General features: G+C 43.0%; 1 protein-coding gene across 1 annotated transcript; it reads left to right on the forward strand.

Annotated features, from left to right (window-relative positions):
* The first annotated feature begins 4707 nt into the window (after positions 1 to 4707).
* Positions 4708 to 58878, forward strand: LOC147417773 (uncharacterized). Its single transcript, XM_086507332.1, has 8 exons — positions 4708 to 9892; positions 10000 to 10205; positions 10293 to 10425; positions 10534 to 10750; positions 11194 to 11556; positions 11650 to 12344; positions 56952 to 57204; positions 58298 to 58878. Exons 1-8 carry the CDS (start codon positions 4880 to 4882, stop codon positions 58408 to 58410), a joined length of 6993 nt encoding a protein of 2330 aa, XP_086363458.1. The 5' UTR covers positions 4708 to 4879; the 3' UTR covers positions 58411 to 58878.
* The last annotated feature ends 13211 nt before the right edge of the window (positions 58879 to 72089 follow it).

Consider the following 72089-nt stretch of genomic DNA (forward strand, 5'->3'; position numbering starts at 1 on the left):
AATGGGGCCGAGTGAATTGTGGTGTCAGATCTATGATCAATTATAAACATGTTTCCTAGAGGATGTGCTCGACCAGTCACAAGATTTACTCGAATGACAGAATCTTGGAACTGCAAGTAGACATGGTTTTTAGACCAGTCATACACCATTTTTGCTTCCCTCATGAAAGGATGCCCTAAGGTCATCTCCGATGCCATAGTGTGTTTGGAGAACTCCATAACAATGAAGGTAATTCTTCTTTTATGTCCAAAGACCTTGATCTTTAAGATCTTCTAGCATCCCAATAGGTTTAACAATAGACCCATTGGCCATCTTCACTACTCTGGTTATGGTCGCAAGGTGAGGTCTTCCCATAGTTTCCCATCATTTTTTAGTCACAATGCTAACCCCATCGCCACCATCAAGGATTCCCTTCACAGTTAATCCCTTAGTAGTGATTGGTATAGTCGCATTGGATTCATCACCCTCAAAGTATTGTCCCAACTTGTTAACAGGTATTTCTATAACAAGGTTCTCATCTACGTTGGGTTGTGGATCTAAGTGTTCCTCCTCTATTGGCATCTCCCCAGCTCCATCCACTTCGATATGCTTTCTCACGTCCCCGTCTCCACTAAATTTTGTTGTGAGCTTGTCTATTTGTATTGCCTTACTTCTAGGCTCTCTATCAGGCGTGTTACACATATTCTCAGCAATAGATCAACCAATAGCTTGAGCAAAGGTTGCCAAGTCACCTAAGTGAGTAGGCACTATGGGTGGAGGTGCTCTAGAGACTACATGTGGAGTAGGTATTGGCATCGGGCTTGGCGCAAAGGAAGCCATTGGGTTCCACATTGGGTACGATGTTGTGCCATGTGGTGGTCCATAGTTCATATGTGTGACCCTAGGCATAGCAGACGTCGGATGTGACATGCTAATGCTAGTCAGTATGGTCCCATGGAAATAAGAACTTGGGTGTTGTGGTTGTGGAGAATAGGTTGTTGAAACAATGGGAGAGGTAGGGACTACATGAGTGCGATGACCCATAGGTGCATACGATTGGTACACACTTGTAGGTACTGTTGCAGGCATTGAGCTACCATGTAGTGGTGCTTTACTAACAAATGAGGTCCATGGCGTGTTTCTTGGTATGCCCATCATTGGGGTAGGCATGGTAGCCGTGGTGTCATCGAGGGAAAGATGAGCTAGACTCAGAAAGGTAAAGCTATCACTTGTGGGCTCAGATTGCACTGAGACCCCTGGCGAAACAACATATGGAGGATCCATCGGACTTACCGAGGGAGTCTCCATTTGCGATAAGGTCGGTTGTTTAGCCTTTCCTGTATCCAAGAATCTCATGAGACCCGTTGAAGGCATGTTGATCCCCTTGTTCTGTCTCTCTAACTCAATGACCCTATGGATGACCTCACAAACTCTTTGTTGTTGATCCTCCACACTAGTAGCACCCATTGTGGATTGTAGGACACCTAACCAATCCACGTGATAGGTGCGACCTATGGATAGGTTGGTCAGAGTTTCTGTTTGTAGTTCGTACTCCCAGTTCTCATTTAAGAACGCTCCATCTAGGATTGAGGTGCTAGGGGTGTCCTTCGAGCTAGATGCAATGTTGCTTTCTAGGGGTTGGCCCTTAGCGGTTGCTAAGTCAGGAGCACTTGATTGCTCTCTTAGCAAGGATATTGACATAGGGGCTTTCGCTTTTAACTCTCTTCGTTGCTTCGCCTTGCGTAAGCTCTCGATTTCCTTTTCCCTTGTTGCAAGGATATATCGCTCAACCTCTTGCACTTCGGCAAGGCTTCTACTATCGGGTAGTATGACCTCGGAGGGAAAAAACTCTGAAGAGTTAGGAGGTGCAGTGAATGAAGTATTCACGTGCACATTCTCTAAGGGCATAGGGTCTATGTTGGTCACGAATGGAGAATTTACTTCCCCACCCCCCTCATTTATGTCACTAGCTTCATGTTCGGAGCGAGTGGCTCTACTAAAGGTTTCCTTCAAGCGGCTAAGCACGCTCGGCCCGGGCCGCGGGCCCATGGCATGCATGTCTTGGCTTGAGCTATCGAGATTAGGCATCGGGAAACCCTCCATGACGTTGTAGTTAGAGGAAGAGTCACTAGCCGCTATGTTCGGGTCTTGGTTTGTACTACCTTGGGTCCCCGCCGAGGGCCTGGAACCTAAGGTAGGTGGATTCTCTCTAGTTGCTCCGTCTTTAGCACACGAGCAGAGCGCAGATGCACGTGCCTTTGGCACCCTACAAGCGTCGGCAAATAACCTCGAAGGTTAACCGCTTACTTTTTTAAGCGTCCTTTTTCACTCATGTTTTTTACGTTTTTAATGTTTTTTAATGATCATTTTTTTGATTAAAGTGTGTGATAGCTCAAAACGAGCGTATCACTCAGTGGGTCGCGGTGTGCTTTACAGCACAACGTTTGGTCACCTGAAGCTTTGTTGGTCCTCAAAAAAATCGATTTTTAGCTACGTGTGAAGCTAAAATTCGTAATTTTAAAGAGCGATAGATGCCTAAGCTTGAGCGTGAGCTTGGGGTTGGGTTTGGGAGATATTCCCGATCCCAATCCTACCTTTATTTTTTTTTTGTTTTTTGTTTTTGTTTTTTGTTTTGGGATAAGATCGTCGCGGCCTACGCGTGAGCACACACACACTCTATCTACCTACTTACAACTAATACACCTACTGTTACACACTAACACACTTCATTAGCTCTCACAGATCTACTTCCTACTTACTGTACTTTGCATTACACAGAAATAACAACTTTAATACTAAGACCTTACATAGAGAAAAAACACAGTACCTTTGAAAACTCCATTAACAAAGAAATACACAGTAGCAACACAAAATCCTTCTTCTCAACATACACACCCTCCATCCTTACCTTTCCTACAATTGAAATTGCACCACAAAAGAAGCACAAAGTGCCATTCAAGCTTAGTGCATGGCATTCCCCGGCAGCGGCGCCAAAAATGTGCGCGTCTGTCGCACGTGTCAATGTAAGGAACTTGCTGATACACTGTGTGCGAGCCACAAATGGCTCCAAGCACACAACATACCTAAACTAGTAGGCTCAAAGATGGCGTTGGTGTGTCACTCACCGCTTTACGCTTCCTGTCGTGGAGGATTCCTCGCCGCGAAGAAGGGGGAGACGCCGCTACGCCGCGCTCAACCGCCTCGCCGCCGTCGTGCCGCCGCAATGCTCAATCGCACACACACTCTCTCTCTCTCTCTCACACACACACACACACACACACACACACACACACACACAAGGAGATGAAGAAGAAGAAGATGGAGATGGAGCAAGAGCACTCTTCAATTGCCCAAATGAGAGAATGAGGGAATTTTAGGTTTAGTTGACTTTTATATGAGCTCGCCCCATTCACACTTGGGCGCCCATGCTTAGCCAACTAATCCCTTGAATGTTTCAATTAGAGTGCACCTCTCATCGGCGATCACTCTTACCCTTTTCCTATTGGACCGACAAGCCCGATACCTGACTCTACCAAATAAATAATACAGCGTCCGTCGTAGGTGATAGGAATGTGCGTGAGGGTTAACAGTATGTGAAGTCTGCTTTTTGGGTGAAATGCAATATTTTAAGGATGGTTCTGTGTGGGCTACTTGCAAATTGCAGCTTGTACACAATGATGCTTGTGGTCCAATGCAGATCCCTCCTTGTGGGAAATATTTGTACTTTCTAACTTTCATTGATAATTACTCCATGCATGCATGGGTGTATGTACTTAAGGCAAACATCTATATCTCCAAAAAAGCAAAGTATGTTGTTGTTAGATGCTAGGGAGTAAGCTAGCTTAGTTGTCAAATGGGAGATTTGGGTAGAAGTACCAATTTTGCATTGTGATAATCAAAGTGCTATCCACCTAGCACAAATCAAGTGTTTCATAAAAAAACAAAGCACATTGATGCAAAATATCATTTCATTTGTGGGGTGTTTGAGGACAAGCACATCAAGTTTGTCAAGTTTTACATAGATTGTCGACAACTTTGCTAATATATTAACCAAAGATCTAGAAGTTTGCACAATGTTGAGTGTTCACACCCATACCTTGCTAGAAGGCACATTGACCTTTAAGTGGAAGATTGTTGGTGTTATAGGGCCCTGTGCCTTTCGACCCTTTGTCATGATGGTCAACTGCTCATACATTAACCTTATAAACTAAATACACTATCTTTTAATCTAATATAGAATAAAGAGCTCTACCATCTGTTGATGTGATTGAAGCTCCACCATACTGTTTGTCTTTGTGTCTCACACCTTGTCTGTACACAACGTCTGACGCCATTCAAGGGGATTCTAGAAAAGCAACTAGGAGCCTTGTTTTAAACCTAGGTATAGACTACTATTCACCCATTAGCCCTATCTATCCACGCTTAACCTGATTGAGTGCATACCTTGTTTCTCGCATTGATCTCGTTAGAAATTAATTCCTTCTTATCCCCATTCTGACAATTCTTAAGACTTAGCATCGATCTTGTCTCTTGACCGCTTTTAGGCTACGATTGTGATTCATTTCATTTCAGGTGTACGTTTGTCATCTCATTTCCCATACGAGGACGTCTTGAGTTCAAGACTTGTTTGATAGATGCTTGAGCTTAGAGGTCTATATTATTATCAATAAAAATGCCGACTGTTTGAGTCAAATAAATATCCCTATATGTTTACGAGTTGTCCTTCTGCCCAAACTTGCCGTCCAAAGTGACCACTTTCTTCACAAGAAGAGAGCTCATCCCACAGGGACGGGGGTCTGCATCTGTGCAGATACTGCGTTAGTGTATAGGGCATCAGAAACCTGGTAATCTCATAGTCCAGATAAACCCTAAACGCTAATTCAGCTTGTTTGCACAGTCCATGGCACGTACTGGCAGCTCTTCTAAGTTCGTTCCTGTGAATCTCAACAACTCTTATGGACAAACTCTCCCTCTGTCAAATGGTACCTCCGCTTCAACTGGATTGGGCCGATCACGGAGTTTCAGCAACAGCTATGGTGGCATGGTCTCACTCTCACGTCCTTCCAGGGTTTCATCTACTTCAGCATCATCATCGGCTACTGTATCAAGGACTTCAAAGCTTGCTGTGCCACGCCCTGTGAACTTGCCCTCATTGCGACGAGAACACTCAGGTAATGATCCAACCATTGCCCTTGTTGGAAGCCTTGGATCTTCGGGCTGGAACAAGCAGAATGGAGATGATAGTGCAGATGTAACTGCTTCAAGATCTGACGTTCTTAAAGGGGATGCAGCATCATGGGGCAATCGAGCTTCTGCTTCAGATGGGGCGTCACAGGCTCCAGAAAGAAGGTTACTTTCGGGAGGCAGGCAATCTACTTATAGTCCCCCAGGTGTTGGGGAGGCACCAATATATGGTGTTCCTGCTGCACCTGCGCCAGTTGCGAAAGCAGTCGTTTTTAGAGGTGAAGATTTTCCCACTCTTCAAGCTGCCGCTGCTCCTTCATCTCCTTCTCTACCTCCTCCATCACGCGCCAGAGATTCGCAACAAAATCAGCGGGACAAGCACCCTGCGTCTATGTACGAGGACAATATTCCCCAGCAGAAGGAACCTTTTCCAGGAGATGATCATCGGCAATCAAATCGTTTCCTTGACAGACAGTTTCAGCCTGCTCAGCCTATACGGATTCATGCAAGGTCAACTTTTTTGGATCAGGCTGATGATGATGATGTTGCTAGGGGTAGTGCCTATCCTCGGGGACCTTCTCCTTTGGTAAAATTGACTCACACTTCCAATTGGGCAGATGATGAGAGGGAGACACTTTCAAGTGTTCGAACACAGGAAAGTGCGCAACAGAGTCAGTGGGGTGAAAGAAATGATGGGTTCCAGATGGCAGGTAACTGGTCTTCGAATCGCAATTCTGACATTGATTATAGGCGTCCCACATCAAGACCAGGTTATTCAGGCAGGAACGAGCCCGATTTCTCAAGCCTTACAATGCCTGCATCAAAATTTGTCTATGTGAAGGATGGGGATTTAAGGAGAGATCATATGGATGGAGGTAGGTTTGAGAATCATTCAAGGGGAGATCTTGAGAGATTGAGCAACAATCTTGGAAGAAATGACACTCTGAAGAGGGGCTGGAGCTTTCCTGCAGTGGATTTAAATCTGAATAGAGATGCGAGATATGCGAGTCCAAACATTAGGGTAGATCAAGATGGTTACTCTAACGGGAGGGCATATTTTCGAGAAGGGAACAATGCAAGACACGATGTTGCTGGGCGGGACATTTTCTCTCAAGATGTGAGACCAGGATCACATCATGATGGAGGGCAGTGGAATGATTCTAAGTTTGGAAAAGATGTTTTTCTTGGCAGGCAAGGATTTCCAGGAAGTGTCCCGGCTTCAGGGCAAAGGTTGGCAAGAGGAACTGGTTTTTCATTTAGTGGATCTGATGTGAAAAATCAGTCTGGAATGGACTATAAAAGGGAGAAAAGAGTTTCAGGATTTTATGGCCAGGTACACAATGAGGATCCTTTTCTAGGAGATGGTATCAGCAATCAGTCTGCTGGATTCTTTGTTCCACAGTCAAAAACAAAGAAGGAATCTTTGAATGCTGATGAATATCGAGACCCTGCTAGGGAGTCCTTTGAGGCAGAGCTAGAGAGGGTAGAGAAGATGTTGGAGCAGGAACGTCAAAGGGCAGTTGAAGAACGAGAGAGGGCCGTTGAGCTTGCAAGAAAGGAGCAGGAAGAACAAGAGAGGATTGCCAGAGAAGAGGAGGAGTTGCGGCTCAAGCTTGAAGAAGAGGCTAGAGAAACTGCCTACAGAGCACAGAAAGAAGCAGAAGAGGCAGCGAGAAAGGTCGAAGAAGCAAGAAGGGCCAGGGAAGAAGAGAAGCATATGGCTGAAATAGAGGAGGAAAGGAGAAAGGATGCTGCCAAGAGGAAGCTTTTGGAGCTTGAAGAGCGCATGGCAAAACGAGAATTGGAGAAAAGGCAAGAGGAGGTTTTACAGAAGGAGAGAGGCTCTACTATGAGGACAGCATCAAAAGATGTCGGCATGGATAGTCAGAAAGGTGGGCTAAGAAAGAATGAAACAAACAGGGACCATCATTGGAAATCATTATCTTCTCCTGGCAGCCTGGACGAAGACTCTGACCAGGTTCTGTTGAAATCACCTGTTTCAGGAAACACCCCCCTGCCGAGCATTTTAAGGTCTCCTCGAGTGTCACCTATAGTGAAAGAAGAGAATGGACTCCCATCAGAAGGCGCGAGGGTTACTCAGACATGGAAAAGAGATGCTTCAGTTAGTGGACATGAGCCACGATCAGCCCAAAAAGGTCCACCGAAGTTTCTGCAATTGCGAACTGATCGTTCTCTGCAGGATAGTGAAGAGCAACAGCGGGGACCCCTTCTCAGAAATTTCAGTGTACAGAAAAGTCCAATGAGACCAAAGGAGAGCAGGGCACTTGATGACTCAGATGAAAGAGACTGGTGGGTTAGAGATACTAACAGGTCTCTTCCAACCTATCCTCAGAATTCTGATCTTTCCGAATACCCTCCATATGGACGTATTCGCCAGTCTCTCCCAAAACAACCGAGGGTGCTTCCTCCACCTCCAGGAAGTGCAATGTTGCGTAAGCAAGCTTTTGAGGCGGATGAAATCCAGTCTGGAGGTTCTGTGGGTGGCACAGAGTACGCTGAGGGGCCTCCTCCATTGAATGAGGAAAACCGGCACCTACCAGGAGATGAATGCGCTGGGCCAGTTACAGTTAATCAGGATGCTTCGGCATATCTTTGTGAGCCATTTGAGGCTGTTCCATCTGAAGAGGTTGTGCTATCTGATGCTGGCTCTCAGTTTTCTGATGATACCATTGAAGATGTGGTGGTTCAACCTGAACAGGAGGAGGAGCAAGAGCCACATTCAGATGTTGTTTCTGAGACTTACACAGACAGAGAAGTTGATGAAATATCTGATCTCACGGAGGCCCAAGAAAGTTCGGAAGATGGTGAATCTCAGAAGCCAGTCGATTGGGAAATCTGCCAGGAAGACCAGAATCAGGAATGTGTTGTTGAGTGTCATGAGGAAGCAAGAACAGAAGTACAGAGATCTCCTCAAGGGCAGGCCGATGTCGAGAGAGATTGTCTTATAATGCGCTCTGAGATTAAGGATGAAGATGTGGACCAGCACATTGCACAGACTGCTGATAGCAGCTGCTTGGTAGAAGATGCTGCAAGTGCCAACTTGGAAGGGCCCCTACAGGAGGTATGTATCTCAGAACAGGTGGAGAAACAGACGGCAGTGTTGAATGCGGAGTTGCATAATGGAGAAGCAGCAGTAAGAAAGGCAGACGAGTTCATTTCAGAGAAGACAGTACAAGACCAAGAGATGCATTCTTTCCTTAATCAAGCCCCTTTTCTACCTGTTGGTTCAAGTGATGCACAAATAAGACATTTGGAAGGTTTGAGTTCACGACAATCTTTAGTGCAACAATTCCAGCAGCCCTTCTCCTTCATGGCTGTCCCCCTTCCTCAATCAGGCTCACTTAATCACGTAGGTGCTAGTCTACCAGCATTGCCATCTGTACACACCATTCCAAATCAACAGGATCTTCCCTTCCATGTGCAACTAGGTTTACTACCAAGTGTGCCGCTTTTGCCCAATGCGATTCAAATCGGTTCAATACAGATGCCTCTACATATTCATCCTCAAATCCCTCAGCTCACTCACCTACATGGTCATCAACCTGCTTCTATTTTTCAATTTGGGCAGATAGGCCCATCTCTTGCTATAAGTCAGGCGTTATCTATGACACAAATGGCTCCCTCCCCTGTGCAGGTGCTCAGTGCACCAGGGCAAACCATTTCAACACAGCATAGTCCATTGCACGCTGAAGTAGTTGTTGCAGCAGGTATGAACATCAATTCTGCAGATTGCACTGGGCGGGGAAGCCTTGAAGACGTTGCTTCTGTGGAAGGTACACCAACTGCATCCACAGGTCATGACTCGGCACTGAAGGATCATGCGCAAATTGCTGAGGTGGCATCAGGAAAGAGGATTGGCTCCACAATTACAGCTGAAAGAGAAACCGAGCTTTCTCTTGTGGAGTCAGAAGTGGAAAATGCTGCCACTGACTCAGCTTCAAAGCTCGATGCTCAGACTGGTGAAAAGATGAGGGCAAATGATAAGTTTGAGTCAACTTGGGTAGGTGATAGTGGTGAGCCTGATAATAATGCAAGGCCTTCTGGCAGGCATTTACGTGGTGGACGTAGGAGGAGTAATCCTCGATATCAAGGAATATTGGGACGAGGTCGAGGAAGATTCCCTGGTCGTGGTGGGCACCACTATCCCTATCAGGCCTCCCAGGTGGCAGTGGAAAGTTGGCCTGAAGGGGGAGCAAAAAGATTTTCTCGGGGAAGAATGTATCGAAGGAATTACCGTCGAGCTGAATACAGAGTGCGAGAACCTGCACCGCTTTTTGATTCAGAGACAGCAGTGTCAGATTCCTTATCAGGTCCATTTCCGAGTATTAATGATGCTAAAGATGGTGTGGGATACCGATATATTAAAAGGGGTTCAGGAGGTCACAATTCAAATGGTGGTGATGCGAATGGGCCGTCAGTTGGGGCTGTCCCTCTCACTTCACCACAGGTTACTGCAAATCCACCACCTGTTAATCAAAGTGTGGCTGCAACAATGAGTAAATCAAAGAGTCTTTTGAAAAAGTATGAAGTAGAGAATGCTGAAGATGCACCGTTTCGAACTGGTGTAGTTCGTGTCTTTGAGCAGCCTGGAATAGAGACCCCTAACGATAAAGATGATTTCATCAAGGTGAGGTCCAAGCGCCAATTGCTACGTGAGTTGCGGGAGCAGCGTGAGAAGGAGAATAAATCAAAGACTCAGGATGTAGGGGTATGACTTGCTTTTTCCTTTTTCAAGGAACAGTCCTAATTCTTATTTCTAGCTAGCCTTCTGATGCCTTGCTTTGTCGGTCTTGATTTTTGGATTCTTCTTTACAGTCAAAAGATCTGGCTGGCAAGAAGCAGCAAAGATCATCTGCAAAGATTGGTGTAAGCAGTGGAATGTCTGCAACAAATTCGAGCAAGAATATTGTGAAAAGGCGGTCTACTCGTAGCGATGGGAAATCAAGTATGCCAGGCTTTTCAACTGTAACAACAGCCATCTCATCAGCAACCTCAGCAAAGAGGAGCTTGACGCCATCGAAGTAAGTATAATCGGTTTGGCGTTAGGTTAAGTTATTTTCAGTCAATTTTGTTGTGCTAATGTTCTGTTCTATGTGTGTTATACGAAGGGGGGCCCGAGCTACATCAGCTTCTAAGACTCACACAGTGGAGCCTGAAAGCATCACAGGTTATGGAGATGATAATCATGCAAGCGAGCATTCAACCATGGCTGCATGGGGTGGGCAGCGGTCTAACCAAGAAGTAACGTTTCTTACAACTTTCAATGGGGATGGGAGAAACAGGTTTTTATTTGCCTACTTATATTTTTTTCTTGCCATACCTTGTTCATCTTCATTGTCTCTGTGGTAGGTTGTCAGCTTGACACAAATTCAGCTTGAAGAGGCTATGAAACCATTTAGACTGGATGGGCCATTTTCAGAGTCAGTGCGCAGTCCTGAAAAGGCCATTTCGTCTCTGGATGCAGTTTTACCTTGTTCATCTTCATTGTCTGCTGAGAAAACAGTCACATCAATGAAGGCATCAGGGCCCCTAAGCTCCTTATTAGCTGGAGAGAAAATCCAGTTTGGTAGGTCTATGCACTTTATGGTTTCTATATATCTGTAGCTAGACACGTACTCAAATAGAAATCTTTGCTGTTTGATGTCTCACTAGATCTCTAGATGGAGACAAGACGGTGTAAGCTTACTATGCTGTATGTGTTTGGGTTTCCTACTTAATATATCAATGCATGGTGTTTAAGTGTGTATGTACACACAATTATTGACTTGTCTGTATGCATGTGTATGTATATGAGAGTAGTTCTAGTAATATATGCGTGGCCCTCTCTCTAAATGTACACAGACATACGTATGCACATACTAAGAAGTTGCACACACAAGCGTAAATGCTTTTATTAACAACAGGCAGCATCAGCATATACGTGCCTGCGACATATGTGCACGCATGCATAGATAATTGTCTGTATGTATGTGAGCACTGCATACATGTAACTTGGTTTTATGTTCCCAGGTGCAGTGACTTCCCCAACTCTCATCCCTCCAGATAATTATTCTCCAACTCGAGTGTCTGCTGCAAGAACAGGATCTCCTATCGATTTTGGATCAGATCCACCTCACATATCCAGCCACGCAAATGGTTTTGTGACTGGTTTCTTAGACTCACATCTGGATGCAACTTACTCACTGAAAGGTGATTCTGGAAGAAAAGATGATGGTTTTGAAGTAAAAGTTGTCGATTTAGAAGCAGAAGCTGCAGCTGAAGCTGCAGCTTCTGCAGTCGTAGCTGCTGCCATCAACAGTGACGATTTGATTGATAGTCATTCTCATAGAAGAGTTTCGGAGATGCATGTTGGCTGCAATTCAATAACTTCTGGTAAGGACGTGTTTTTTGGATCAGTTTTTTGGATGGTTCACTTGAACAATTAATCAAAGGCTGACATACTGTATGTTCTGGAAATTTGTGAAGGTTCATCAGCTGCAAATGCTCAGATGCAGAATAATTGTGCCTCGGACAATCCTATTGCTGTAGCTCTTCCAGCTGATCTCTCAGTTGAAACTCCTCCAAGTTTATTTCAAGCGTCTTCAATGACCCTTCCGAACTCCTCAGGAGTAGTGTTACAGTCGATGCAAGGTGGAGCTCCAACTTTTCCATGCTTAGAAATCAATTCTCTGATTGGAGGATCAGTTTTTAATTTTGGCCCTCGTGAAGATGCATCTATGGCCTCGATGGAGCCTGGACTTTCAGGATGGCAGCAAAGGCATGTGGGTGCTCCGGATTCCTATTATGGAGGGCCACCGTTTCTGAGTCCAGCAGGACTGTCTAGCATCCAAGGGCACCCTCACATGTTGGTCTACACCAATCCATATACACCAGTGGGGCAATTTGGGCAGCTTGGTGTGAGCTTCATGGGAGCTGCCTATCATCCTTCTGGCAAGCAACCTGACTGGACTCATGTACCAATACCAACAGCATCTTCAGGGGCCCTAGCAGTGAATGATGGTGATTTAAGTGCTGGATCAAATGGGTTGATGGCTTCCCAGCACCATAATGGGGCATCCAGCTTGATTCAAACTCAGCGAAATACAATTGCTGGGTCCTCTGTGATGTCAATTTCTACTGCTCCAAATTTATTTGATACAGGTTTTACTGCTCCTTTTCAGGTATTGTCTCTTTAGGTCTTCGATTTCCACGCTCCCATTTTTTGGGGATTAGCTCTTAGCTAGGCATTATTATGGTTTAGCCTGCCTTGCATCTCTAGACCATGGAATGGGGTCTGGTAACTGGTAAAAGTTAGGGAAGGAGGCGAGTGTAGAAAACAGCAAAAAAAGCGTATTTTTGAAAACTATATGTATGCCTCATCAGGCTAAAACCTAACTAGATAGGGGGATTAAGATGATGCTCTTGAAGTGTTCCCTTTACGAGAAGGCAGTATTTGAATCTCAACTTTTTAGAGACTTAGTGGCCATAGCTATCACCAAGCTCTTGTACCGATTCCTCCAAATACTTGTCGGCCGTAGAGCAATCTTTTTGTGTCATACCCAATTCAGTGAAGGGATATGCGGCCATTTGCAAAGCATGTACAAGTTAGCACTCACTAAAACTAAATCATTGGCCTTGTGCACCCCCGAGAGGATTCTTATTTGTAGAGGCAATGTGATTGTAGACACTTCAGAATTGCTTGGACCAAAGTGGCTCCAAGCGCACCCAATGCATAGTCCCCGAATCTCGGAGTGATCCACCTGTGCATCTACACATTTGAATGCAAAGTTTCCCACAAACGTGCTTGCAAGCCTCTGCAAGCGTTTGCGCAAACTTGTCTGTATTTTAGGCCGACATTTCTTGTTTGAACTTTGAGCAATGAGCTATGAACTTTAAGTTTTCCATATTGTTCTCATGTATTAACTTTCAAGCTTTTCCAGCCTTATTGTATATGCTTAAAATTTAAGTTCCCAAGTGTAATGTTTAGCTCTTGATTATGGACGCCCACCATGAATGCCAGCTCACCCACCCTTGATGCGTTCTTTTGCAAACTCGGCATTCTTGAATTCAAATACTCAAATGCAATGAATGCTTGCAACTATGAGGAGTGTTGGAGGAGCCCTTCCATTGTGTCATAGAGAGAGAACTAATCTCTAACCTTTTACCGCGTGGAAGGATCAAATGCAAGGTGCTCCAGGACCATGTGCCATCTGGACCATGTGCCATCTGTTGGTCTTCTCCCCTCGTTTACTTTACGGTTACCTTTGTACCTTGAGGTCGAGCAAGTAAGCTGCTATATGTGGTTGGGAGGAGTAGTCATTCCACGTGGAGACATGCAAGGATTTCGTTTCCTTGTAGTTATCCTTTTTTGGCATAGTCTTCTCAATTGTCTGCTCCACAGTCATTCAATCCATGGCCTCGTAGACTTTGTTGGTGTAGATGTGCATGGGATCGATGATTCGTAGTAGGTGCTGTCACAATTTGATGATGAAGAAAAGAGGTGAGAATCGATCCGAACCAACACCAAAAAGCTGGAAAAGCAGCCAGTGATTTCCATCATAAGTTGTGCCGCGATTTGCCTTCAAAACACGTGTGAATGTTGGCGTAGCATATTGGAGCTTGTTGTGCGAAGTTTTCGAAAGTAATTGATTCTGAGTGCTTCTCTTGGCTGTTGTACCTGTGAATTAATCAATAAAGAAATACCGTAAGGGGTGCCTAGTTAGGGTCCATTGCTTTTCGGAGTGGAACTCTTCGCCACTTCGTGTCTGGTCTCAAGTGTGAAGGTCTCTTTCAATTTCAAACAATTAGAAGTGCTAAAGTTGTTTGCACATGGCTCTGTGTGCCACGTGTACATACTTCATGGACTTCCAGAGCGAGTTTTCCACCTATCCCTAGATAGGAGTGTCTAGAATTCTAGGAGGATTAGTACCAGTCCATTAGATTAGGGTTTCCAGTTTTGAAACCTCTTGCATAAATTGGAATGCGGATGTAGGCACTTTTGCAATGTAAACATTGACCATACAAGTTCCTAGGTAGCCTTACAACAGAGAAGACCAGCCTTGGTGCTGACTCTACCTTGCGAGTAAGTATTACCACTCGAATAGTCCCGTCGTGTAAACATTGCGGGTTAGGATGAAAGGTAAAGGTCCTTGGAGGTATTTTCAATGGTTCCATGTCGATGGAAGTAGATGCACGCTACTTGCGAATGCGAATGCGAATGTGAATGCAAAAAAGGGTTAGGGATCCTTTCTCCAACTCTTTCCATATTTGTATACAAGGCAAGCAGATCTTGGTACTTAAGATCTGGATCTGTGTATCTGATGCCGATCTCCATGATGGGTTAGTTGATGCGGAAGCGTACTCCCTAATTGTCACGTTTGTAACTTAACCACATTACAATACTTACTCATTGATGCAGATACGCGAAGTGCCATGCCAAGGAGAACCCCTGTGCTTGGATGGTCACACCTCTTCGCCCAAGAGACGTGCCTCTTCGCCAAAAGCCACACTCCTTCGATTACTGGTCACACCCCTTCGCTCTACGGGTGCGACTCTTCGCCCAATGGTTACAACTCTTCGCCGAAAGGATGTCTTTACATCTATAGTCATTTCTCTTCACCAACAGATGTGTCTTTTCATTTATATCTCTTCGTCTCCTATATAAGGAGCCCTTGTATCACACTATCAATCAATCAAACACAGAGTTTTCTAAGTCTTGTCTCGAGTACAGTTCAAGTTTCTTAAGTCTTAATCACGAGTTGAAGTACTTAATAAAGGATTAGTACCTAGAATCCTCATAGTGGTATCAGAGCAAATTTTTATCCCGGGACCCGAAGGTTGTGAGCCTCTCACCTCGCCGCTACCCTCTCCCCCCCTTTCCGGAGTTGCATGGAAGCAGCAGAAAGATGGACAATATCAACTTCAGTATGAGGTAATCTTCTCTTCTACATATTTATAAAGTTAGGCAGAAGACAGAAGACAGAGTTGGGTGTTGCGGCATACCGGCTGCACTTCTGGAGTAAGCCTATCCAGCAGGAAGTGACTCTTCTTGTGGATGAATTGTGACTTTCCCCATGAAGAGTCGCACCCCCCCCTTGCGCATCTGATGCGAGCACGTGCATTCCGACCGTCCCTTCACCCGGAAACACACGCACTGCAGCCCACGCTGGCAGCGTTCGGCATTTTCCAACGCAGCGTATCACTTTTACAGAGCCAGCGTTGGAGATTATTCAACTTGGCCACCCATTAAAATTTTAAGGGAATTGGCCGGCCGCCCAAAAAGTTTAAGTGGGCACCCATTGGGTACCAAACATTAAAAAAAAAAAGAATAGGCCACCAACGGCAGCCAGCAAAACAACCAGCGCAATGAGAATTCAGCAGGAGCGTGAGCGATTGCTGTCGCCCCCTCTTCTGTCAATTTTCCGCGCTACATAGTCTGGCCTTCGCCTGGTGCACGCGCGGGATTCTTCGCCATCATGGCCGGCGATGCTTTCGATGTTCCAGTCCCCTATTTCTCGTACATAGACGAGATTTCCGACGCAATTTTGCTGGCGCACTCGTTCCCGGCACGCGAGTTAATTCTTATTTTCGATACTCCAGAGCCCGAACAATTGACCGTACCCGCACCAGAGGTCATTATTATTCCGGATTCTCCAGAACCCGTTCCAGAATCCGTCCCTGCACCTGTTCCCGTGCCACAGGCCGTGCCGGTCCAGCAGGAATATTTACTTTACGTCACCCACCGCCACTAGACACAGTTCCAGACTTGGGTGGTGTGGCATATTTTTCTAACTCGTGAATCTCACCACCTTTAGCATTACGAGTTTCTCCTTGGGCGCTACCCCTATCTTGCCTACTCATTGGCAGAGTGCAAGTGGACGTTGTCAACAATATTATATCCCTCTAGTCCCTGGTACGTGTTCACAACGAGTTACGTATTCCGGAGTACATACCTCTGTCGCCCGTACCAGCAGAAACACCTGTTCTCATGCAAAATGATCGTGTCATTGCTTTTGATAGTTGAAAATTTTCAGCAGTACAAATGCGATACCCAGTATATAATAAGGAATTTTTGGCTATCGTACATGCTTACCGCACTTGGAAACATTACCTTCTTGGCGCGGATTCAGTGGTTAAAACAGATCATCAGTCTTTAACGTATATTTTTACTCAACGAGTGATGAATCCTTGTCAAGGAAGATGGATTGAATTTTTGGCAAATTTTCACATGGTGATTCAGTATATGCCTGGTCTACAAAATGTGGTAGCAGATGCTTTGAGCCGCATGCCTCAAGCAACCAATTTTGCCATAACAAATGTGCAGATGGAAATTCCTGCGTGTTTCAAGAATGAATATTTGACAGACAAAGACTTTGGAGATGTTTTCCGAGCCCTCAAATTTAAGCCCCACTCCGTCAGAGATGAATATGTTCGCAGCATATACAATAGTGGATGAGTTAATCTACTACATGGATCGTATTTGTGTTCCACACAAAGGCTCTTTGAGGAAAATTTTGATACAGGAACATCATGAAGTACCTTTTGCTGCCCATCCTGGAATTAACAAAACATATCAGCTTTTGTCAGCAACATATTCTTGGCCGCAGATGCAAGCAGATGTTATTAAATTTGTGAAAGCTTGTCACTCATGTCAGATCATGAAAGCTTCTCGACAGTTACCTCAAGGTTTTACTTCAACCTTTACCTGCGCCTAACGAAAGATGGGAAAGTATCAGCATGGATTTTATTACTACTTTGCCTCGATTCCCTAAGGCAATGCTCAAATTCTTGTGGTAGTTGATCGATTTTCCAAAATGGCACATTTTTACCTTGCAAGAAAACAGTTTCTTCTCCGGATGTTGCAATACTATTCGTACAACATATTTTCAGAGTGCATGGATTACCAAAATCCATTATATCCGATAGAGATCCAAAGTTTACAGGACATTTCTAGACATCACTATTCAAGTCTCTTGGAACCAATCTATTGTTCAGTTCAACCTACCATCTTTAAAGAGATGGTCAAACAGAAAGAGTGAACCAAATTTTTGAAGAGATGCTTCGACATTACATTCAGACTCGATTAGCATCTTGGGAGGATTATTTGCCACTTGTGGAGTTTGCTTATAATAACTCTCCTCATTCGGTAACTCGAATGACACCATTTCAAGCAGCATATGGATATACTCCTCTTGTGCCTACGAACTTTGTTCTTCAACACAAAGTAGCGTTAGCAGATCAATTGGTTCAAGAAATGCAAGATGTCCTTCTACAAATTCGAGATAAATTGCTATATGTTTAACAAAGTTGTCAGAAGCATGCAAATAAGCATCGTCGATATGCAGAATTTAAAGAAGGTGACTTGGTCTTATTGTATGTAGCACCTCATCGCTACAAAACAGTGAAGTCAGTCTTCCCAAAATTGGGACCTCGCTTCTATGGACCTTTCAAGAGCATCGAGAAGAATTCGGTTCTCAGTTACAAGTTGGAACTTCCGCCTTCATGGGGAAAAATTCATCCAACTTTTCACATTTCTTGGCTCAAATAGTATATTCAAGGAGATTCGCCCGTTGCAGACTTATCTTCTTATGTGCCAGAAATTGAAGATGAACACATTATTCTTGTGCCAGAATAGATTCTTAATGTTCGTAAAAAAGAAACTAGACAAAAGATCATAATTGAATTTCTTGTTAAGTGGATGGACTTAGACGAGTCAGATTCGACTTGGCAAACTGATGAAGAAATGCAACAATACCCTCACCTCCTCCAAGAATTCTTCGACAAATGGCAGACTTTCATTTGACACATTGGTTTATTTTAAGAGGGAGGGAATGTCACGTTTGTGACTTAACTACATTACAATACTTACTCATTGATGCAGATACGCGAAGTGCCATGCCAAGGAGAACCCCTACGCTTAGATGGTCACACCCCTTCGCCCAAGAGACGTGCCTCTTCGCCAAAAGCCACACTCCTTCGACGGTTGGTCACACCCCTTCGCTCTATGGGTGCGACTCTTCGCCCAATGGTTGCAGCTCTTCGTCGAAAGGATGTGTCTTTACATCTATAGTCATTTCTCTTCACCAAGAGATGTGTCTTTTCATTTATGTCTCTTCGTCTCCTATATAAGGAGCCCTTGTATCACACTATCAATCAATCAAACACAGAGTCTTCTAAGTCTTGTCTCGAGTACAGTTCAAGTTTCTTAAGTCTTAATCATGAGTTTAGGTACTTAATAAAGAATTAGTACCTAGAATCCTCACACTAATAACCAATGGTTAGCATTAGGCTATTGAGGGTGAAGCCTTAGCTTAGCCATGATGTTAGGGTTAGGGTTAGAGACATAGAGGCTAAGGTTAGGCTATGCGAAGAGCAAGAGTACAGAGAGAGAGGGTATAGACACAATAAAAGATTTTGAAGTGCAATTGATACATTGGAAAATAGCCTCCAATATAGGCTTGGTGCTTTACAATTATTGGCTAGAGAGGTTGCACCCTCTTGCTATTGGACCATCTCATCATTTATCTTTTCCTAATTCCTATATGGTGCCACAATTTGAGCTTACACTAACAATCGCTCGCCCCCTTAAGCCAAACTTCGGGTTTTACAAAGACTTCATGTGTTTGTTGGTGGTTCATGTCATGGTGTACTCCTAGGCTAACATGATTCATCTACTTGATACATCATGGTGGTTCAATTTGATTCATCAACATGGTTCAATGTCCCATGATACATCATAGTGGTTCTCTACATCATCTACTTGATACATCATGGTGTTTCATTGATTCATCAACATGGTTCAATGTCCCATGATACATCATAGCGGTTCTCTACCGGATTCATCCCTATGGTTTACAACTGAGACTCAATAGGTTCAATAGTAGTCCTAGAGTACAAGAAATTTCATTCATACATTCATTTTGTGTGAGGGGTTATCATCAATGTTTCCGAAAACAACTTGGCCAAAATTTGCTAGCAAAAAGCTACATCGCAATTTGCGGGATTCCGTACAATTCTGCCACGTCAACAGTTAGCGCAAAAAGCGGGATTCTATACAAGTTGCCACATCAGTAGTCAACACGTTTCATGAGCGTCCGTACAACTTCCACGTTAGCACCATTTGCGGTGTAACCAACTTGGACACTCCAAGTCAAGAATCAACCGCGACAGCACCAAATAACCACTTCAAAACAATTCACAGATCACAATAGATTTGCACTGGCCCGGCGGAGTTCCGTGCCTAGAGATATTGGCCCCAAAGACTGGTGCCCCTTTCGGTATTTCTTTTTGTATTAATCAATCATCAAAGTACAAGAGAGCGATTAGGGTTTCACTCTCAGACTCTGCGTCCAGATGCTCTGAGAAGTGAGGCCCTCACCACTAATTTAAAGGTTACAAGGGATGCCCAAAAGCAGAGCCCCAAAAGCTTTCAAAATCAAAAGCATCAGTTCTCTCTCTCTCTTAGAGAGTCTTTTCTCTTTTTAAAAAAAAAAGCAAAAGCAAAATTCGCGTCGCTCATCATTTTCCCAATTTTTTTTTTTAAATTTATAATAATAATCTGCCTCCGCGATTTTCGGAATTTAGGGTTTTTGGCAAAAATTAGGGTTTGCAGGAATTTTAGGGTTTCTGTTGTCCGCCACGTCATCACTTTGTGACATACCCCCCTCTTGAAAGCATTGTAATCGACCGCGATTACGCCTGCAAAACCGACAAAAGCCATAAACCGTCTTAGCAGACACTGACTGTTAGTACCTACGTACTAGGAACACACATCTAGCACATGCACAAAATCGACAGTCACATCACACGACATCACAGGACATCACCAGACATCACAGGACATCACATGACATTCAACATTCATTCGGATCTTAGACCATGATTTATCGGCAATGTAGCTAGCAATCACATCTAGGTCCAATCGGGACCTCATCGATGTCCGATTGACTAACCCCTATTGCAACCATGTCTATTCGAGATCAATCAGACCAAAATGCTGCAGTCATTTCGGCTATCAGTTCCTGCACTCACAAGAAGTCAAGAACAAATCAGTATCATAATCAGGAATTCCATTTCATAAAGTCATCTAGCAGAATACTGTCAGCTCTCAGTATCCCTGAAGCTCAAAGAGACATCAGTGACTTTAGTATCAAAATCGAGGCATCTGTTGACAAAGGAGTGGAGTAACTCCCCTCTTGTGCATCCCACTGCACCAGATCTTCGGCCAAGCTGAATTCTGGGTTCCATTTGGAGTAGACTATGCTAAACCAAAAGCATCGAGGTAAAGTTTCACAATCTGAGGAGTATCTGCTAGGTCCTCCTCCTCCATCCACTTCGCATCAAGTGCAGGATAATTCTTGAACTTAACCAAGAACCGCCTTCGGACTTTACCCTTATTCTTCGTATCGTTATGTGCCAAAATCTGTTCAGGAACAAGGATCTCCTCGTTTTCTTCCACTTCGGGTTGCTCATCAGGCTCCCCATCATCAGGCACATCACCCTTAACAGGGTTCAAGAGACTCACATGCAATGCATTATGAATCCTCCAAGTATCTGGCAGTTCCAATCGGAAGGAGACATCATTTATCTTGTCAGTAATCTGGAAAGGTCCATAGTATCACATACTAAGCTTTGGAAAAAGCCTCTCCTTTCCCTTTTTCTTTCTTAGGCGTGCCTTCTCAAAAGTAAGAGCACCCAATCATCCTCCTTCAGTTTCCAGTCGCGACGATGGCGATCCGCTGCCTTTTTCTGTCGTTCTTGAGACTTCTGTAAAGTCTCGCGAACCTTGGCAAAAGCCGTATCCAAATCTCGCGAATATTCATCCGCTTCAAATTTCTAATCTTTCGTGCTCAGGAAGGATGGAACCTTCGCAGCAGTTTCAACAATCTCTCATGGCGTCTTCCCCGTCGAAGAGTGTATCGTGTTATTGTAGGCAAATTCCACCAAAGGTAAGTTCTTTTCCCATTGAGTCTTCTGATGCGAGATACAAGACTTCAATAAATCTAAAATCACTGAATTGGCAATCTCAAATTGCTCGTCAGTCTGCAAGTGGAACGATGACGAGAACTGCAACTACGTGCCAATGTTCTCCCAATTTGCCTTCCAAAACCAACTCATAAATCTGGGGTCTATGTCGGAGAGAATCGTCTCAGACGTGCCATGTAATCGGACAATCATCGTGATCATTCTGTATTCTCGGGAGATAAAAAAAAATGAAATCCATTTCAATATTTTCCCAGGGGCGGGTGGGTATGGGTAAAGGCTGTAACAATCCCTGTGCCTTATGCCTGTCAAACTTGACCTTCTAGCATACCAAGCAACTGCGCACAAACTCTTCCACATCCTTCTTCAGTCTCCGCCAAAAGAAATCTCTCTCTACCCCTTTCATGGTGGTAGCAATGCTGCGGTGACCCGTAAAAGGTGGACAGTGGCAATCAGTCATAACCTTTTCCCTCAACGGCTGTGTAACGCACAACATAGTCTTTTTCATCAAGTAGCCTTCCCGAAGGGAGTATCCAGCTACTGTCTCCCCATCCCGTATCCGTGTGAAAATATCTGCAAAATCTGTATCTGTGGCACACTGATCGACCATATCCTCGAAGCTCCTATGATGTATTGCGGAAATAGCCAGAACCAACGGTTTCCGAGACAAAGCATCTGCCACCACATTCTTCTGACCCTGCACATGGACAGTCTGGAAGTGAAACTGTGACAAGATGTTCGCCCACCGCATCTGCTTTTCCGAAAGCTGCTTCTGTGACAAGAAGTAGCGCAAACTCTGATGGTCTGTAAAGACAGTAAAATCCGCTCCGAGTAGGTAATGCCGCCACTGAGTAAGAGCATGGATAACCGCCAAAAGCTCTTTCTCATAAATCTGTGCTGTCATCTCCGGCCTAGAGAACAAACGGCTCTCGTAAGCTATGACATGGCCTTCTTGCATCAAGACCGCACCCAGACTACGACCACAAGCATCACAATATACTTCGAATGACTTCTGCAAGTCGGACAAAGTCAAAATAGGTCCCGTAGTCAATTTCTCTTTCAATGTCTGAAAGGCAGTCACCTCTGTGGGTCCCCACGAAAAAGGTACTCCTTTCTGTGTCAAGATATGCAAAGGGGAAGCAACCTCTGCAAACTTTCGTATGAACCGCCTGTAGTACGAACACAGTCCCAAGAAGCTTCTAACTTCATGGACATTCCTCAAATCGGGCCAATCACGGATAGTCTCTATCTTGGCCGGGTCCATTTGCACTCCTGTCGTGCTGCTGACACAATGTGTCCCAAAAAGTGTATCCATGGTAGGAAAAAAATTCACTTTTCTTTGCATTAATCACTAGCGTGTGATCTCGTAATGCCTAAAAGACTTGAAGCAGATGATCTCTGTGTTCTGCCTCATTCTTCGAGAAAACAATGATGTCGTCAAAGAAAGTGCCAACAAATAGCCTGTACTCTCGAAAAATCCTGTCCATCATCCGGTTAAATGTCGCAGGAGCATTGGTTAAGCCAAAAGGCATCACCAAAAACTCAAATAACCCAAAAGTCGTCCGAAAAGCTGTCTTGTAGACGTCTCCCGGTGCTATTCTGATCTGATGATATCCACTCTTCAAGTCAATCCTGCTAAAGCACGAGGATCCCTGTAACCTGTCGAGTATATCATCGATCCTAGGAATCGGAAATCTGTTCTTGATGGTGATTTCGTTGAGAGTGCTATAATCGATGCACATTCTCCAAGATCCGTCTTTCTTCAAAACCAACAACACTGGAGAGCAATACGGTGAAGTACTAGGCTGGACAAGACCCTTTTCCAAGAGGTCTTTCACTGAGTTCATAATCTTTTCATTCTGTACTCGGCTCACCGATAAGGTGGCCGATTCGGTGGCGTGCTTCCAGATATCAGATCAATGGTATGATCTTCAGGCCCTCTCAAAAGCAATCGGCATGAGCGTGGAGAAAAAAATCTTGGCGTTCTTTTCTTCAGGTCAAAACATATTCAACTTTTATCCATCGTTCAATTCTCCCAAAAGAATGAGTAAGAAAACTGAAGTTCATCAAGTACAATCTCTAAGCCCTTCATTTATCAAAGTCGCTTTCTCGGCCCGGTAGTCAACCACGGCGTAGTTCTTGTGGTACCAAGGGATCCCGAGTAGAACGTCACTCACGTGCCCTGAACACCCCTGTCATTGCAAACGAAGTTTGCCAGTGCTCGGTGTAATGGCAACATCCCATCCGGGTGCCAGTCGAACTACCTCCGCCTGTGGCGTCAATCTGTCGGGCGCAGTTCCAAATCGAGCCGCCAATTCCAAGTGAAACGAAGTTGGCCTTGGCTCCTTCAAAAGAGCTTCCTGATCCTTCCCTTTGCCCCCAAAAAAAAAAACGGCAAAGTTTGTACTTTCATTCATTTGATTCGGTGCAAGTCCCACGCCATGTGGTACCAGTTCTGCTTTTCTATCTGCCTTTTCTGCCACATTCCTCAGCTGCTCTCGAACTCTCAGACCTGTCGTCGTCTTTATCATTCTGTTCTTTCTGTGCCTTATCAGGGCACTTTGCGGAAATATGTCCATGTTTCCCGCATCCAAAGCACTTCCCCTCTCTGATGAAGCGAGCTCTCTCCTCAGGAGTAAGCTTGGGTCGTGCATCCTTTTTTTTCTCTGGATTGCTCTTTTTCATTCTACTTTCATTCCCAGAAGTCTGTTCGGCTCGTTGTGTCATGGCCTCATCTGTGGGGTAGGTCAGACTGCCAGAGTGAATGGCAAAGCCCCGCTTCGCATGACTCATCAACTCCTGAATAGAAGCCTACTTCTGTTCCAAGCAGTGATCTCGGATCTCTGTAGGTAGACCCAAGGTAAACCGCTCAATCTGTTCTCTGAACGAGATCTTCTTGAATGAAGAGGCGGGTAGAAAAGAGCTCCAGAATCTTTCACAATAAGAATTCACTGTATCGCTCTTGGTCATCCGGAGATGGTTCCAAGCAGCTCGTATATCTCGCTCAAACTCTTGAGTCAACCAAGAAGAAATAAAAAGCCTCTTGAATTTCAGCCATGTAACTGGCACAGTCTTGCTTAATAGAAGCGTGGACCACCAAGTACGAGCATTCCCCTTAAAGTAAGAGGCAGCTCTCCGAATCTTGGAGTGCTCTGAATAGCGTCCTCCCGCGAAAGCGATGTCAAACTGCTGTATAAAAGACAAAGCCTTCGAAGCATCTGAGTATCCTGAAAAGTATCAAACTTAATCGAGTGGCCACCTTCCTTAAACTCTCGGACTTTCTTGCTTTTATCTTCGAGAAAGTCATACTGGTTGGCTTTGTAAAAATTCTTCTTGTTCGCATAAAACTTTCCGTCATCGGAATCTGAGCTGTCTGTAGACGAGTCCTCAGTAGAACTGTCAGTCTCTGGGTGAGATGTAGCCTTCTTTCCCTTTTTCTTGCCCGTTCCGAAGCTTTGTGTCTTGCTTCGCTTTTTGCTTTTTTCTGTCTTCTTCGCTCTAATCCGAGGAGCTAGAAGAACTGTCAGAAGAAGAAGAAGAAGAAGAATTGGGTACTCCTTCAAATCGAACACGCTTCTTCCGTTTCTTTGCTTTGTCGAATGTCGACTGACGACCCAAATATCCCGGGAAGTCAGTACCTTTGTTCTGCTTTTTGCCGTGCTTTTTGCCTTTCTTTTGCACGTCGAAAAGCTGAGCAATCCGTGCATCAACCACGTTCTCCAGTTCCTTCTCCGTATATATCTTGGAGGCAGAAGGTTTCTTGAGAGCGGGTTCGGGAGTGGTGTTGTGGTTCTTTGCCACTCCATCTGTACCTCTTTCAAAGAGGTCTGGTTCATATATTTTACCATCTTCGGGTCCTTGGCAAAATTGAGCATCATCTTTGTTGCATCGCCAATCAATTGACGACGCTCCATCTCTGTTTGCTCCGCCTGAGTAGGCCGAGGTGGGCCATACTCTCTGTCTGAATCTTCGTTGTGATCCCAGCCCGCATCTCCAGATGCAGAGGGAGTCGACTGATCATTGCCTGAAGCCATAGGTGCCGCGGAAAAAAATTCGGGGATCGGATTTCCCGTAGAAGAGAAATCGGCCGTGCTTTGATACCACTGTAACCAACTTGGACACTCCAAGTCAAGAATCAACCGCGACAGCACCAAATAACCACTTCAAAACAATTCACAGATCACAATAGATTTGCACTGGCCCGGCGGAGTTCCGTGCCTAGAGATATTGGCCCCAAAGACTGGCGCCCCTTTCGGTATTTCTTTTTGTATTAATCAATCATCAAAGTACAAGAGAGCGGTTAGGGTTTCACTCTCAGACTCTGCGTCCAGATGCTCTGAGAAGTGAGGCCCTCACCACTAATTTAAAGGTTACAAGGGATGCCCAAAAGCAGAGCCCCAAAAGCTTTCAAAATCAAAAGCATCAGTTCTCTCTCTCTCTTAGAGAGTCTTTTCTCTTTTTTAAAAAAAAAGCAAAAGCAAAATTCGCGTCGCTCATCATTTTCCCAAAAAAAAATTAATTTTTTTTAATAAAAAAAAATAATCTGCCTCCGTGATTTCCAGAATTTAGGGTTTTTGGCAAAAATTAGGGTTTGCAGGAATTTTAGGGTTTCTGGCAGAAATTAGGGTTTCTGCTGTCCGCCACGTCATCACTTTGTGACATGCGGACTTCCATATTGTCAGCCACATCATCAGACGTATTGTCTTCTATGTCCGCGAGTGGTCAAGCCATGTCATCAGTCCGGGTAGTCCTGCTACGTCATCGCTTTGTGTCTTAGTTAGTACTCATTACACAAGTTCTTCCATAAAAGCCCTCAATCGTTTGAGGCGTTTAAGGAAAAAACATCTTGCGGTAGATCGTCCTCTAAGTCCGGTTCATACCTCTCAAGTTATTTATGTTATTTATAATATTCACGATAGTTCAATGATGTATGTTGGCCAAACCTTTCGAACAGCTTTTGTTCGTTTTCAGGAACATGTAAGAGAAGCGAGAAAAGTTCAAAGTAAGAGCACCGTACGTGAAAGTGTGAAACCCTTGTATGCGGCAATAGCAAAACATGGGTTTGAGTCTTTCCGTTGTTTTCCCATTGAGCACATAGAAGGTAATTTTAGAAACTCTAAAGAGTTCTATAAATCAGCGTGGCCTCGAGAGTTGTTTTGGATGAGAACTTTGCATACTTTTTTCCCTAAAGGTTTCAACTTGGAAGGAAAGTCTTCTTTACGTAAAAATAAGACAATTTACCATAAGAAACCTATGCTTTGGCGAAGGCATCCCAAACCCGAGTTAGTTCTCCCTTCAAGTCAGTTTAAAAGAATTTCGATTCCTAAAGGTTCTCGTTCAGATCCGCCTTCTATCCCTGAAATCAATCCAGTTGTTTTGCACAACACTATTTCTAGTAGAGTACAAGGTTTCCCTAGGGCTTCAATCTCTAGAATTGAGAGTGATGACCCTTCTAACCATAGAATTTTTGCTTATAGAGATTTCAAACGGAGATTGATTTACTTATCTAGTGCCATGGAATTGGGTTCTTTTTCTTATAAAATATTTGAAAGGTATAATATAAGGATCCTATTTAAGCTCTTGTATACCCTTGAGAACTACTCTTATGAAGATTTGGAGCTAAGAGAGTCTCACAGTACTCAACTTCGAGTACTGTTAGGCAAATTTCTGAAGTCCAAATGTCCTAGTCTGAAAAATCCCTTGGTTGGAAAGAAAGATTTGTTGATAACTATCTTTACCTCCCCTGACTTAGACAAGATTGGATTAAGCTCTATTTTGAGATCTCAAGAAGCTTTGGATGCTCTCCCTCCTTGTGTGAGAAAGGTATGGAACCATCCTGTCGTAGCTTTCAAATATGTGAAAACTTTAGGACAAAAAGCTTTCAACTATAGTGACATAGGACGTAATCTTAAAAAGCAAGAGAGGCTTGCAATCTCAAGTATTGATTGCCCTTGTAGTAAAAATTCCTTTTCTTCTTACGTAAATGGAGCTTTGGGTCATGTTGTTACTGCCGATTGTTCTATCCTTCCTTCGGATTCTTTGAAAGACCTTTTCTCAAGAGGTACTAAATATAGGCTCCCTTCCTCAAACGACTCTTGCCTTCTCAAAGCCATAGAAAAAGGAATTTATAGTTTCGTAGTAAAGTTTGAGGAGTCTTTAGGAGTTCAAGGTATTTTTACCCATTGGAAGTCTGTAATCCTCAAGAAAGCTTCTTTGAAATTAGCATCTTGCTCTCGGAACGTTTCTTCAGGAAGGAATAGCTTATCTTCTTCTGATCGTGATGCTCTTAGGAAGTTTCATCGTGATTTTGTAATCTCTTATGTAGATAAGTGCTCTAATAACTTTGTTGTTACGTGCAAAAAGTTCTATTTAGAATGCTTGTTAGGTGAAGTAAATTCTCAGACTTACAGTGATTGTGATCTTTCAATGCAAGAGGTTATCTTGAAACATGAAGACTTTTGTAAGTCTTTTGGTTTTAAGTGCCAGCCTAAATTACCTTTTTTATATACCGTTTGGAAGTTCCACAAGAACCCTATAAAGCCTAGATTTATAGCTGCTTCTTGTAACACCTCTTTGACCGAGGTTTCCAAATGGCTTAGTTATTGTTTCAAAGCCATTTTACCTAGCGTAAATGAATTGTGGAATAATATGCTAAAGGAAGCAGACGTACCTACCGATTCAAGTTGGATTTTAAATGATTCAGTAGGTGTGATTCCTGTTTTAAAGTTTTTGAACTCTTCAAGAAGCCTTAAGGAGAAATCTTCTCCTTTATGTCTCCAAACTTTTGACTTTACAACGCTATACACGAAGCTAAATTTGGAGGACCTTAAATTTAGAGTCAAGTCTCTTATTTCAAAAGTTTTTGCATTCAAGCTTGAGAAGGATAGGTACAAGGCATTGCTAGTAGAAAAGTCAGCCTTGAACTTTGACTTCTTATGGCTGAAAAATAAGAATGTAGATGTAGACAAAGGAAGAAAGAGATTCACCAGGATTGTAGATGACATTGACATCATATCTTGGTTAGATTTTCTTTTGGACAATTTATATCTAACCATCGGCGACTCTCTTTTCAAGCAAACAATTGGTATCCCTATGGGTACCAATTGTGCTGTTTTTCTTGCTAATTTCTATCTTTTTACTTATGAGTTTGATTTTATGGAGCGTCTTGTCCTTGCTAACACTTGCCCAATATTTTTGCACAAGTTATGCAATGTAAGACGCTTTGTAGATGATCTTTTTGTCGCTGACGTTCCTTCTTTTCAAGATTTTATGTACTTGAATTCGAGTTCTGTAGGCGGAGGGATTTATCCCAAGGAGTTTTGTGAACTTAACTGTACCACAAATAGTGATTGTTGTGCCTTTTTAGACCTTAAGATTTTTCAGACTCCCTTGGGATTAGAAGTAGATATCTATGATAAGCGCCTTGAACCAGAATATGCCAATCTAAAAATCATCCGCATGCCTCACATTTCTTCGAACATTTCTCTTTTAGCTAAGTACGGTGTCATTTGCTCTCATTTATTTAGATTTTCTCGTCTTTGTTCTAGTAAATCTACTTTTGTTGTTCAATCTTGCCATCTTATTTCTTTACTAGTTGAAAAAGGATACTCATTCAAAAGAATCATGAAAAAAGTTCGTTCATTTTTGCATCGTAGTAAGTTTATTTTTAGTGTTTCTTCCTTTGGAATGTTCAAGATAATCAGTAGTAAATTCAATAGAAGTGGGGAGCTAAAAAGCCGACTTATTGTTTGACTTAATAACACCTTATGTTGTTGTTTTGATCTTTAGCGTTTCTAGTATTTTCACTATAGCTTGACAATTGCTAGCCTTTATCATGGCTGAGTATGCCCATCACCTCCGGAGGGTGATAGAAACTCAGCTCGTTGGTTTTGTAGAGTACGTTCAAAGCATGAATGACCTCTATATAAACCTGCACCTACTCTTGGGCACTGACGACGTGAGTAGGGATGTCATAGCTGTTGTCCAAGCTATGCATGATAAAGGTGATAATCTTATTCTTCCTGTTGGGACAAGCAGTGAAGTTGAGATCACATATTGTCAAGTTTGGTTCTTTGCTCTTCGTAGGTTTGTAGTAGTATTCATTTTTCGATTTCATATTTAGCTTACCTGAGGACTTAAGAATGTGTTCCGTTATAGGTTGTTGTGTGAAGTTTGATTTCGAGGATTAAGTTTTTAAGATGTCTTATCCTTTTTTTTTTTTTGGGCTTAAAGTTGAGTACTTGTTTTAAGCCAAGTAAGTTGCGTCAACTTATTTTACACATACCTTTTTTGAAAACATTTTTAAGTTAATAATGTTTTGTTTTATCTAGTTTTGTTTCGAAGCAATCAAAGTGATTTAGTTAGTTAGTTTGTTTGTTTTTGTTTTTCTTTTCTTTTCGTGTGTCCCTTGCTTTTATAGTTTTATGAGTGCTTTATTCCCTCTTATAATTTGTGAGTTCAGACTATTCTGAACTTATGAAGGTATATAATACATACATTTTAATGTGAGCTTCATGTGATGGCATTGTGCTTTGATGCAAAATTTTGGTGTTATGCTACAATGATTGAGAGAGAGAATTTTTCTTGAAGCTTAGCTTGAGTTCTTGAAGATGAAAACTTTGTTGCTCTTGAAGCTCTTGTTCTTGAAGTAGAAGCTTCGAATGATCACTTTTATTTGGCCGCTACGGGAGAATGCCCTTGTGTAGGTTTCACTTTGGTACCCTCTGGCACTGTGTGGGTGTGAACCCCCCCTAGAGGGTGTGCTTTTATAGATCGAGGAATCAATGCTGTGCTTCTTGGGACTGGCCCCTTGTGTGGCTTGGAGCTTTAGAGGCTATAGGCCTTGGGGAATTGGCGGACGGCGTGGGGAGCGATTGCTTACGGAGCTGAAAAAAGTTTAGAGTGGATTTTGATGTCGCCTCGCGTTTGGGGATGCACCAGAAAAAAGCTTGGCGTGGGAACTTGCCTTGCGGATCCGAAAGGAAGCTTCTCAGCCCGATTGAATGGTGCGTGGAGTCCGCCCAACTTGCTACCTAAAGCTGGATAGGATTTGACCCCTTAACCTCGCGTGGCTCCCAAATATAGGATATTCACCATAGACCATGCCACTAGAGTCGGCTCCTTGTTGAGAGAAGTTGATTTTTTGTATTTTGTCCCTTCTGCAGCAGAAGATCCAAGACTAGCAAGCTTAAATCATCTCCAAAATGAGCATAGATGGGCTCAATTGGAAGCTACAACCGGGGAGCTTAGTTCACACAAGTTAATTGCAAAGGTTCAAAAATGAGATGCAAAAATTACAATTGTTACCCATGCATACACACAAAGACCCAATTTGATTAGTGGCTATAATCAAAGCCAAAAATGGGTGATTAAGGGCTTGTTGAAAAACTACTTTAGAGGGCTATAAACACACACATACACAAGTCACACTTCAGAAGAGAGCTTGCACAAAAAGTAATTGGAGAATCAAAGTCATACAAAATCTAGGCTAAATGCAAGGAGTACTTATCTTTGGTGCTCAAAATGGGTGGAACCTTCTTGATACCCTCGATAATCTCAAATAGTGCCTTCCCGGTAGACGTATGAACTATGTTATTGTAGGCAAACTCCACCAAGGGCAAAAACTTCTCTCATTGAGTCTTCTGATTAGAGATCTATGACTTTAGCAAGTCCAAGATTATTGAATTGGCCATCTCTGACTGTCCATCTGTTTGTGAATGAAAGAGGATGAAAATTTAAACCTTGTGCCTATATTCTGGTGAAATGAGGATCCCTATCCAAAACTATAGATTCAGGCATACTATGTAATCTGAAAATATGCAAGACAAACAACTTATCCAAATGGTCGGCCTTAACTGTTTTCTTTGCCGGAATAAAGTGGGCATGCTTATTGAATCAATCGATGACTGTCCAAATGTCATCATGCCCACTCTGAGTCTTGGGAAGATAGAAAATGAAGTCCATTGCTATACTCTCCCAAGGTCGGCTAGGAATGGGTAAAGGTTGTAGTAGACCAAGTGACTTATGTGCTCAAACTTGACCTTTTGACACATCAAATAGCTGCGAACAAAGTCGTCCAGATCGTGTTTGAGCCTTGGCCAATAGAAATATTTTCCACACCTTTAAATGTGGTGTCAATGCCGTGATGCCTATCAAAAGGTGGCCTATGGCACTCTGTTAGCACACCTTGTTCCTCAACCCCTATGTAACACACAATATTGACGTCCCCATTAAATAACCTTCCTTTAGAGCATAGCTTGCAAGTGTTTTCCCACTCTGTAACCGATCGAAGATGTTTGCAAAATCTGGATCTGTGGCATAGTAATCAACCATATCCTCGAATTTCTGATGGTGGATCATTGAAATAGCCGATATCTATGGCTTCCGAGACATGTCTGCCACCAAGTTCTTCTTTCCCTTAACATGGACGATGTGAAAATGGAACTGCGACAAAATGTTTTCCCATCTCATGTGCTTGTCTAAAAGTTGTTTTGGGATAAGAAGTATCTCAAACTTTGATGATCGGTGAACACTGTAAATTCCGCTCCGAGTAGAAAATGGCGCCACTGAGTAAGAGCATGGATGATTGCCAAGAGCTCCTTCTCGTAAATCTGTGCAACCCGCTCTTGTCGCGAGATCTATCTACTCTCACAAGCTACAACATGGCCCTCCTTCATCAAGACCGCCCCTAGATTGCGTCCACATGCATCACAGTAAACCTCAAGTTTTTTGTAACAGACTTGGACACTCCAAGTCAAGAATCTACCGCGACAGCACCAAATAACCACTTCAAAACAATTCACAGTACACAATTTAAATCGACACTGGCCCGACGGAGTTCCGTGCCTAGAGATATTGGCCCCAAAGAGTGGCACCCCTTTCCGTATTTCTTTTTGTATTAATCTGAGTTCAAAGTACAAGAGTGCGGGCAGGCGCTCACACTCAGACTCTGCGTCCAGATACTTTGAGTTGTGAGAGGCCTGCTCACTTATTTAAAGTTACAAGGGTTGCGAAAAGCAGAGCCCCAAAAGCTGAAAATCAAAAGCTCAAAAGCTTGGCAAATAAAGCAAAAGTTCTTCCTCTCTCTTTCTTTTAATAAATAAAGCAGAGAGGCTTTCTCTTTCTCTCTCTTGCTAAAAGAAAGCAAAGAGGGTTCTCTCTCTCTTTCTCAACAATTTGCGTAGAAAAAGCCATGCCAAAAAGCTGCCCAGCTTTCCGTAAATCATGTTGATGTCCAACAAATCAGGGTTAGGGTTAGGGTTAGGGCAGAATTAGGGTTTCTGATTTTAGGGTTAGGGTTTCAGTAGAATTAAGATTTTTGGTTTTAGGGTTAGGGTTTCAGTAGAATTAGGGTTTCTGGCAGCCATGTCATCACTTTGTGACATACCCCCCTCTTGAAAGCATTGTAATCGCCCTTGATTACGCTTGCAAAACAGAGAGTCCATAAACCGTCTTAGTAGACATTTACTGTTAGTACCTACGCACTAGGAACACGCATCTAGCACATGTACCAATCGACATTCACATCACACGACATCACAGGGCATCACATGACATTCAACATTCATTTGGATCTTAGACCATGATTTATCGGCAATGTAGCTAGCAATCGCATCTGATCCAGTCGGGACCTCATTGATGCCCGATTGACTAACCCCTAGTGCAACCATGTCTACTCGAGATCAATTAGACCGAGATACTGCAGTCATTTCGTCTATCAGTTCCTGCACTTAAACAAGTCAAGAACAAGTCAGTTTTATATTTTCCAGAATTCCATTTCATAAAGTCATCCATCAGAATACTGTCAGCTCTTAGTATTTCTGAAGCTCAAAGAGACATTAGTGACTCTAGTCTTCAAAAATCGAGGCATCTGTTGACAAAGGAGCGGAGTAACTCCCCTCTTGTGCATCCCACTGCACTAGATCTCCTGCCAAGCTGAATTCTGGGTTCCATTTGGAATAGACTATGCTAAATCAAAAGCTTCAAGGTAAAGATTCACATTCCGAGGAATATCTGCTAGGTCTTCCTCCTCCATTGGCTTCGCATCCATTGCGAAGTAGGTCTTGAATTTAACCAAGAACCGTCTGTTCGCTTTACCTTCTTTCTTCCTTTCTGTGCCAATTTCTGTTTTGGAACGAGTATCTGCTCGTTTTCGTCCGATTCGGGTTGCACATCTGGCTTCCCATCATTGGGCACATCGCCTTCAAAAGGCGTAAAAAGACTCACATAAAAAAACATTGTGAATCCTCCAAGTGTTCTGGCAGCTTCAGTTCAAAGGAGATATCATTAATCTTTTCGAAAAATCTGGAAAGGTCCTAACTATCTTATGCTAAGCATTCAAAGAAGCCTCTCCTTTCCCCTTTTTTTTTTCCTTTCTCGAGAGTGCCTTCCCATAATGTAAGAGCACCCAATCATTCTCCTTCAATTTCAAATCATGACAATTGCGATCTGCTGCCTTTTTCTGTCTTTTTTCGAAATTTTTGCAAAGCCTTCCGGACCAAGTCCCTCGTGAACTGGTCGGCTTCAAAGAAAAATCTTATCTTTCGTGCTAAGGAAGGGTAAAACCTTCGAAGCAAATTTAAGAATCTTACATGGCACCTTCCCCATCAAAGAGTTAAACGTGTTTTTGTAGGCATATTCCACCAAAGGTAATGTTTTGATCCAACAAAGAAGACTTCAATAAATCCAATACCATTGAATTAGCAGTCTCTGATTGCCTGTTAGTCTACACGTGGAACGATGACGAGAACTGCAACCGCGTGCCTATCTTCTCCCAAATAGCCGTCCAAAACAAACTCGTGAACCTAGGGTGCCTGTCGGAGACGACTGTCTCAGGCATGCCATGTAATCTGAAGACCTGGGCAATAAACAGTTGTGCCCATGCTGTGTTCTCGGGAGATAAAATCCATTGCAATACTTTCCCAGGGACGGGTGAGTATGGGTAAAAGGCTGTAACAATCCCTGTGCTTTATGCTTGTCAAAACTTGACATTCTGGCATACCAAGCAACTATGTACAAACTCTTCCACATCCTTCTTGAGTCTCGGCCAAAAGAAGTATTTCTCTATCCCTTTCAAGGTGGTAGCAATGCCGCGGTGACCCGTAAAAGGCGGACAATGGCATTCAATCATAACCTTTTCCCTCAATGGCTGTGTAGCGCACAACATGGTTTTTTGCATCAAGTAGCCATCCCGAATGGAATAGTCTGCTACCATCTCCCCTTTCTGTATTCAACGGAATACATCTGCAAAATCTGTATATGTGGCGTATTGATTGACCAATACCTCGAAGTTTCTATGATGTATCACAGAAATAGCCAGAACCAACGGCTTTCGAGACAAAGTATTTGCCACCAATTTCTACTGTCCCTGCACATGGACAATCCAGAAGTAAACTGTGACAAGATGTTTGCCCACCACATTTGCTTTTCCAATAGTTGCTTCCATGACAAGAAGTAGCATAAACTCCCATCATCTGTGAAAAACCGTAAAATCGACTTCGACTAGGTAATGTCGCCACTGAATAAGAGCATGGATAGCCGCCAAAAGCTCTTTCTCACATATCTGTACTTTCAATTCAGGCCTTGAAAACAATCGGCTCTCATAGGCAATGACATTGGCCTTCTTGCATTAAGACCGTATCCAGACTACGACCACAAGTATCACAATATACTTCAAACGACTTCTTCAAATCCGGCAAAGTCAAAAACTTTTCCTGTAGTCAAATTCTTATTCAATTCCTGACATTCAGTCACTTCTGTGGGCCCCCACGAGAAAGGGACTCCTTTCCGTGTCAAGGTATGCAAAGGGGAAGCAACCTCTGCAAACTTTTGAATGAACTGTCTAAAAAATGAACACAATCCCAAGAAGGCTTCTAACTTCATGGACATTCTTCAAATCGGGCCAATCACGGATAGTCTCTATCTTGGCCGGATCCATTTGCACTCTTGCTACTGAGACAATGTGTCCTATCTTGTAGGAAAAATTTACTTTTCTTCGCATTAATCACTAACTTGTGATCTCGTAATGCCTGAAAGACCTGAAGCAGATGATCTCTTCGTTCTACCTCATTCTTGGAGAAAACAATGATATCGTCAAAGAAAGTGCCAACATTTAGCCTGTACTCTCGAAAAATCCTGTCCATCATCCGGTTAAATATCGCAGGAGCATTGGTTAAGCCAAAAGGAATCACGAAAAACATAAAGAACCCAAAGTCGTCCGAAAGCTGTCTTGCAGACGTCTCCCGGTGCGGTTCGGATCTGATGATATCCACTCTTCAAATCAATCTTGCTGAAGTACGAGGTTCCCTGTAATTTGTCGAGTATATGATCGATCAGAAATCTGTTCTTGATGATGATTCTATAATCGATGCACATTCTCCAAGATCTGTCTTTCTTCAAAACCAACAACATTGGAGAGCAATATGGTGAAGTACTAGGCTGGACAAGACCCTTTTCCAAGAGGTCTTTCACTTGGTTCATAATCTCTTTGTTCTGAGCTCGGCTCACACGGTAAGGTGGCCGGTTCGGTGGTGTGCTTCCAGGAATTAGATCAATGGTATGATCTTCAGGACGAGCGGGTGGTAACTCGCCTGGCAGGCCTCAGAAAAGCAATCGGCATGAGTGTGGAGAAAATCTTGGCGTTCTTTTGTTCATGTCAAAACATATTCGACCTTCATCCATCGTTCAGTTCTCTCCCAAAAAAAAAGAGTAAAGAAACTGAAGTTCATCAAGTACAATCTCTGAGCCATGTCAAAGTCGCTTTCTTGGCCCGGTAGTCAACCACGGTGTTGTTCTTGTGGTACCAAGGGATTTCGAGTAGAACGTCACAACCTTCCAAGGAAATTACGTAGAACTCCTCGTGCCCTAAACACCCCTGTCATTGCAAATGAAGTTTGCCAATGCTCGGTGTAATGGCAACATCCCGTCTGGGTGCCACTCGAACTACCTTTGGCTGTGGCCTCAGCCTGTCGGGCGTAATTCCAAATCGAGCCGCCAATTCACAAGTTGGCCTTGGCTTCTTCAAAAGAGCTTCCTGATCTTTCCTTTTGCCCTAAAAACGGCAAAGCTGATTTACTTAATTCGGTTCGGGTCCCATGCAATGTGATACCAGTGCTGCTTTTTATCTGCCTTTTCTGCCACATCCCTCAGCTGCTTGAGAACTTTCTGGCCTTTCTTCATCATGTTCATTTGGTGCCTTTTTAGAGCACTTCGCGGAGATATGCCCAGTTTCCTCGCATTCAAAGCACTTCCCCTCCTTTATGTAGAGAACCCTCTCTTGAGGAGTAAGCTTGGGTCGTGCATCCTTATCTTTCTGTTCTAGGTTGCTCTTTCTCTTTCTACTTCTATTTTTCGAAGTCTGTTCGACTCTTTGTGTCATGATCTCATCTGTGGGGTAGGTCAGACTGCCAGAGTGAATGGCAAAACCTCGTTTTGCATGACTCATCAACTCCTGAATGGAAGATGACTTTTGTTCTAAGCAGTGATCTCGGATCTCTGTAGGTAGACCAAGGTAAACCGCTCAATATGCTTCTTGAACGAGATCTTCTTAAATGAAGAGGTGGGTAGAAAAGAGCTCCAGAATCTGTCGCAATAAGCGTCCATTGTATCCTTCTTGGTCATCCGAAGATGGTTCCAAGCAGCTCGTATACCGCGTTCATACTCTCGAGTCAGCCAAGAAGAAATAAAAAGCCTCTTGAATTTCAGCCATTTAACTGGCGAAGTCTTGCTTAATAGAAGCGTGGACCACCAAGTTCGAGCATTCCCCTTAAAAGTAAGAGGCAACTCTTCGAATCTTAGAGTGCTCTGAGTAATGTTCTCCCGCGAAAGCGATGGCAAACTGCTGTACAAAAGACAAAGCCTTCGAAGCATCTCTATATCCCGAAAACATGTCAAATTTAATTGACTGTCCACCTTCTTTAAACTCTTGGACTTTCTTGCTTTTGTCTTTCAGAAAGTCATACTGGTTGGCTTGTAAAAATTCTTCTTCTTTGCTGTTAGGTGCAGCGGAATGAATGTTGTATTTTCTCAAGATTAGTGATCTTTATTGCTCAAGGTTCCTTTTAGTTCTTTAGGGAAAGAGAGAGCTTTCCGTCTTATGGAGTGTTGTGGTCACGAACAAAGTGAGTGGATATTGTGCGTGCAAATGAATGAGATTGAAAGAAGGAGAGAGAAGAGATACGACACCCGAGAGGTTGTAAAACCCTCCTCCGAAGGCCCCACTCTTGTCGGCGAGAGTGGTCTACTTTGATTGCACAAAGGTGTACAATGCGTATGCAATGGACTGATGCAACTGGGACTATGCCGATTACGACGATGGTGACGACGACGACGTTTTGGTGACTGAAATCTGAGATCTTCTAACTGCTGATTTTTGGGACTGTTTCGGTGGCTGAAAATGACTGTTTTGGCTGCGTTTTTATGGCTGAAAAATGAGGTTCCTTAGGGCTGAAAACTGATGGTCTTTACGGGCTGAATCTGCTACACTTTAGGTGAATATTGCCGGTCTTAATTTTCTGCTGAAATCCAAAAACGCCAGGGGCTGAAATTGGTCCTTCTGTCGTCGGGGTTCTGCAAAAGCAAAAACGCTAGGTTGATCTGCTGTGTCGTGATGACGCTGGGGCTGATCTGATGTGCACAAATCGCCAAGGCTGATGTGATGCATAAACGCTAGGTCTTTTGTGGAGAAAACGCCAGAGTAGTCGCGAGGGTTGGTCTTGCTGAGAAGTTGCCTGTTGAGCAAGGTGCTCCTGTTGCCTCTTCTGCCAGAAAGTGTGAACTTTGGTTTGCTTATATATTAACTTAGCAAAATTGCCCTACCTACTTTTGTAGGAAAGTCACTTAAAAATAATAAGTGAAAATCCCAATAAATAGGAAAATAGGCTAAATGCACTGGAAAATTCCCCTAACTGATGCTAATGGATTCTGATGGGAATTCTGATGATCATGCTGTGTGCAACCGGAGGATATGCATCTATGCTAAGTGACTGGGCATGCACGGTCTACGAATAGACTCACAAAAGTGCCAGATCACTGCTAATTTAGACTTGATTGAATTGACTGAACCCTGCTGTGGTGTAGCTTGTCCACGGACACATAGGGTTGGGATGTGTCACGTGACAACCCCTCCTTTTCAAAGTGAGGTACTGGTACCGAACTGTATGGCGTCGAGGGAGATCGCCAACAGTATCCGGAATCCTCGAAGAGACTCTTCGCCGGCCACACTGTGATGTGTGGGTCGTGCGGTATTTGAACTTCATAAAGGTCTGCAACACTTGCTTCTTTTGGCCGCGCCGAAAGCGACACAAAGTCTTCTGAATCTCCTTTCTTGCTTCAACTTCGTCTAGAGTCCTGCTTCTTTCGTCTTCAAGAATCTCCATGGCTGAAAATTCCCGAAACAATCTCCAACACAAAACCATGAACATACCCATTCCATGTAAAGTGAAGGAAAAAAATCTTGTCTTCTCTAAAGACCGTGTATGCAATGTAGATGAACATAGAGACGGAGTGACAACCCGTTCATCAAACACATGCAAACAATGCGATCGAATCTTTTTTGTTTGATCAAAATCAATCAACTGTGGCAAATCACAATGGAAATGCCCATGCTTGGTGCTCATACTATCATGTGCTCTTTCGGAAACTGTGTCATGCCAAGGAAGAGACATGGAATGCGACTTCCTTACATACAAACTTTTGAGCTTTTCATGAACAATCTGCTTACATTCGTGCTCATCCATGAGAGAAACGTGCTCAACATACAATATGTCATGCCTAGTAAAAGGGATCACATAACGACGCTGACTAAAATACAGGAAACCTTCACGAATGAAACACTCGAACAATGCGTGCGTATCAATCATGCGAACACATAATACTTCTTGTGAGGGTTCTTTGGACCAAGGCTCAAGAGCCAAGATCGCTTCTTCTGGATCTATCGAATCTTCTTGTGGGGGTTCATTAGACCTCGACTGGAAAGCCAAGATCGGATCTTCGTGATTGATCGAATCTACAATGAGGTTAGTTTTGCTAGGAAAAGCATCCACTAACACATCATCCTTGTGAACAATCACGTCGTCTTCATGCAACTCATCATGCTTGTGAGAAATCACATCTTGATCATGCAAATCATCATGCTTGTGAGAAATCACATCTTGATCCATTAGCATCAGTTAGGGGAATTTTCCAGTGCATTTAGCCTATTTTCCTATTTATTGGGATTTTCACTTATTATTTTTAAGTGACTTTCCTACAAAAGTAGGTAGGGCAATTTTGCTAAGTTAATATATAAGCAAACCAAAGTTCACACTTTCTGGCAGAAGAGGCAGCAGGAGCACCTTGCTCAACAGGCAACTTCTCAGCAAGACCAACCCCCGCGACTACTCTGGCGTTTTCTCCACAGAAGACCTAGCTTTTTTGCATCAGATCAGCCTTGGCGATTTGTGCACATCAGATCAGCCCCGGCGTCATCATGACACAGCATATCAGCCTAGCGTTTTTGCATTTGCAGAACCCCGGCGACAGAAGGACCATTTTCAGCCCTAAGAAACCTCATTTTTTAGCCAAGAAAACGCAGCCAAAACAGTCATTTTCAGCCACCGAAACAGTCCCGAAATTCAGCGATTAGAAGATCTGAGATTTCAGCCATCGTCGTCATCGTCATTGGCATAGACCAAGTTGCATAGTCCATTGCATACGCATTGTACACCTTTGTGCAATCAAAGAATAGACCACTCTCGCCGATGAGAGTGGGGCCTTCGGAGGAGGGTTTTACTACCTCTCGGGTGTCGTATCTCTTCTCTCTCCTTCTCTCAGTCTCATTCACTTGCACGCACAATCCACTCACTTTGTTATTGATCAGATGCAAAAACGCTAGGTCTTCTGTGGAGAAAACGCCAGAGTAGTCGCAGGGGTTGGTCTTGCTGAGAAGTTGCCTGTTGAGCAAGGTGCTCCTGCTGCCTCTTCTGCCAGAAAGTGCGAACTTTGGTTTGCTTATATATTAACTTAGCAAAATTGCCCTACCTACTTTTGTAGGAAAGTCACTTAAAAATAATAAGTGAATCCCAATAAATAGGCTAAATGCACTGGAAAATTCCCCTAACTGATGTTAATGGATTCTGATGGAAATTCCGATGATCATGCTGTGTGCAACCGGAGGATATGCATCTATGCTAAGTGATTGGGCATGCACGGTCTACGAATAGACTCACAAAAGTGCCACATCACTGCTAATCTAGACTTGACTGAACTGACTGAACCCTGCTGTGGTGTAGCTTGTCCACGGACACATAGGATTGGGATGTGTCACGTGACGTTTGAACTGTTTGTAGACGAGTCCTCTATAGTACTGTCACTCACGGGGCGAGATTTAGATTTCTTTGTCTTTTTCTTGCCCTTTTCGAAGCGTTGCTTTTTGCTTCGCTTTTTGCCCTTTCGGTCTTCTTCGCTTGAGTCAGATGAGCTAGAAGAACTATCAGAAGAAAAAGAAGAAGAAGAAGAAGAAGAACTGGGTACTTCTTCAAATTGAACACTCTTCTTCTGTTTTTTTGCCTTTTCAAATGTCGATTGACGACCCAAATAACCCGGGAAGTCAGTGCCTTTATTTTGCTTTTTGCCATGCTTTTTAGCTTTGTTTTGTGCGTCAAAGAGCTGAGCAATCCGTGCATCAACCACCTCTTCTAATTCCTTCTCTGAATACTTCTTGTGAGCAGAAGGTTTCTTGAGAGTGGGTTTTGGGGGTGGTGTGGTTTTCTGCCATTGCGCATGCACCTCCTAGAAAGAAGTCTCGCTCATATATTTTGCAAATTTTGGGTCCTTCCCCAAAATTGAGCATCATCTTTGTTGCATCACCGATCAATTGACGATGCTCCATCTCTCGAAGCTCCGCCTGAGTAGGCCGAGGTGGGCCATACTCCTTGCTTGAATCTTCGTTGTGATCCCTTCCCCATCTCCGGATGCAGAGGGAGTCGACTGATCTTTGCCTGAATCCATAGGTGCCGCGGAAAAAATAATTTCGGATCGGATTTCCCGTAGAAGAGAAATCAGCCGTGCTCTGATACCACTGTAACAGACTTGGACACTCCAAGTCAAGAATCTACCGCGACAACACCAAATAACCACTTCAAAACAGTTCACAATACACAATTTAATTCGACATTGGCCTGACGGAGTTCCGTGCCTAGAGATATTGGCCCCAAAGACTGGCGCCCCTATCAGTATTTCTTTTTGTATTGATCTGAGTTCAAAGTACAAGAGTGCGGGCAGGCGCTCACACTCGGACTCTGCGTCCAGATGCTCTGAGAGGCCTTCTCATATATTTAAAGTTACAAGGGTTGCCAAAAGCAGAGCCCCAAAAGCTGAAAATCAAGAGCTCAAAAGCTTGGCAAATAAAGCAAAAGTTCTTCCTCTCTCTTTCTTTTAATAAATAAAGCAGAGAGGCTGTCTCTCTCTCTCTCTTGCTAAAATAAAGCAAAAAGGGTCTCTCTCTCTCTCTCTCTCTCTCTCTCTCTCTCTCTCTCTCTCTCTCTCTCAGCAATTTGCGTAGAAAAAGCAACGCCAAAAAGCTGCCCAGCTTTTCGTAAATTACGCTGATGTCCAGCAAATTAGGGGTAGGGTTAGGGTTAGGACAGAATTAGGGTTTTTGATTTTAGGATTAGGATTTTAGCAGAATTAGGGTTTCTAGTTTTAGGGTTAGGGTTTCTGTCACGTGACACATCCAACCCTATGTGTCCGTGGACAAGCTACAACCTGACAAGGGTTCAGTTCAATTAAGTCAGTCTAGAATAAGAAGTGATCTGGCACTTTTGTGAGTCTGTTCGCAGACCGTGCATATCCAGATACGTAGATTAGATGAATATCCTCTGGTTGCACACAACATGATCATCAGATTTTCATCAGAACCCATCAGGAGCATTTTTACAGTGTATAGACCTATTTCCCTATTTTTGACATTTTTCACTTATTATTTTTAAACGACTTTTGTTGGAAAGTAGGTAAGGCAATTTTGCTAAGCTTGTATATAAGCAAACCTAGTGCTAGCACTTTCTGGCAGAAGAGGCAGCAGGAGCACCTTGCTCAACAGGCAACTTCTCAGTAGGACACCGCCATATGGCCTAGCGTTTTTGCATCCCCAGCAACAACCTAGCGTTTTGGACAAGATCAGCCTAGCGTACCAGATTCCATCTTCATTGCCATGTCTTTGAAAGAAGATCGACATCGGATACACGAGAACCCAGATCTTGAGTATCAAGATCTCCTAGCTTTGTATGTGGATATGGAAGGAGTTGGAGACAAGATCCCTAACCTCTTCTGCATTCGCATTCGCATTCGCATGTAGCGTGCATCCATTTCCCTCGTCATTGAACCTTTGGAAAGGACTCCGGAACCACACCTCAGTCCATTAGCACCGGTAATGTTTTCACCACAGTCAGTGTTCGGGGAACAGCTCTTGCTACATCAGGCAGAGTCAACACTGTCTGGTATAGAGCTCAGGCTGATATTCGGCAATCGTAGTAAGGCTGGACAGTGACCCTTACACGGTGTTTGCATCGCCAACAGTACCCATAGCACCCAGAGCACCCGTAGTACCATCAGACCCTGGTTTCGGAGGAATCTGCATTGGTTTGTGCATCCACGGCATCAGAAGCATTCACCAATCAGCATCAGAAGTATAGAAAGAAGTTCGGCAGTTGTGCCTCACTTTTAACAGGGGGGATGTCACGTGCGCACTTCACTTGCACCATGTGGACACGCTTCTGCCATAGTCTAGCATGAGTCTTAGCTTAGGACTGAGCTTGGCACCTTTGTGAGCCTCTAGCAGGACGTGCATGTCCAGGCTGAAAACGCGAAGCGGAAGGTACCGGTAGGTGTGCGTGGAGGTGTGCGTGGCGATGTAGTGCAGGATTGGGGCAAGAAGCAGGAGGCGGAGTGTAGGAGAGAGGAAGCGCTAGGGATCGAAGCAGGGAGAACCATAGCATACATAAGAGAACCACAAGCTGATGCATAAGGGATTCCCTTCATTGCTTTCAATGCCACCTCATCCTTTGGGCAATCTGCTTTGCTAAGCTTAGTGTATGGAGGTAAAGGTACCCCAAGAGACTTAGCATCAGCCATATTAAATCTGTCAAGTACTTTTGCAATGTACCTTTCTTGAGATAAAAACAACAATTTCAGCTTTCTATCTCTTTTAATACGCATGCCCAAAATATGCTCTGCATCACCCAAATCCTTCATAGCAAATGCTGAATTTAGCTTACGTTTCAGAGCATCAAGACTAGTCTTATGTTTCCCAGCAAGCAGCCTGTCATCAACATAGATAACAAGTATGATGGGACTACCGTCTTCATCCCTTTTCGTATACAAACAATGATCTGCATGGCTGCGTTTAAAGCCTTGAGACAGCATAAAAGTGTCAAACTTCTTATACCACTGTCGTGATGATTGTCTCAAACCATACAGAGCCCTTTTCAGTTTGCATACAAGTTCCTCGCGTGTAAGAACTACAAAACCTTCAGGCTTTTTTATGTATATGTCCTCTTCAATGTCACCATGCAAAAACAGTCTTTACATCCATTTGATTCAATTCCAAATCAAGCACCGCAACGAGAGCAAAAAGGACACGTAGAGTTGTAAGCTTTATAACAGGAGAAAAGATTTCTTGAAAATCAATTCCTTCTTTCTGTGCATATGCTTTTGCAACCAATCTTGCTTTGTACTTGGGGTTTTTCATCCACTATCTTAATCTTGTATACCCATTTGTTAGAAAGAGCCTTTCTCCCTTTAGGCAATAGCACAAGATCCCAAGTATCATTTGCATACAAGGATTTCATTTCCTCTTGCATCGTAAGCTCCCACTCACTGCTTGACTCACATGATTTAGCCTCTTTATATGTAAGAGGTTCACCCTCATCTGTGGACATTACATGATCCAAAGAGGGGTTAAATCTCTGCAGTTGCCTTTTCAAACGAGTTGACCTGCGTACTCAATGATCTACATTCTCAGGCAACGGTTCTACATCATAAGACAACTCATTTTCAGCTCTATCATGCTGCTGAAAATCATTTTCAGCCAATTCAGGTGGCTGTCCATCCTCATTAGGAGCATCAAAATCATGTCCTACCTCTTCTGGCTCAAGGTTAACCAGCTGATTATCAATTTCAGCTTGTGGTAATGCATCATGAGGCTCTTTTTCAACATCAATGGGTGGCACGAAAGGCTGAAATTTGATTGTTTTCTTGTCAGCATCAGATTTTGTAGCATTCTTAAGCAATTTTGCCTCATTGAACACTATATCTCGGCTGCGAATTACCTTTCTAAACTGTGGTAACCACACTCTATAGCCCATTTCACCTTCTTCCCCATAACCTAGGGCTTTAATGGACTTCATATCAAGCTTTGTTCTCAAGTCATTGCGTACATGAACAAAAGCTTCGCAACCAAATACTCTCAAATGATCATAAGAGGCAGGTTTGCCAGACCAAACCTCCTCTGGAATGTCATTTTTCAGCGTACTATTAGGAGAGCGATTGCAAATATGAACTGCAGTTTTCACTGCCTCCCCTCAAAACTCTCGGGAAAGATTAGCGGTGTACAACATGCAACGCACTCTCTCGCATAAAGTACGATTATACCTCTCAGCCACACCATTAGAAGACGGATTATAAGGGGCTGTCAACTCCCTTTTAATCCCATTTTCATCACAAAAATGTTGAAATTTAGCAGATACATACTCTCCTCCATTATTAGATTTGAGACATTTAAGCTTAGTACTCTTTTGCGTAGTGACAAAAGCTTAAAAGCATTAAAAGTCTCACTCTTACTTTTCAACAAATGCACCCATCCTTTCCTAGTACAGTCATCAATGAATATAACAAAATACAATGCACCACCAAAAGACTTAACAGGCATAGTGCATACATCGGAGTGAATAAGATCAAGAGGATTAGCTTTGCGAGAGACACCAGAGTAATAAGAAGATTTCTTTTGCTTTCCATAAAGACAATCGTTACAAAAATCCAAGTTTTTGCTTTTTACATCAACCCTCTTCAGAGAGGAAAGCACATCAATAACCTTTTGGCTTATATGGCCAAGTCTCTTATGCCACAATTCCGTGTGTGAAGCAACTTCAACAACAGCAAGAAACTTGCCAGGCAAAGCTTTGCATCGAAGATAGTACAAAGTACCTCTTTTAAACCCTTTTGCAACAAGCATAGAGCCCTTAAGCAAAGATGGTAGTATAACCATGTGCATCTCACTGGCCAACAGATAGCAAACTTTTCTTAATGCTTGGTACAAACCTGACATCATTCAACACAAGCTCTTGACCATTGTTAAGAGCCAAACGCATAGTACCCATTCCCTTAATATTACAAGCAAAATTATCACCAAGGTACACCTTGCCATAATTGCCTGCAGCATATGTAGCAAAACACTCCAAAGATGAAGTCACATGGAATGAAGCACCAGAATCCACTATCCATGACTGGGATAGGCCATCATTAGCACTGAGCAATGCTTCAATGACATCTTTCTATCACCAAATCTGAGGGGCATGAAGCCACAATCAAGATTTCCTTAACGTCTGACAACTCCTCAATGACCACACTAGAGGATACATTTGTATTCTCAGCATCCCTGGAGGAATCACTTGCTGATTTTCCCCTTTCTTCTCATCTTTCTTCTTCTTATCTTGCGTTTTCTTCTTCCTTTTCTGCTCTTTCTTGAAATACCTGCAATCGGGTTTCTTGTGACCCTTTCTTGTCACATTGATAACAAGTGACATCCTTATCCTTTGTTTTGCTCTTACTTCTATTTTGAGTCATGTTGCCCGCATCACGCTTTTGATTTCTATCTCTTTCATTGTAGGCAGAACTGCCACCTTCCCCACTAGAATTGCGTTTAATCTCTTCATTGAGAATAGACCCTCTCACACCGTCATATGTGAGGGTGGGACTGTTGCTCAAAGAGACAACCAAAGTTTCCCATGTATCTGGCAATGTCATAAGCAAGAAAATAGCTTTCAGCTTATCATCGAATTGCTGAAGCCCACTGTCCTGCAACTGACTCAACACACTTGTAAAAGCACTCAAATGCTCAGAAGCTGACTTCAAGTCATCAAGCTGCATATTCACCAACTTTCGCATCAAATGCACCTGGTTCACAGGCATGGTGTTTTCGTAATTGGCCTTTAGCTTTTGCCATATTGCATAAGCAGAGTCCAAACGCTTGATGTCCGTCAAAATGTCATCATTGATAGCCATTTTGATGTAGGACATAGCCTTCTGATTCAACCTGGCCCACTCTTCGTCAGACAAATCTGACGGCTTATTCTCTTCCAATGCATCTTCACAATCCTTTAAGAAAAGGATACCTTACATGCGTTCTTGCCAGAGGTCGAATCCTTGACCATCGAACCGTTTGATTTCCATCAAACTTTTAGTGTCAAATGCGGAAGAGGAAGAAGCCATTTTAATTCAACCACAAGTGTGTATACAAGAGAGATGCAATAGGCTGAAAATTTCAGCAAATAGGAGCAACTACAAGACTTTTGCATACGATAGATAACAATTTCTTTACATGAAACTGTCCAAATCTGAAATTTCAGCTGAAAAGTGCAATTTCAAGCACCTGGACTCAGCTTTTCACTCAATTTGTCGCAACAAATATCAATACATGTGATCCCACAACTTTGGTATACTTGCGTTTTGCTGTTTTGACCTGTTATAACCTGTAAATCACCTGTTTTGGGCTGTTTTGGCAGTTTTGGTGATCTTTTCAACTCCGGAAGCAAGGGCTTTGCGATGGAAGCGAAATTATTCGCAGGAGAGCAATTTTAACTTGCTGTCCAGCAGACTGCGCAGAAGGTACCGGTAGGTGCGCGTCGCGATGTAGTGCTGGATTGGGGCAAGAAGCAGGAGGCGGAGTGCAGCAGAGAGGAAGCTCTAGGGATCGAAGCAGGGAGAGAGAGAGAGCTCACGTTTTTGGGAAAACTCAATAAGTGAGTTTTGGGTTTTCCCACTTTTATTACAAGTGACTTAAAAAAAAAAGTGTCCAGGTTCTGAGTATAAAAATGTACAAAAAGGGGTAATTAGGCCTTTAACCCAACACGGGCCAGTCACACTTGCATACCCTCTCTTGCACAAGGACAATCATTTCATCATGCAAGCATTTTACTGCGCGAACCACCTCTTACAAGTCATTTTATTAAAAGCGACTTTTGGAATTCTTTTTGTAAGTTTGTTGGAAAAGTTGGTGGGGCAAATTGCTAAAGATATATAAAAGAAACCCATTGGGCACTCAATAGAAGCAGAAGAAGCAGGGACATAAGGAGGCAGGCACCCAACAGTCAGGCAGCACCTCAGCAGGAGCCCTAGGGTTTTCTCAAGAAGAAGAAGGCCCATATCAGCCTGGCATTTTCAGTTTTCAGCCTTGACGCCGTTATCGTCGACACCATCGTCGTCATCAACATCATCATTGTCATCGTAGATCCCTATCTTGACAACGACACCGTCGTCATCGTCATTGCAGTCCCGAACTTGATGACGACACTATCGTCGTCGTCGTCATCGTCAGAGTCACCATCGTCGTCGTTGTCGTCGACATCATCGTCCTTGACATAGACCATCAGTACCCGTCGTCGACATCATCGTCTTCGACATAGACCCCGTCGTCGACATCACCGTCTTCGACACAGAATCGTTGTCGACTTCATCGTCTTCGACACAGTACCGTCGTCGACTTCACCGTCATCGACAAAGACCCTTAGTACCTCGTCGTTGACTTCATCATCTTCGACATAGAACCTGCAGTACCCGTCGTTGGCATCATCGCCTTCGACATAGAACCTCAGTATCCTTTCAGTACCTCAGTACCCAGTACCACAACATCAGTACCCCTTAGTATCAGCATCTCAGCATCCAGTCATTGTAGTAGCATTTGTGCAAGAATAAAGAAAGTACTTGCTCTGGCAACAGAGCAAGGGGGCCCTTGAGGGTTGAGACCCAACATCCTTGTGTCGTCTCTTTTCTCTCTCTCGTCATCTCTCTTTCGTTTAGTTTAGTTCAGTTCTTTCAAGTGAAGTAAAGTGTCCCTTGTGTTTGTTTGCGGAGTACTAGATCCGAGCAAAATCCTTATTCTCTTACGTTGCATCTGACATCGGGTGCTCAACTCTAAAGAAATCTGTGATCCGTCTCTGAGACTGAGCCTCTCCCCTCATCAGGCTCTCTTTGTGTCTGTGCAGCTCGAGCAAAAACAGACCCAAGCATCTCTGATCCTCGTACTACATGACTCTGGAGAGTGGTCCGAAGCCCTCTCTGAACAAGCAGTGAAAGCGGCCACGTATCTCGTAGTAGCGGGGCAGTGGCATGTGTAGTGCAACTCTGTCTCAGGCTCGATGTCACACAGGAGGCATGTCCTGGCCTCTGCCGGTACTCCACTGTATCTCCCAGTCTTGATCCGCAGTTGGTGTGAAGATGTGCGTATCTGGCCAATAGCACATCGTATCCCATGAGACAAGTGTGTGTCCATGAGAGAGAGAGAGAGAGAGAGAGAGAGAGAGAGAGAGAGAGAGAGAGAGAGAGAGAGAGAGAGAGAGAGAGAGAGAGAGAGAGAGAGAGAGAGAGAGAGAGAGAGAGAGAGAGAGAGAGAGAGAGAGAGAGAGAGAGAGAGAGAGAGAGAGAGAGAGAGAGAGAGAGAGAGAGAGAGAGAGAATGAAATGTTATATCAACGTCTTCAAAAGGTCAAAGTGACTTATGAGACCAAAAAGTTACAATGTGGTGGATCTGATACAAGGTCAGAGTAACAAAAATGACAAAATAAAATACTATGGAATCCTAAATTGCGAGGTGTGAGCTAAGCAGCTAGGTGGGATAGCTAAATCACAAAAGATCCAGCATCGATCGGTCGCTGGCGGATCTCATCAATCTCCTCTATGGTAAATAGCCTGACCGGGCGTCGTGCATGTCGGGCCAAAGTGATCCGAATCCTTTGATGCAGCCTCCGTCGATGCTGTGTAGTCCTCCGCACTCGTGGGCGTTTGGATCTCCCTAGCTCGGTCACTCGGTCGATCAGTGTGCCTCTAGTGTGACGAGCTCTCCTGTGGTAGTAGCTCCTACAGGTGTCCAGTGTCTGCTCTAAAGAAGTCTGTGATCCGTCTCTGAGACTGGCTAGCCTCTCCCCTCATCAGGCTCTCTCTGTGTTTGCACAGCTCGAGCAAAAACAGACCCAAGCATATCTGATCCTCGTACCGCATGACTCTGGAGAGTGGTCCGAAGCCCTCTCTGAACAAGCAGTGGAAGTGGCCACATATCTCGTAGTAGACGGGGCAGTGGCAAGTGTAGTGCAACTCTGTCTCAGGCTCCATGTCACACAGGAGGCACGTCTTGGCCCGTGCCGATACTCCACTGTATCTCCCAGTCTCGATCCGCAGCTGGTGTGAAGATGTGCGTATCTGGCCAATAGCACATCGTATCCCATGAGACAAGTGGGTGTCCATGTTTCTTGGTGTCTGAGTCAGGAGAAGATGCTCTCTGCAGAAAGCCATCTTCGGGCCCAACTCTTGTGCTGGCTGTATCCATGTCCTCTTGGTGTCTGAGTCAGGTCCTGGCGGATGAGCCTGGTGATCTTGGACTGTGTAAGAGTCAGAGAGGGTGCATCCAGTGAGTACTGGAAGGGGGACAATCTGTCTATGCTAAACCCATGTGCCTGAAACCATGATGTCATCTCCCCATACAGCATTCTGTATCTCCTTGCATGGCTAACTGTGGAGAGGACTCAAGTGCAAGGCGGGCATATGTGTCACTGGGAAGTTCCCACATGCGGTGTATGGAGGAGACAGATTTGGTGAGCGCCTCCACCACTAGTGGGAGGGGCAGCTAGCTCTGCCCAGATAATGGCACGTGGTGGTATTGAAGCCTTGGCTCTAATGAGTCGCCAGATCATAGAGACTAGTGGCTTCTCCATGTCCCCCCATCCATCAGTGCGACCTGTCCTCCCGTGATGGTCCAATGAAGGTCCCCAAATCTCAGCTCCATAGAGCAATGCAGAAGCCACGGAAGTGTCGAAGAGCCAGAGCTTCATCTGAGGCTCCTGAAACTGAACATGTGAACACATCCTCTCCAATCTACCCAATGCTGCATGGGCTCTGGCAGTCTAGTCTTTGCTGCTCTCCTCAATGAAAATGCTGGTCCACTGAAAACCATTCCAAGGTAAGTGTAAGCATCTGTATACTCCACTATCTCTTGGTCGTATGTGAATGCGGGCGCTGACCTCTTGATCCACTGTGGGGTGGTATTAAATACCATGACCTTGGTTTTACCAAGGTTGACAGACAAACCACTTTCATGGGCGAACCTATGCAAAGCATCCAAGTGACGTTGCATCCCCTCCGGAGAGTCGGAGATCAACACAATATCATCAGCATATAACAATAGTGGAATCCATGTCCCTGCCAGCTGTGCACCTCTATCCATCTCTCTCAATGTAGTCAGAAACCTCATCCACATACATACCAAATAGAGTAGGAGAGAGCGGGCAACCCTGCCTCACTGCAATAGTGGAGTGAACTGCTATGATAGGCCCTCTGAGATGCGTACATGCCCCACTATTGACCTGTATAATGCCATGACCCCCCAAATAAGCTCTATGGGTACTCCCATCTCGTGTAATCTGCGCATCAATCTAGTTCTGTGTACTGTGTCAAATGCTTTGCGGAAGTCCACAAAACTACAATAGATCCGTCTCCCATGTGATGTGCCCTCCTCAATGATGGCTCCGAGTGTCAAGATATGGTCAAGAGTAGAAAAACCTCTCCTGAACCCCGCCTGCCCAGCTGCGTGTATCCTCTCTCTCTCTCTGCCCATCTGCTCAGCTGTTGCTCAAGAATGGATGCTTACAACTGTGCCAATGTGTGTCCGATCATGATAGTGCAATAATTCCCACGCTCCATAGGGTCTCCTCACTTGAAGATAGGTACAATAGTAGATAGGCTCCAAGTATCAGGCAAGCCCTCACACATGGCACGGTTAAACATAACCGCTAGAAGCTCTTCTAGTAGATCTCTGGCATGCATGAAGTGCTCAGCCACTAAGCCATCATGATCATATGCTCTCCCAATCCTCATCTTGTCGATGGCCTTACCATCTTAGCGGTGAAAAAAGCACATGTGTGGGGGCATGGATCAGGGGGGTCGGGAAGGGGCATCTGTCCAGGAACTATGTATAGAGATGACGCGTACTCGTCTCAGGCCTATGTAGAGGTAATGGCAGGGGGTTTGGGGGGGGGGGGGGGGGGGGGGGGGGGGGTGGCTCATGAAAGAGCCTCCATGCCTCACGTGAGTCGTGACTCAAGAAAAGCTGGTATAGGCGAGCCAAAAATGCCCTCTTCTTCCGCCGCACTAGGCGTCTGAAGTCAATCTGTGACTGTCTGTGAGTGATGTCCCCCAAAAGCACTTCCCTCTGAAGTCTAGCTCTAGTCTGACGGCATTCCTCATCATACTAGCTGTTCTGAGGCATGCTCCCAGAACGACGTCTCTGCTCAGGCTGTGTGTGTGGGTATGCCTCTACTGCAGCATCGTGTAATGTCTGTGTCAGTATAGTAGTAAGCTCCTCCAATGGTTGCCCCGACTCCTCAGTGGATAGGCATCTGTAGATCCCGTCTATGTCATTCAAGATGACCAATCCATGTGCAGTCCCCATGTCTATCAAGTGTCGTCCATACTCAGTATGTACCCTACCCCGTGATAGTCTGGATAGGCACGTCTCTGCAACATCCAGCTCTCTCAGCATCTCCTCTGAAGTAAAAAATTGTATGATGATGGGCAGTCCTAGCATTGAAGTCCCTTAAAATGATGATGTCACCATCTCTAGAGAACTCCCAGATGTCATCATCCAAAATAGAAAAGGGGGACTGTCCTGTGGGTGGTGCATACACTGACGTACTTGGGGGGAAGTAGCAAATAGCAATGTAAATATATCTCTATGTCTCCGCTCTCAGTCTCACCCACATGTACCTAGCTTGCTCATCCCTGCGAGCTATATGTATCAATGGCTGCAACTCCTCCCTGAATAACATTGCCGCTCCTCTTGAGCCCCGCCCTCTGTGCTCTGATCGTGTCTCCTGTCTACAGGCGATCTCCCATCTGTATCCATTAATGTAAGGCATAGACTGCCTAGGGGCCTGATGTGTCTCGGAGTAGAAGATGATGTCTCTCCCACTAAAACTTTCCTCAAAAGCACCCACATCTAGACGCATAGATCCATTACAATTCCTGGTAGCAACTTTGAGTGTGGTCCCATAGGTCTCACACCGTCATGTGGAGCGTGGCTTCAAAATCACCACTCTTCCATCTCGGTAAAAAGCAATCTTACCTTTTTTCCCTTGCCGCTCTAATCTTTGGCATTACCTATTGCATATGAGCGATCTGTGAGAGGGTAAGATCATCCTCGAGAAAGATGCCCGTTTTCTTAAGAGTTGGTCTCTTGTTCAAAAAGTCCTTCGCTTCCATGTAGGAAAAACGAAGGATGAGTGCCCTTCCTTTCGAGGTTTTCCCCTTGCTCCCGTTTTTCTTGTTGTCCACTTTGCAAGCTCTTGAGTGCATCGGCTCATGAACCATAGTTACATGGGACGGCGGGTCGGGGTCGGGAACGGGGTCGGGACGGCAAAAGCCAGGAAACGGGGACAGGGGTCGGAACGGCAAAAAAAAAAAGAGAGTTTTTTTGGCATTTTTTGACCTACACACATGCCACACACATAGAGCATCACTTTGACCATAAATTTACACTAAATAGACCAAAGAACGCGAGTCATATAGGCTGAAATGTGCTAATAAAACATCGATGATCGATGGATACAAAATGAGAAGTGCATGCCACAAGGGCTCAAGAGTCAAAAAGCCTAAAGGACTTAGGACAAGCCTGAGGCCTCATGGATAACAAAAAGTACAAAGGGCTATGTAGTAGGTAGAGTCGTAGACTCAAGAGTCTAGACTCGAGAGTCGAGTGATCAATGATCATCAAACTCAAGAAGTGCTCGCCTGCTGAATCTCCACATCGTCGTCGTAGTCGAGGTCGTCAGCAACGTATGAGGGCTCCGGCTCGGGAGGCTCGCATTGAGGCTCGAAATCCTCCTCTAGCTCCTCCAAAAGAGTATCGGCCATAGATGGATTCTCTTGTGCCATCTCCCACTCAGTGAAAGGATCTGCCTTGTGTGTGACGCTCTTGGCAAGCATGCGCAAGTTAGCGCTCACAAACACCAAATCATTGGCCCTCTGAACGCCAAGGCGATTCCTCTTCTTAGAGGCAATGTGGCTGTACACACTCCATAGTTGCTCCAAGCAACTAGTGGTACATGCTTGGCTAAGGACACGAACAGCCAAGCGCTGCAAATGTGGGCCATCTCCTCCATAGTCCTCCCACCACAAAACCGAGCCAATCTTGTTGCGATCAAGCTGTGCATCTACACATCCATAGGAGCCCTTCTTTTGCTTGTAGTTGAGTAGCTCGTCTCTAATCTTGCGCCTAATGTCACTGCTAGGCTCAAGGCGCTCCAATGCAAGCCGCCATCCTTTGCTCACCTCCTTGTCGGTCTCTTGACGCCTTCCTTGAAACTCAGGGTCAAGCACATAAGCTGCCGCATGAAGTGGAGAGTAGTATCCATTCCACCTCGACTCACACAAGCCATGAATCTCCGCATACTGAACAGGGTCAGGCACAAGCTTCTCAAGTGCCTCTATCATCCGATCCATGGCTTCGTAGACTTTGCCAATGCATGGTTGCAAGCCATCCACCAGTCGAAGTAGGTGTAGAATAGGCTTGACCATGGCGTCAAGAGTCTTCACCTCCTCCCACCAAGCGGCGTCGTCGGCCCATTCTCGGCATTTCAATCCTACTGCTGATGTAGACTCCGGCATGGCCTGGAACTCATCACTGAGAAAGAGGCCCCTTAAGGCTCCGCCACATGTAGACAAGCGGCCTAGCATAAGCCAATTGAATGCAAATCTTGTCTCTGAATATTTGAGCAAAGACAAGTGGCTCCTCTTTGAGAATTCATGGCGCACTTTTTGATGGTTGAGCACAAAGGAGACAATTCGAGAGGCGTCACCAATGGTGGGTGAAATCCATGACAAGTTCCCTATGTCCTTGAGGCAATGCGCCATGCAAAATGTGACATGGATGCTGGGATACATGCCCTCAATGATAGCTCCGGCTGCCCTATTTGACGCCTCTCCATCTGCAACCATACAAAGGACATTTTCCGGGCCGGTGATCTCTATGGTGCTTGTCCACTCCGCAACAAGCATCTTGGCGGCCTTGCCACTATCGGATGCATCATGTGACTCCACAAAGTACATCTCCCCCCGAGAGTAGGCCACCACCCCGTGGATGGACCGCTTGCGGGTGTCGCTCCATCCATCTACAAGAAGAGAGACGCCATTGGTCTCCCACAAATCCTTTGTTGCTTGGGCCGCTTGCTCCACGACAAGCTTCTCTTTGTCAAGGAGGGTGGTGCGAAGCCTCTCCGATGAAGGTGGCACATAAGAGGAGCCATATTCCCCTATTTTCGTAACCATGGTTCGAAAGTATGGAGACCTATCCACACAAAATAGAGCATGTTGCGTTAGTATGGAGAGTCGAGAAATTATAACCCATTATGAATACAAAATGGAAGATTGCAATGTGCATATGCCAAGGGAAACTCACCGCGAAGCATGGAAGGCAATGTGGTCGTGGAAGAAGAATCGGGCAACCGACCTATCTACCTCTTCCTTCAATTTAGGATTCCAATTTTCGTTGAGAGTGGTTTGGCGATGCGGAAGGGAAGAGGACGGTGTAGATCCATGGCTCTTGAAGGTTCGAGAGATGTCGTCAAGGTTGGCTTCCCTTTGCTCTCGCGGTGTTGCCGTGGCGGAGGGATCAACGGCAACAAAACGGCCCCTCTTGGCCGCTTCCGCAACCTCATACACCGTGAGTTTCTCAAGAAGATCCAACCTCTTCTCGGGAGCTACATGAGGGCAAAACTTCACCTCGTGACCGGGTTCATGAAGAAGATGGGCTCGCACTTTGTTTGAACCACCCGATCTCTTGTATGGACATAGCTTGCATGTCCATGGTCTTGCCCCGCCACCTTTGCCACGCGAGCTAAAGTCGACTTCATCCCACCACGACCACGTTTGCACGGCGGGCCTCCTTCGAGAAGAAGCGGCTTGAGAAGTGGAGTTGGCTTGAGATGACATGATGGTGGAGAGACTCGAGAGAGTAGAGCTTAGAAGTTAGAAGGGTTAGAGGAGAGCTTGTGTGGAGAGAGAGTAAAGGAGAGCTTCAAAGTGGGTAGAAGAGGGAGAGGAGAGCTTCAAAGTTCAAACTTGAGCCTTGAGCTTGAGGGAAATGGAATGAGCTTGAGGGAAATGGAATGAGCATTGAGCATTGAGACTATGAGTATTAAGAGGCCCAAGGGAGCCTTTTATAGCCTCCCAAGGGCCAAGGCTTAAAAAATATGGCAGTTGGGGCTGCACAGAGCCGTTGCAAACGGTAAAAAACGGCCACTTTTTTGAATCCGACCCCGGCCAACCCCTGCCGTCCCCGTCCGGTCCGTCCGACCCCGGTCCGGCCCCGACCGTCCCCCCTGTCCCCCTCCGTTCCCCCACGTTCTCCGACCCCCCCCCAACCCCCCCACCCGACCCCCCCGTCCCTTGTAACTATGTCATGAACCCCTATCAAAGCCATGAGTTCCCATTAGATTTCTTTTACTCTTCATCCACATTATTTTTGTCTTTAAGGCCGCAAATTCTCACATGTAGAGAGCGCACACGCCTTCTTTGCTCCTCTTCTAGTGTCTGGTTAATTATGGTGGGTGTGGACGTTGTTTCCTTGCTTTTCCCTTTCTTGGCAACCTCAATCCATTTTCTCGCCTCATTTGCCTTCTGTTGAGTCTTTGTAATAATGTCCAGCCAAGAGGTCGTCATTTTTTTGTGCTGCTCTTTCCCCCTCTTTGATGGCTCGCACTTGTTCTTTGATCGTTGCAATTCGCCTTTAGCATATGGTTGTTTCGTGATCGTGCCTCAGCTAAGCTCCCTCTGAGTGACACAACTCCTTCGTCTTGGGCCGTCACACAATCTCCCAGTGTAGTTATCTTGCTCTCTTGGGCCAACATGCGGTCGTCGAGCATTTTTATTGTGCTCAATAAGTTGCGGTTGATTTTGTTGATGGTTTCGGTCATTTCTTCTTTGCACTTTTGAATTGCATCCTCTAAGGGGTCGGGCTTATCATTTTGTTTCCTCATGCTTAGTCGCCGCCAAAAAATGAGAGAGAATTTGCGAGAGAAATGAAATGAAATGAAATGTTATATTAACGTCTTCGAAAGGCCAAAATGACCTATGAGACCAAAAAGTTACAATTGGTGAATCTGATATCATGTCTGAGTACGGAAATTACAAAGAACTAACACTAAAACACTAAGGAAAAAGGAAAAAGGAAACGAATCTGAAGCTGATTCGGAATTAAGGCGAGACATAGGGGAGAGAAGGGGGGGGGGGTGTTTGGTCGGTTCAAATGAAATCTCTCATCGGTCGCTGTCGAATCTAATCAACCTCCTCTATGGTCAGTACTCTGGTTGGGCATCGTGCATGTCGAGCTAGAGTGATCTGTATCTTCTGCTGTAGCCTTCGTCGATGGTGGGAGACCCCCTGAGGTCGTGGGCGTCTGGATCTGCCTAGCTGAGAGAGAGAGAGAGAGAGAGAGAGAGAGAGAGAGAGAGAGAGAGAGAGAGAGAAGAAGAAGAAGAAGAAGAAGAAGAAAAGATCTGTTTTGTTTTTCCACAGGTTCCTCAAATGGATGCTTTGGTGCAGTCTCATTGGTCGAAGGCACCAGCTCCACCTGTACATAGTGTTTCTGCTACAGGATCGACTTTGCCCGTGTCAAGGTCAGGTGTAGATCACAATGTCAGGCCAGGTGTAGATCACAATGTCCAGGTTCATCCTGTGAAGGTCCTTGCCAATCAGGGCGGACACAGAGCTAAGTTAATTGACAGAACTAGCGGGTTCCATCAACTATCTATGATGAATCCTGTCACAGGTAGTTCTTTCTCATTTGTTGCCGATGCTTGCTCTCAATTTCCAGATGAATTGGGGCTCGGAGAGACTTTGCCAACGATCCAAAGTGGTGCTAATGGACCTCTCTCTCATTCGGATCACACGATATTTTTTTTAAAAAAAGCAAGAACGAAGAAATCCCATCAATAAAGCAAGTCAATAAAAGTACTTTCTATTTATAGGAAGAATTGAGCAACCACCATACATTGCATCATCTCTCTATTTAATACATATGCCTACAACTACAGTTGGGGTGGTTCTATATTAAATCTTTGTAGGAAAATAAATCCCTTTGTGGGATACCATGTCTACCAAGTGAATGCAACTTCATCATGGGATCGTGATAAATTATTAACCTCTCCTCTTTTCGGACTAACATGAGAACCTTCCCCTTTCAATGCATACAAACCTAAATCTTTAAAAATGAAGGGTTTGGTGTCCAATCATGTTGAATAAACAGACAGATAATATGTGCTTGTGGAAGGGCGGACTTTGATGTATGCTAAGTTTAGGGGGGAAGTTAAGAGCATTGATTAATATATGACCTCCATATTATGTTGGCACTTAAATAGCGACCTTATCGTCAACAACGGATTGGTTGAAGGTAAAGCCGTTCAAGTTAAATGTCATAGTGTTCATGCCCAAGTTGGCCCACCCCCCCCCCCCCCCCCCCCCCCCCCCCCCCCCCCCCCCCCCCCCCCCCCCCCCCCCCCCCCCCCCCCCCCCCCCCCCCCCCCCCCCCCCCCCCCCAACCAAAAAACTGAAGTTGATCATTGTTATAATGGATTTTGCATTGTCAGCAACATAGCATTTGCAGAAAGGATAGGAGTATGTCTGATTCGCAGGCTTACTCTACTAGCCGGCGAGGTACATACAGTTTTTGATGCTTTTAACGTCGCAAATATTCTCCCTCCCCCGCTGGGACATAGGTGTTCAGAAAGCGCGTACACCCTCATTTGCTATCGGTGCAATACAAATTCCTAAAATACTGCATGGCAGCAACATGGTTTGATGAGTGGTGGAGGTATGAAAAGACAAAATCCTTTCTTGGAGTAGGACTTACCGCATTGAGACAGGAAATGGTAGACCAGGAATTGTGGATGCCAAAGGCCTTTGTGATGCTCTTTTGTTGCTTAATCTGTATGAGTTGGACTATGGTGCAGCAAGTGATAAGATTTTGTTGCTATAAAACTGATGGCGGCACTGAAAAACTGATGACGGGCAACATGTATTATTCGTGGACATGGTGTTTGTAGACTTTGATTCTGTTCTCCTCATTTTTGGATTGTGGATGGTGAAATACAAATCACCAGAGGTCTTGGTTTGCTTTGTGAAAATGCTTGCTATGATGGCCCCAAAATAGCAGGAGCAAATGAACATGATGACAAAGACGCCTCTCTTCATGGTGTGCCCATCAACTTTTTTGGACCAACATACCTTTTTGGACCGCTCATAAGACACAAGGGACCTTCTCCGGAACTTGCTACTACAAAGTTATTGTCCTTAGTTTCTTTATCGATGAACCTTTTCATATAGTTGTATATCAGTACATCTTCCATGTAACACACATGTTACATGTAGAGGGTTATTTTGATAACCAAGCTGGCTTGTGCTCGCGCAGACATTATCATCATCTTATCACTTCTACTTTTGTTCATATGTGCGCAAGACCTTCACCCCTTGTGTATAGAATTGTGTAGGCCTTACCCTTTTCTCTATCCTAATTGCTTTGGTGTTCTGAACATTAAGCAGCTAAGACTTTACTAGGGTTCACACATTGGTGATTGCTGCAAAAGAAAGGGGGATAGGACTAAGACAAGCGACTTCAGAGTAGTAGATGAAATGTCTCTATAATGCATTACAATTGTGTGAATCTTTGTCTTTGCTTGAGCATTGTGGAGGATATGTAAGCCAACTTGGGCATGAACACTATGACATTTTAACTTGAACGGCTTTACCTTCAACCAATCCGTTGTTGACGTTAAGGTCGTGCTATTTAAGTGCCAACATATTATGGAGGTCATATATTAATCAATGCTCTTAACTTCCCCCCTAAACTTAGCATACATCAAAGTCCGCCCTTCCACAAGCACATATTATCTGTCTGGTTATTCAACATGATTGGACACCAAACCCTTCATTTTTAAAGATTTAGGTTTGTATGCATTGAAAGGGGAAGGTTCTCATGTTAGTCCGAAAAGAGGAGAGGTTAATAATTTATCACGATCCCATGATGAAGTTGCATTCACTTGGTAGACATGGTATCCACAAAGGGATTTATTTTCCTACAAAGATTTAATATAGAACAACCCCAACTGTAGTTGTAGGCATATGTATTAAATAGAGAGATGATGCAATGTATGGTGGTTGCTCAATTCTTCCTATAAATAGAAAGTACTTTTATTGACTTGCTTTATTGTGTGGGATTTCTTCGTTCTTGCTTTTTTTAAAAAAAATATCGTGGATAAGGAAGGGGAGATTGCCTTTGTTTCTACTTCTCATTTTTCAAAAAACTCTTACATTGTAATTGTTTTCTAGCGATACGGGTTTGAAATTTAGGTGGCATTAAAATAATGTCTTGGCCTTGCTTTCTTACTTGGTGGTCTTCGGTTGTTGCTAGCAGAAAATTTCTTTATCAGTGGTGAGTTTGTTGGGCATAGTTATTTTGTCCTTTAGTTCCTTGAACTAGTCTTTTCCACAAACTTCTCAAAAGGTGCTTCTATATATGTTGGCTTCTTCAGGAGTTTTTAGTTTCATTATAACATGGTAGGTATTTCATTTCTAGCCTTTGGTGACTAGTTTGATATATTAGCCCTCCCAATTTGGTTTTTTTCATGTTGAAGCTTTTATGTCTTATCATCTGCATATGTTGAAAATTGTTCGGCATGATGCCTATGCTTTCCCACGATTGCTTTACTAAACAAAACTCATTATTGACATTTTGTTGTACTTACATCCTAAGTTATAATATCAATTGAAATATAAATTTGGTAATCTTCTTTCTAATCCTCGAAGAAAATAATTTTTGGAAGATGGTAAAAGGGTCCTTAAAATGCATAGATGGTAAATTATAACTAACTTTTTGAGTAATAGTGAAAAGTTTAGAGGTAAGCTTGTTATAGTGTGCGTGGTTAGATACATGGTTTGAATGTTACCATATTATGGTAGTGATACGTGCGATTACACTTAAAACAGTGGGACACTTTTATTCCCCTCTTAAGAAGATCTCCCCCCTCCTCCGGCTTGTATATATGCACATCACATTCTAGGGAAAGGCTAATCTATTATTACCACCTTCAACAATATTACTTCCTGTTTAATATGCTCTTGATCTTCTCCTTCATCTTCTCCCACTTCACGTGCATTCATGTATCCATATTTTTAACATTGCTATATGCTTTCTTTGCAAATCTGAACAAAAACTGCTTACATGTGTAAGCAACTAGAGTCCAAGGTTATGCATGAGGACAACGATATGTATGTATTTCTTGTGGAGATTAAAGATCTAAATGAGGAGATAATTGTCATTTGTGAGATCACTCCTACAACATTCTTGTACAAACAATTCTTGATGCTTTGCGAGATTCTTATTAGATTTTTGCCTCTACATTTAGGCTCATGACGAAGAATATACGATGATGTGAAGTTTGATGGTATTATATCTATATTTCTTTAAGAATTCCATTAAAAAAAAAAGGGCTGTATAGTGTACTGTGAACATATATTTGTGGCAGTACAACAAAAGAAGAATACCATTGTTGCTGCCCCAATGCTTCTATAGGGAGTATGCTTGCTTCTGCAACTGCTCCTTCTTCAAACAACAATACATATGAGAAGTTTAGCAATAAAGGGAAAAAAATTCAAATGTAATTATTGTAGGGAAAATGACCATCTCATCAAGCAATATCCTAAGCTTAAGGTTAAAGAGGCTTTTAAGGAAGAGGTTTAACATGCTTGTAAGAAAGAGGCTAATGCAACCATTGCAAATGCTTCTTCAAACAAACATTTAGCAAATGTTGTGTGAGATGCAAAATGAGATTTTAGTCCGCAATGTTAGTGTAACTTATCAATTTATGCTGCATGTATTGTTAAATCGATGGATCATGTGTGATACTTTGAGAGTGGTGCAACCAAGCACATTACATATCACATGGATTTGTTCACTTCTCTTGAGACTTTCCCTAATGGGGATACAGTCAGCAATGTAGCTTATCAAACTTAGAACGATTGTGCTTACTACTATAGGTGGGAAGTCTTCCACTCTTTTGGATGCTTTGTATGTACTTGCGATCAAGAAGAACCTTATTTTGCACATGTGAAAAACTTGGCCTTGTAGTCAAGTTTGTGGATAACAAATGACCTATGCATGATCGCACTTTTGATAATATGATTGCAACATCTTGCACTTTGATTTATGGACTGTGTAAGCTCAATACTTACAAAAAATGTGTGGGAACTTTAGCATGCATTAGAAACTTTGGCATGTTTGCTTTGATCATCTTAATTTGTTCACTTTGGTGCATTTGTAGAAATAGGATATGGTTGCTTCAATACCCTATCTTAAGGCACCATTGGAACATGTATGTGAAGGCTATATTCTAGCCAAGATGCAGCATTCAAAGATTTCTAAGGATAGTTATGTGCGGGGTTCTTGCAAATTGCAACTTGTCCATAGTGACCTTTATAATGTGATGCACATTCATCTTTGGGATGTGTTTATGTTTCAAGCAATTTTGGCTTATGGCTAAAAATGTATCTTGTTATACTGTGTGTTGGGAGAGGTTTTGGGGGGGGGGGGGGGGGGATAATATGTACGCAAAAATCAATGCATTTTTGGTGAGTTGTGTGATAAAATGTCAAGGCACAATTGCCATCAACCCTCAATAAAATAGCATTGCTGATAGAAACAATCGGTTACTTATAGAGATGGCATGATGTATGGCAGAAGCTAAGCTTTGCCACATGTTTTTTGGCTTGATCATGCGTGATGAGTACATGTGCCTCACTAAAGCATTGCAACAAAAAATATGAGGTGAGAAATTTAAAAGATATCAAAGAGTTTCAAACAATTAGCCCTTAATAAGAGGATAATGGCTCAACCTCCGAATATAATAGTGCTGGAACAAGTGGAAACAAGTTTCTAATAGCTCCATGTGTTGAGGAACTACACTTATAAAAGCTAGTCTAACTATATTTAGAGGCATATTTTACTACAAAGTTAGAGAAGGCTCCCAATGAAACAAAGTAAGCAACAACTTATTACAAAGTACAAGTCCACCAAAGTGAAGACCTCGGTTTCAACAATTAGATGTCATGGGGTGGTCATTCTCTTATAAGACGCTTAGCTACTAAAGAAAATTGATCTAAAGATTATCACTTAGGCGGTTTTGTTCCCCTTTGTGCTACAATGATACTCATAGATCCAAAGAATTAAGCAACAAAATAGACTCAAGAGCATATGCATGTGTCATCAGCTATTTGGAACTCTTCATTGAATTGAAAGGGGAAAGCCTTCACAAAGAACATGATTAGAACATGCAATCATATACCGGTGAAGACTATACGATTTTGGGGTACATTGACCTTCTAATCATATCAATGGAATCTCACGTGATTATAGATTTGAAGTAATGCTCTGAAAACACATATTAAGTAAATCTCCTTAAAGAAAAATTTTGTAGTGGATGATGAGAGAGAGAGAGAGAGAGAGAGAGAGAGAGAGAGAGAGAGAGAGAGAGAGAGAGAGAGAATACTAGCATTGTGGGAGAAGCTAACATAGGCCTATCTTCCTATAGTCCCCTTATACTCGGTATAACATAGGCCCATCTTCCCATAGTGCCCTTATACTTGGTATATTGATAGATGAAAATCACAAATGGTAAGTCAAAGGTTGGTGGGTGGCCACAAGTCAAGCCAGACACATATGTATTTAACCCAAAAACATTTGATTTGAAGGTCAGTGTCTCTTAAAGCAAGCATGCTATGGATTTATATAAAAGATGTGTAGAGTCTGACAACGCCTATAAACTCTCAAGAATGTGTACTTTTTGGAGGATAGACCTCTGTAAGAGGACTTGGAGGATTGATATCATGTGAATCTTGGCAATCGTGATGCGCTTGCTCTCAAGCAGATCATGAATAAAGGAGCTGATTTCATGCTAGCCGAACAACACTCTATCACAATGCAAATTGGAGCCATTGTAGTAGTGCCTTAATCTTCCACTAGATGAGTAAGCCATATAGTGCCCTTACTGGCGTCATATGCAACTGCCCATTAGCTATAAATATAAATGAAAAAATTTCCCACTTCTATCCCTTGTGAGCACGATTTTGAATGGTTTCCCTCTCTTGAATTTTGTTCAAAGGATACTTTGAAGATTGCTCAATGACACCATTGCCCATAGAAGCCAGGACACCAAGCTTGGTAATCCTCTCGTTGAATCTTTTTTCTTTGACCTTCCAAGTCTTGAATTGTATATCACTTCTCGATTACTTCATTACAGTTTGAATTGAACAAATTTATCACAATTTTCTTTTGGTCATTTATGATGTCTTTTAAAGTAAAAAATGTTTTTAAGACTGAAGAGAAATATTGTTTTGGATAACTTTCTTAAAGACATTTTAGTTATATGTTGATGTCTGATATTTCACACTATCTCTTGAGAATGTTCTTTGAAATTGCACTCAATAGCATCTACAAAAAGTTTCCAAAAAGGCCATTTGGTCCTGTTGAATTTGGTCCATATTTAAAGGCTTGTTCACATTAAAATGAGAGAGAGAGAGAGAGAGAGAGAGAGAGAGAGAGAGAGAGAGAGAGAGAGAGAGAGAGAGAGAGAGAGAGAGAGAGAGAGAGAGAGAGTACTTAGCCTTGTGGGAGGAGGTAACATAGGCCTATGTTCCTATAGTCACCTTATACTCAATATATTGATAGATGAGAATAACAAATGGTAGTCAAAGGTTGGTGGGTGGCCACACATGAAGCCAAACACGTAGGTATTTAACCCAAAAACCTTTGACTTGAAGGTTAGTGTATCTTAAAGCAAGAAAGCTATGGCTATGTATAAAATATGTGTCGAGTCTAAATCTCTATCCAATTCCTATAAACTCTCAAGAAATTTTACTTTTTGAAGGGTATACCTTCTATGTAAGAGGATTTGGGAATTGATATCAATCTTGACAATCTTGATGCACTTGTCCAACTTGAGTTTGTCCTCTAGCACATCATGAATAAAGGAATGAATATCATGCTAGCTGAATAACACTCTATCACAATGTAAATCGGAGCCATTGTAGTAGTGCCCTAATCTTCCACTCGATGAGTAATGTCCTTATCGGCCCCATATGCAATCACCCACTAGATATAAATATAAATGAAACAGTTTCCCACTTCTATCTCTTGTGAGCACAATTTTGAATGGTTTTCTTTTGTAGAATTTTGTGCAAAGGATACATTGAATGTTGCTCAATGACACTAGTGCCCATAGAAGCAAGGATACCAAACTTGGTTATCCTCTTACTGAATCTTTTTTCTTTGACCTTCCAAGTTATTGCTTTTCGATCACTTCATTACAGTTTGAAGTTAACAAATCTCTCACAATTATGCGCTCTTTTTCTTTTGGTCATTTATGATGTTTTTTAAAGTAAGAGAATGGCTTTTTAAGACCGAAGAGACATATCTTTTTGAGATGATTATCTTAAAGACATTTAAGTTATATGTTGGTCTCATTTTTCAGGCTATCTCATTAAGAATGTTCTTTTAAATTGCACTCCATCGCATCTACAAAATATTCCAAAAATGGCATCTGATCCTGTTGAATTTGGCCTATATTTAAGGTCTTGTCCACATTAGAGAGAGAGAGAGAGAGAGAGAGAGAGAGAGAGAGAGAGAGAGAGAGAGAGAGAGAGAGAGATTTACTCCCATTGAATCAAATTGTTACAAGAATTGAAATATATGTTTTGGCAATGTTGGAATGTGTTTTCTTGCCAATATTGATTCCGTGTATGATAAGGAGTGAAATGCTCATTTACGCGTTCTCTTGTGCGTGAGAATATTTTATATTTTGATCTACACGAAGGTTGGAGGTGCATAAAGCTCCATGTCTTTGAAATGTTCATCATTTGTAGATCTCAAAGCTAATAATTCCACTTTCTTGAGACATAGGGAGTACTAAGTAGAGAGTTTGATCTTGTAGTATTTGGATTTTGAACGTGCCAGGACGACGAGAACCTAGAAGCTTCCAAGATTGAGTGAGAGTGGAAGCATGTATCAAATAAATGAGTGTGTGTGTGTGTGTGTGTGAGAGAGAGAGAGAGAGAGAGAGAGAGAGAGAGAGAGAGAGAGAGAGAGAGAGAGAGAGAGAGAGTATTTAGCCTTGAGGGAGGAGGTAACATAGGGCTTTCTTCCTATAGTCCCCTTATACTCGGTATATTGATAGATGACAATAATGAAAGGTTAGTCAAAGATTGTTGGGTGGCCACAAGTCAAGCCGAACACATAGGTCTTTACCCAAAAACCTTTGAATTGAAAGGTCTTTAAGCAAGCAAGCTATGGACATAAAAGTAGTGTAGAGTTTGAATCTCTATTCAATGCCCATAAACTCTCAAGAACGTGTATTTTCTGGAGAGTAGACCTTCTTTTTAAGAGGATTTTGGGAATAGATAACATGTGAATCTTGACAATCTTGATGCACTTGTCCATCTTGAGCTTGTCCTAAAGCACATCATGAGTAAAGAAATGGAATTTGTGTTGGCCAAATAACACTTTATCACAATGCAAATTGGAGCCATTGTAGTAGTGCCTTAATCTTCAACTAGATGCATAAGCCATATAGTGTCCTCATTGGCCCCATATGCAACCACCCACTAGATATAAATATAAATGAAACAATTTTCCACTTCTATTTCTTGTATGATTCTAAATGGTTTCCAGCCCTAGACTTTATTCGAAGGATAAATTGAATATTGTTCATTGGCACTAATGTTAACAAATCTCGCACAATTATGTGCTCTTTTCTTTAAGTTATTTAAGGATAATTCTAAAAGTAAAGAAATGCTTTTTAAGACTGAAGAGACATATTGTTTTGGGATAACTTTCTTCAAGACATTCTACTTATATGTTGGTCTACTTTTTCACACTATCTCATTATGAATGTTCTTTTCAATTGCACTCCAGAGCATCTACAAAAGATTCAAAAAATGACATTTTGTTCTGTTGAATTTGACCCATATTTAAGATTTTGTCCAAATTAAAATGTGTGTGTGTGTGTGTGTGTGTGTGTGTGTGTGTGTGTGTGTGAGTGAGAGAGAGAGAGAGAGAGAGAGAGAGAGAGAGAGAGAGAGAGAGAGAGAGAGAGATTTAGTCCCATTGAATAAATTAATTACAATAACTAAAATATATGTTTGGGCAATGTTAAATGTGGTTTTTTGTCAGTATTGATTGTGTATATGATAAGGAGTGAAATGCTCATTCACGCGTGCTCTTGTGTGTGAGAATATTTTGTATTTTAATTCACACGAAGGTTGGAGGTGCATAAAACTCTAGGGCTTTGAAATTCTCATCATTTCTAGATCTTAAATCTAAGAATCACACTTTTTGGAGATAGAGGGACTAGTAAGTAGAGAGTTTGATCTTGTAGTATTTGGGTTTTGAACGTGTAAGGAAGACAGGAACTCAGAAGCTTCAAGATTGAGTGACAATAGAAGCATGAATCGAATGTGTGTGTGTGTGTGTGTGTGTGTGAGAGAGAGAGAGAGAGAGAGAGAGAGAGAGAGAGAGAGAGAGAGAGAGTAATTAGCCTTGTGGGAGGGGATAACATAGGCCTATTTTCATATAGTTTCCTTATACTTGGTATATTGATAGTTGAGAATAATAAATAATTAGTCAAAGGTTGGTGGATGGCCACAAGTCAAGCGAGACACATAGGTCTTTAACCCAAAAACCTTTCATTTGAAGGTCAGTGTAAGCAAGCAAGCTATGTGTAGAGTGTGAATTTCTATCCAATGCCCATTAACTCTAAAGAATGTGTTTTCTTTGGAGGGTAGACCTTCTGTGTAAGAGGATTTGGGGAATTGATATCATGTGAATCTTGACAATCTTGATGCGCCTGTCCAAATTGAGCTTGTCCTAAAGCACATCATGTGTAAAGGAATGGAATTCGCGCTGGCCGAATAACACTTTATCACAATGCAAATTGGAGCCATTTTAGTAATGCCTTAATCTTCCACTAGATGAGTAACCCATAAAGTGTCGTTAGTGGCCCCATATGCAACCACCCACTAGATATAAATATAAAGGAAACATTTTTCCACTTCTCTCTTGTGAGCATGATTTTGAACGGTTTCCTTCCCTAGAATTTTGTTCAAAGGATAAATTGAAGATTGCTCAATGGCACTAGTGTTAACAAATCTCGCACAATTATGCACTCTTTTTATTTTAGTTATTTAAGACGTTTTTAAAAATAAAAGAAATGCTTTTTAAGACCGAAGAGACATATTGTTTTGGGATAAAATTTCTTAAAGACATTTTAGTTATATGTTGGTCTATTTTTTCACACTATTTCATTAAGAATGTTCTTTTAAATTGCACTCCCTAGCATTTACAAAAGATTCAAAAAATGACATTTTGTCCTGTTGAATTTGGCCCATATTTAAGATCTTGTCCACATTAAAATGCGCGCACGCGCATGCGCATGCGCGCGCGAGAGAGAGAGAGAGAGAGAGAGAGAGAGAGAGAGAGAGAGAGAGAGAGAGAGAGAGAGAGAGAGATACTCCAATTGAATCGATTAATTACAATAATTGAAATATATGTTTGGGCAATGTTGGAATGTGTTTTTTGACAATACTGATTGTGCATGATAAGGAGTGAAATGCTTATTCACGCGTGCTCTTGTGCGTAAGAATATATCATATTTTAATCCACACAAAGGTTGGAGGTGCATAAACCCCTAGGGCTTTGAAATGTTCATCATTTGTAGATCTCAAAGCTAACAATCACACTTGTTCGAGACAAAGGGAGTTCTAAGTAGAGAGTTTGATCTTGCAGTATTTGAATTCTGAATGTGCAAGGAAGACGAGAACTTAGAAGCGTCCAAGATTGAGTGAGAGTAGAAGCATGAATCAAATATGAGAGAGAGAGAGAGAGAGAGAGAGAGAGAGAGAGAGAGAGAATACTTAGCCTTGTGGGAGGAGGTAACATAGGCCTATCTTTCTATAATTCCCTTATACTTGGTATATTGATAGTTGAGAATAACGAATAATTAGTCAAAGGTTGGTCGGTGGCCACAAGTCAAGCGAGACACATAGGTCTTTAACCCAAAAACCATTCATTTGAAAGTCAGTGTATCTTAAAGCAAGCAAGCTATGCGTAGAGTATGAATCGCCGTTCACATGCCCATCAATTCTCAAGAATGTGTACTTTTTGAAGGGTGGACCTTCTGTGTAAGAAGATTTGGGGAATTGATATCACGTGAATCTTGACAATCTTGATACGGTTGTCCATCTCGAGCTTATCCTAAAGCACATCATGAGTAAAGGAATGGAATTTGCACTGGCCTAATAACACTTTATCACAATGAAAATTTGAGCCATTGTAGTAGTGCCTTAATCTCCACTAGATGAGTGAGCCATATAGTGTCCTCACTGGCCTCATATGCAACCACCCACTAGATATAAATGTAAACAAAACAGTTTTCCACTTCTATCTCTTGCGAGCACGATTATGAATGATTTCCTTCCTTCGAATTTTGTTGAAAGGATAAATTGAAGATTGCTCAATGGCACTACTGTTAACAAAGATCTCACAATTATGCGTTTTTTTTTTCTTTTAGTTATTTAAGATGTTTTTAAAAGTAAAACAAATGCATTTTAAGACTAAAGAGACATTATGTTTCGGGAAAAATTTATTGCAGATATTTTAGTTATATGTTGGTCTCTTTTTTCACACTCTCTCATTAAGAATGTTCTTTTAAATTGCACTCCATAGCATCTGCAAAAGATTCAAAAAATCACATTCTGTCCTGTTGAATTTGGCCCATATTTAAAATCTTGTCCACATTTAAATGTGTGTGTGTGTGTGTGTGTGTGTGTGTGAGAGAGAGAGAGAGAGAGAGAGAGAGAGAGAGAGAGAGAGAGAGAGAGAGAGAGAGAGAGAGAGAGATATTTACTCCCATTGAATCAATTAATTACAATAATTGAAATATATGTTTGGGCAATGTTGGAATGTCTTTTTTACCAATATTGATTGTGTGTATGATAAGGAGTGAAGTGCTCATTCACGAGTGCTCTTGTGTGTAAGAATATTTTAATCCACACAAAGGTTGGAGGTGCATAAAACTCTAGAGCTTTGAAATGGTCATCATTTGTAGATCTCAAAGCTAATAATCACACTTTCTTGAGACAAAGGGAGTACTAAGTATAGAGTTTGATCTTGTAGTATTTTGATTTTGAACATGCAAGGAAGACACGAACCTAGTAGCTTCCAAGATTGAGTGAGTAGAAGGATGAATCAAGAGAGAGAGAGAGGGAGTACTAAGTATAGAGTTTGATCTTGTAGTATTTTGGATTTTAACATGCAAGGAAGACATGAACCTAGTAGCTTCCAATATTGAGTGAGAGTAGAAGCATGAATAGAGAGAGAGAGAGAGAGAGAGAGAGAGAGAGAGAGAGAGAGAGAGAGAGAGAGAACACTTGGCCTTTTGGCAGGGGATAACATAGGCCTATCTTCCTATAGTCCCCTTATACTCGGTATATTGATAGTTGAGAATAGCAAATAATTAGTCAAAGGTTCGTGGGTGACCACAAGTCAAGCGAGACACATAGGTCTTTAACCCAAAAACCTTTCATTTGAAGGTCAATGTAGCTTTAAGCAAGCAAGCTATGTGTAGAGTCTGAATGCCTATCCAGTGCCCATAAACTCTCAAGAGTGTGTACTTTTTGGAGGGTAGACCTTCTGTGTAAGTGGATTTTGGGGAATTGATAGCATGTGAATCTTGACAATCTTGATGCGCTTGTCGATCTTGAGCTTGTCCTAAAGCACATCATGAGTAAAGGAATGGAATTCACCCTGGCCGAATAACAATTTATCACAATGCAAATCGGAGCCATTTTAGTAGTGCCTTAATCTTCCACTAGATGAGTAAGCCATATAGTGTCCTCATTGGCCCCCTATGCAACCACCCACAAGATATAAATATAACCGAAACAGTTTCTTACTTCTATCTCTTGTGAGCATGATTCTGAATGGTTTCCTTCCCTAGAATTTTGTTCAAAGGATAAATTGAAGATTGCTCAATGGCACTAGTGTTAACAAATCTCGCACAATTATGCACTCTTTTTCTTTTAGTTATTTAAGACGTTTTTAAAAGTAAAAGAAATGCTTTTTAAGATTGAAGAGAAATCTTGTTTTGGGATAACTTTCTTTAAAGACATTTTAGTTATATGTTGGTCTATTTTTTCACACTATCTCATTAACAATGTTCTTTTAAATTGCACTCCATAGCATCTACAAAAGATTCAAAAAATGACATTTTGTTCTGTTGAATTTGGCCCATATTTAAGATCTTGTCCACATTAACATGCGAGAGACTCCCATTGAATCAATTAATTACAATAATTGAAATAGATATTTGGGCAATGTTGGAATGCCTTTTTTGCCAATCTTGATTGTATGTATGATAAGGAGTGAAATGCTCATTCACGCGTGCTCTTGTGTGTAAGAATATTTTATATTTTAATCCACACGAAGGTTGGAGGTGCATAAAACTTTAGGGCTTTGAAATGTTCACCATTTGTAGACCTCAAAGCTAATAATCACACTTTCTTGAGACAGAGGGAGTACTAAGTAGAGAGTTTAATCTCGTAGTATTTGGATTTTGAATGTGCAAGGAAGACAGGAACCTAGAAGCTTCTAAGATAGAGTGAGAGTAGAAGCATGAATCAAATGAGCAAAAGCATGATCACCGCATTTCCAATCTTAACCTCTTCTATGCCTTCTTGTTGCATAAAATCAAGAACCATGCATTCCAATTCATCAATGAGTAGCCCAAAGAGGGTTGGGGAAAGTGGGCATTCTTGTTTGACACCAATGGTGCTTGCAAAAAATTCTAAAATTCCATCTCCCATATGTAGTCAACATATCACTTTTTGGTAGATGTGAAAGACTGCATGCATAAATTCTCTCGGCACTTGAAGGCTTTGCATACATCTCCAAAGATTTCCTCACGGTACCATGTCAAAAGATTTCTTGAAATCCACAAAGCAACAATACAACTTTTTCCTTTCAATCGAGACACTTCCATAAGAACTCGAAGAGTGACAAGGTGATCAATAGTGCTATGATGCTTTCAAAAACTTGCTTGGCCTAGCACATGTTTGTCGTTATTTTCAGCCCATTCACTTATCTTCATCTCCACAATACACCCAAATAATTTTGCCATCAAAGAACCAACCATTATAGTGCGATAGTTGTTCACATTGTCTACATCTCCTCCTTTGTGCAAAGGTTTGATCCAATTTGCACTCCAATCATGAGGCATGCCATGCTGAAGTGCAAGGTTAAGCATATCGCGTATCCAATATCATGTTTTCTTGCTTGTCCATTTAATCATTTCAGCCTTAACACCTTGAAGGTCCACTGCCTTGCGAGTAGCAAGTTTCTCAAGCGCGTAACATACATCTTCAATGGTAAAGAAGGAAGGCATAAACGGAAGGGAGCTACAACACTCCATCTTATCAACATTGGGTTGCTCATAGAGGTTCTTGCAATGCGTATACATATCCTCAAGAGTCAAGTCACCAAAGCTCTCAACACGTTTGCCTTTTAGATTTTGCCAAAACTTGCCACATGCATGTGCTTTCTCTTGCGTTCAAAGA

The sequence above is a fragment of the Adiantum capillus-veneris genome, chromosome 30 (assembly GCF_014529385.1).
Source record: "Adiantum capillus-veneris isolate H3 chromosome 30, ASM1452938v2, whole genome shotgun sequence".
Taxonomy (NCBI): domain Eukaryota; kingdom Viridiplantae; phylum Streptophyta; class Polypodiopsida; order Polypodiales; family Pteridaceae; genus Adiantum; species Adiantum capillus-veneris.

Excerpts from the sequence above, each read along its gene's own strand:
- LOC147417773 (XM_086507332.1), top strand. The coding sequence starts at position 4,880 with ATGGCACGTACTGGCAGCTCTTCTAAGTTCGTTCCTGTGAATCTCAAC. Across the intron at positions 10,206-10,292 it reads AGGAGCTTGACGCCATCGAA|GGGGGCCCGAGCTACATCAG; the intron begins GTAAGTATAATC and ends TGTTATACGAAG. Across the intron at positions 11,557-11,649 it reads CTGCAATTCAATAACTTCTG|GTTCATCAGCTGCAAATGCT; the intron begins GTAAGGACGTGT and ends AAATTTGTGAAG.